The sequence below is a fragment of the Ptychodera flava genome, chromosome 18 (assembly GCF_041260155.1).
Source record: "Ptychodera flava strain L36383 chromosome 18, AS_Pfla_20210202, whole genome shotgun sequence".
In the NCBI taxonomy this organism is placed as follows: domain Eukaryota; kingdom Metazoa; phylum Hemichordata; class Enteropneusta; family Ptychoderidae; genus Ptychodera; species Ptychodera flava.
This window is the reverse complement of record NC_091945.1, coordinates 33965532-34037620: the sequence shown is the minus strand read 5'-3', so window position 1 is coordinate 34037620 and position 72089 is coordinate 33965532. Positions and strand designations below refer to the sequence as shown.

Genomic DNA, 72089 nt, shown 5'->3' with positions numbered 1-72089 from the left:
AAGTGGGTGGTTAACGATAAACGCGTGGGTGAATAATATATGGTGGCAGTTGATTGTGACAAGAATATTTATGGCTGGATCACATGGACATTTAGATCTGAGACACATCACGAAAGTTCCTTGGTTTGTGGTATTTCTGAGCTTATACTTCTTGCTTATTGATACCCACAACCTTACCTATCTGCTTGTCCACTATTGAACAGAACTTTGACACCGTGCTCTATGCAATGTATCGTGAATGTATGTGGTTTAACGGAGCGACGCAAATCTCACAAAGCAGACATATCTTTTAGTGGCAGGTTGATTGTGACGCATATATTTATGGCTGGATCATATGAACATTTAGATCTCAAACACATCACAACAGTTCCCTGCTTCATGGTATTTCTCAGCTTATACATCTTGCTCATTAATATTTAAAACCTCACCTATCTGCTTTGTGCACTTTCGAACAGAACTGTGACTCCTTGCTCTATGCAAAAGTACAGTGAATGTACGTGGTTTAACTGAGCGACGCAAAGCTCACAAAGCAGACATATAATTTAGTGGCAGGTTGATCGTGACGCGAATATTTAAGGCTGGGTACCATTGATATATAGATCTCCGGCTTTCATTTGGTAAGGACAGGCGAAGGAATGTTGGAGTGTCGCTTCTCTAGGCTATCACTTAACAAGATGGCTTGGGAAGGGAACACTTCCGAAAGCAAAAGTGTCCCGTAGAAGTATTATGTAAAATAGAACGCTCGTATATGGCATGTCAAGACCAACCGGCTAATTTAAAGTACTGTCAAACCTAATTCTGCCTGACATTTATTTGATCAATAAGAAATCACTCTCCCCTCCCCTTCCTCATCTCTCTTTCAGATAGGATACAGTTCTGTTCAATGATAATCATAAATTAATTCCACCAAAATTGAGGAAGAGAGGGAAGATACATTGTAAAATAGGATTGGGAGGCCACCCATGTGTCGGAGGATTGGCATGCCCTACGTTTCTTCTGTCAATTACAGTACTTGTACTTGCTGAAGCTCCCTAATGCAAACTACAGCGACTTGGGGATTCTTCTGATGTGTATTTAGTATGTAATATTTAAATTACAAACGGCGTGGATCAACACAGATCAAAACATGTGTACATGAGTGATACTCACGCATTCCCTGCTTTTTGGCGTTTTGTTAATACGAGTTAATTCTCAGCTGACAATTGTTGCTTATTAATGCCTAAAACCTCACTTATCTACTTGTCCACATTGGAACTGTGCTTTGAATCCGATGCGTAGTAATACGGCTATAGCTTTCACTCGGGTCAGAACTCACAACATACGGCGTCCGCTCGCCTAGCGGAGAGGCAACAGACAGAACCGCTCGGCCAAATCCCCACTCTCAAAAAATACTGGTTCAATAAGTGGACTAAGTTGTTACATTTCCCTGACTGCGAACACTCTGATCTCTTGGGCCGTTAGCAAAGAATACGGTGATATTGGAATTACCTATACAGTGCCAGATTACCAAAGACAGGGCTTAGCCAGTATTTTGACGGCTAGACTAGCACAAATGGTCCTGCAATCACATGAAATTCCATTCGTTGCAATAGCACCATTTCATGAAGCGTCAGTGGCTTTGCACACAAAACTTGGTTTTCAACGTCGAGGGGAGGAATGGACTTTCGAACATTGCCTATATAACCATAACATAGACCACTGAAACGAAGTACTACTATGTGGTAGCATGACTGTGTGGTTTACTTTAGTGCCAGCATTATCGAATACTCATATTAAATACATTGTGAAACATAGGTAACATACTTCGTGATATACTTTGAAAATGTAATGCAATAATGTATCCGACAAATTCATCATTGTCTCGTTATAAACTTATATGTACATCGCACAGGGTCCTTAAAGCTTTCAAACGACCCCACTTGAAAGACGTAAATAAAAACTGCAAGATGTTTGACGTAAAATAAGGACAAAATAATATTTCATAAAAAGTCCAAAATAATGAATGAACAGGAACAAAAGACAATAAAGACTTAACTGCTTAAGTCTTCAATTTTCCAGTTGCTATGGATTCCCGTTTGATTGTTCGTCAAATGTAAATTCCTATCTTTTCAATATTGTTCAAATGATGGCAGTTTGTACATTAATTTACATACTATGGAAATTGCTGCAAATCGAATGTCAAATAAAGATTCAATATATGTGTGTTCCAATATATAACAATCGTAGGAAGTGTCACGTATGTCATGAATGTCAGTGTGAGACCTTGATGAACAAAATTACTTTGTGTTAGCCTCTCACTGCAATCAAAATTTAGTGGACCAGGTAAAGTGTAGATCAAAGAGATTCACACAGGTATATTGACAAATGATTGAGATCGTTATTAACCGTTCTACCTAATGGCAGATAAAACATGGGTGTTGTACGATCTCTCTCTTGTATGGAAACTTTAACCTTTTGAAATGACGGCGAAAATGTGTGTCTCTTCCAGATCACTTTCAAAATAAAAATTGATTACTGTCTACCAAGGATGCCTATTTTGATATGCCTAACCAATTTTAATCCTCATAGGAGGATAAACCTTATCTATGAAACGATGTCTCATGTTGTAACCAAGGTATCGCATTCCTTCATAATTCCCTTTATGTCTCTCACGGGGCTCCATACACCTGGTGGGCGTTAATTAAAACACAGAGAATTACACAAGGAAATAAGGTGTAAAGAACAGGAGATATACAAAGACACAAGATGTACATCTTAACGAACACTAAAGTTTACTTCTGTCAAAGAGGAACTAGTCGTTAAAATTTTGTTAAAAAGCAATAAAAGTAACCGAGTGTGTTGTTAATTCTTGTAACATTTGTTGCAAGATGTAAATTGTACTCGTATGAGAGATATTGTTGTCGTACAAAATTGGATGAATTGTTTTATCTATAATTCCTTTCTATTGTATGACTGACATAGAGGTAGCTATATCTTTGACGATGGTTAGTAAACCTGGTCCACTTGGAAATAAATATTTTAGAGTTGCAACGAACTTGAACCCTTCTCAGTGTCAATACTTTGAAGAAGATTCCGAGAAAATTGCCATTCTCTGTGATGTGAACAAATCAGGTTCTTTGTATCCAAGCTGAAATAAATGTCAATGTATGCATGGTCGACAGGATGTTGCAGAATAAGTTTCTTTCTTTGATATTGCCAAATTAAGCCATCCATTATCTTCAGTTTCCCTGTCAACAACAATTCATAATATATAACAGGCTGAGATGTTCTCCTCGAAGAATTGCAATAAGTCAACAATCATTAATTCATTATGGAATATTTTTCAATCAATTGTTGGAAACAGTAGAAGTTGCCAACAAAGCTGTTCGTGAAAAATATGTCGGTGCGCAGATTATCAGTGGTTGGGCTACTTTAAAAACTAACCAGTGGGAGGGGAGAAAATCAGTTTTCACAGTGGACGGGGAAGAACTTTCAGGTCATAGCGTGGGCAGGGAGAAATTTCTGACAGTGATTACCGAAAAATAGTCAGAGGGAGGGGAATGCTGTGGTTGGTAAAAATTCAGGGAAGATTAAGCGCCTAACTTACAGGGGAGCAATGTCCAAAGTTTAATTTGATAAGTGGGCGATGGATAAACGTTGCATAAATGAAATGTACATGCGGAATATGTAGATCTATAATGGGCAATAGGGAACTCTCGGTGGCTGAGATTGGGCAGTTTAGATCTTAAATTGCAGTGGGAGCGGATAGACAATAGATACTGGAGGGTAGTGGGGCATCAAAATTCAATTGAAGGGCATAGGTTTCCGCCTATAATGGTTTGGGCAGTTACGAACAGCTCCACTTTCCCCTCAAAATGTTTATGTCATAGTCACATATATGCGAAATCAATATATCAGCCCTAGAAATATGTTTGTGATGATTTTATAAAATTGACCGAATTTACCAGTTGCCTGCACCTGATATGCTTGTTTTCACAAAGGGCAAACGTGATCGAATGTAAAATTCAAATTCAAATACCCGAAACAGGGCATCTGTTGATGAAGAGTCTTAAATCGGATGGCATGACAGAAAGCGAAAAAAACATTTGTTGTTTTATGTATTCTAAAAATACTAATTTCGATTTAAGGTTCCAAGACAAGAAATATACCTTTTTCAGCTTACAATTCTCTAGTGATTAATAAGGACAGAACCCCTGAAATTTATATATTTTCAGAAAGCCTATATATAGGGAAACATTTTGGTTACAATAGTGTCGCTGTTGTTTACATAACTATCACGTGACAGGTAATTTATATAATCTTTCAAAAATTGGTTAAAATGATAGGCACACCTAAAAACGGCGGTCTGTTTAGTCGAATACACATCACAATATGCTATCAACTCGTGACACAATGTTATTACCTTGAAATTCAGAACTTTGCCCGTGATGTATGACTTGCAATAATGTAACTTTTTAATGAAAATATAGAATTGGTCCAAACTTGCTATTTTATTGAGAGATTTGATTAAATGGCAACCTATCTAGTCTTACTACTCTTCAACTCATGTATTTGTGAGTAATGTCCGTATGTGATTCCTCCCACAGGAACAATGATACCAAAGCTAACGTCAGCAGAAATCAAGGAGCTTGTGCAGATGTTTAAAGGATGTTCTCCAGATTGTCTAACTCTCTACTATTTACTGAAGAATAGTGTCAAGACGGACAACACGTGGCCCAAAATTGATGTCTACGTAGACAGCGAGGATCTTGTCAAACTGACGAGTGTAGTAGCCATCTGGTATGCAAATGATGATAGAAACGGCGATGCCGAAACGTATTACTTTTTATACGCGTTGGACGTCGCAAAATTAAAAGCGCTTATACGAAGGCCTGGCGTTCTAAATTTGAAAGAGCATTGCAAAGCTAATTTTGCACTGTTAAAATCTGCCAATGACAAATCAATCAGAGAATTACTGAACAAGGAGTTGTGTACGACATCCCAGTTCTATTTTTATGGAAACTCTTATGTCCTTGATAACATAAACGAGTCTATAATACATATGGCGACCAAAACCCTTCCCCGTGATTTTAAAGTTGGTCCATTACAACGCAAACATGCAGGGGTACTTCGCGAAGTGTATACCTACGGACAACCTCCTCCATTGTCAAGATTTGAAAATACCATCAAACACCAACAACATCTTGCAATATTTAATCAGACTGGAGAACCGATATCTTGGGCCGTTGTCAAAGAATACGGTGAAATTGGAATGAGCTATACAATGCCCCGATACCGGAGGCTAGGGTTTTCGAGTATTGTGACCGCCAAATTAGCGCAAATGGTTTTAGATTCAAATGAAATTCCATTCGTTTCTATCGCACAATCGCAGGAAGCATCGCAGGCTCTGCACACAAAACTAGGTTTTCAACGTCGAGGAGCGATAACGGCGATGGAATATTTTTATGTAACCATGACGTTATCCAAAGAAACGCAATGTGACAATCATACATAAAGAACTATCATTTCGTAAATTTTCATGCCATTTAGATGGACACAATGTATAGCAAATTCGTCGCTTGATACCATTTCATAATGGAATTCGCAGGTGAATACAATCCCTTACACTTATCCTATTCAGTCATACTATGTAATCAAGAAACTAGGATAATTCTGATTGATTATCTCTGTAATCCGAGTCAGACAAAGATAAACTGATTTGTAAAACATCGTCAGAAGAAATAGTTTCTGAAAATATGATCAAAGAACATCAAATGAAATGGTTGAAATGGTTGTTCAAGCGATTGTTCTCCCTCAAGAGTGTTATGATTAAATGAGAACTGACCATATGACTTGGCATGTTGAAAATCCTAAGCATTGCAGCCCCTTTCTGTACATTATCAGCAGTGTCAAAATATATATATATTTAAATATGTTAAGTACAAAGGCATTCAGCGACTTTATTTACGTAAATGAAATTCCTTTGAGGACAAAGTTAAGATCATTGGTTAATTGACAAACATCTCTGAACACTTTATCCACGCGTTACGGTTAATTGTGATTTCTATAACTTTAACTATATGGTAAACAAGTTTGTTAGTCACAAATAGATTAATTTTTTCATTCTATTGTAAATCAAGTTCATTTACCACTACTTAAATTTCAATCACAAAACATTTGAGCAAACACAACAAAGGTACACTAGTTAAACGCGAACCAAGGTGTTTACCGATCTTCAGAGTGATACTAACACGATTGGAACTAGTTCGGGATAATTGGATGGTAAAGTAATGCCGATTTAATCTACAAACATAATCTCATCTGCTTTTCTTTTTCACAGTACACACTTGTTTTTATGAGTAATTTGCAATATTGCAACATTCAGCTATACGGCACCTAACATTTTTGAGAAATTCGAAAAATATAAAAATCCAATTATCCCAAATTAGTTCCAATCGTGTTTACTGCTACTGCCATACGGCCGTCACCTAATTAGGATAAAGGTGACCAAGCTTTAAGCTACGTATGTAAAATCAGCTGTTGGCTCCATATGTCTTGATGGTATAACTGTTTACCAGAGGTATCACTTCTGATGAAATTGGCAGTGCGATATTGCTTTAGATGTCGATATAACCGTCACCAGACTATCAATCCAGTATTATAAATTTCATTCTACCAAGTACTTTTCTTTCTATCTAGCCTATATAAATTTACTTCCTGTAAAGTATTTTAGATTTGCAAGTATGCCTTTCAATGTTATCTTTATATATCAAAGTTTTTATGTGTAGAGAAAACTTTTGCAAGACTTAAGCGGGGCTTAAACATTTGATGGTCTGGACTGCTGAGTGCGGCTACAAATTACTACAGTAAACGTCATCAACTTCAATTTTGCAGCGTCCCTTTGTAGTTGTATCCGGTCTCGACGAGTAAATTCTCCGAAGAAGAGGAAGTTACCAACTTTACTGGAAAGCGGTAAAATGGGGTAGAGCAAGTTACGGACGGGCCGATAGGAGTTAATTCGTAATATATGTAAGCATTCGATACTAAAAACGTTGGAACTCAAGCCCTTTGATAGAATTGTGAAATCCATTAAAGTTCAGGTTTCACCTTCTTCCTCAAGGAAAATGACACAAAGGATGACATCAGAAAGAATAAATAAACTTGTGCAGATGTTTAAAACATGTTAGCGACATTGTCTAAGTTCTATCATTTGCTGAAGGGCAGTCTCAAGACGGATAATACGTGGCCAAAAGTTTATGTTTACGTCGACAGCGAAGATCTTGCAAGACTAACAAGTGTAATAGTTACATGGTACCCACATGATGATGGAGACAGCAGAGCTGAATTGTGGTACTTTTTATACTCACTGGATTCCACTAAGTTAAAAGCACTGTTTCGAATGCCTGGTTTGAATGATTGCTAGGCGGAAGTATGCCAAGTCAATGTTGCACGATTTAAATCTGCGAATGACAAGTCAGTCGACGATCGGTTCAAGAGTAAAGTTCAAGGTGACATTTAAGGTGCCTGACCCAGACCTGTACATTCCCTTGTTATCGATAATTTAAATGAACAGACAGCTTCCTAGAAACTTCAAAATTGCCCCATTGCAGCTCAAATGATGCACGGAGAATACTTGTACGGCGACCCTCCTCCAGTGTCCAGATTTGAAAATATAATGATAAGATACCAACAGAGTCTGGTAACTTGATCGATAATGAAAAAGAAGACCCAATGTCTTGAGCAATCTTCAAGAAATACGGTGACATTGGTATGGCATGTACGTTACCAAGTTACCAAAGGCAGGGTTTTGCCAGTATTTTGACCGCCAAGTTAGGGACCGTGGATAATTAAAGGGACAAAGTCGCCCATTTTATCATGAATTTTGTTTGATACGAGATACTACTTATATTGTTTGACATGTTGAAAGATACTGAATGAATGGGTGACCATGCATATATTCGACCCCCGTTTTAGACACGATACATGAAACCATGGCGAAAATGAATTAATGGTCATGACCAATAGTTCATTTTCACCACGGTTTCATTTAATTTGTCAAAAATCGGGGTCGAATATACGCATGGTCACCCATTTAATCAATATCTTTCAACATGTCAAATGATATAAAGCAGTATCTCGTATCAAACAAAATTCATGAAAAAATGGGCGACTTTGTCCCTTTAAAACATGGGCACGGTAAACTCAACTAAGACCACTTGGCCTTAACCCCCTCCCCTCCCTTAAATGAAAGTTTGGAAGTGCGAAAATCCAACCCAGCCTCATTCTCTTTCAGCATACCTACAATCGGTAATTATGTCGCTATGAAATCACGCATACGCTACCAACCCCAACCCCGGCATAACCCCCTCTAAAATAAATCTTTGTTCAGCGCCAACTCGACAATGACGCAACCAACAGAATGAAAATGAATTGAAACAGTGTATACAAAATGATTGTTACGTTATCTTACTCGTATACGATGAACAGTGCATGAACAGCATGTATGTCAAAGGAATGCTGGTGTATAACTTGTGCCGCACTAGCCTGGTTCTCGCCAAACAATATAGCGCAGTATTTTGCGATACATAAAAGCGTGTCGCGGGCCGGATATTATAGAAATAACGGGCGACGCGCTGACCATTAACGTTTATTTGTGGGCAAGGGCGAGAGGAAAGCCAAAAATTAACGGGCGAGGCTTGCCGAGCCCGTTAATTTGGCTTTCCTCGAGCCCGCGCCCACAAATAAACGTTAATGGTCAGAGCGGAGTCTGTTATTTCCATTATATTATCAGCGAACCCAAGAAAACCGTCAAAATTTCTGAAAATTTCAGGAGCGAACGACAACTGGGCCCCAGAAACTGAGCAATACGCGACGCACTGTCACGCACGCTGTAAAAATTGGCAAATCCGGAAATGTTTTCAAAAAAGTATCACAACTTGACCTACAAGTGCTCCATTTTATTTTGTGATTGATTATGATTTATGTTTGAGCTGTAAAGTTACGATACTTTGAGTTGTTAATCTTATTATTCATATTCACGGGCATGTAAACGAACCATTACTGTGTATTTGTGGTCAGTCACGTGGTTCAGCTCGACCAATCAAAATGCGACGGGCAGGGCATGGTAATATAATATAGAAATAACGGACGATGCGCTGACCATTAACGTTTATTTATGCCATGGGCAAAGGCGAGAGGAAAGCCAAAAATTAACGGGCGAGGCTTGCCAAGCCCGTTAATTTGGCTTTCCTCGAGCCCGCGCCCATAAATAAACGTTAATGGTCGGAGAGGAGTCTGTTATTTCCGTTATATTATCAACGAACCGAAGAAAACCGTCAAAATTTGCGAAAATTTCCCAAGCGAACGACAATTGGGCGCCAGAACTGAGCAATATGCGACGTACTGTCACGCGCGCTGTAAAAATTGACAAATCCGGATATATTTTCAGAAAAAAGTATCTCAACTTGGTCCACAAGTGCTCCATTTTGTTTTGTGATTGATTATGATTTACGTTTGAGCTATAAAGTTTCGATACTTTGAGTTGTTAATCGTATTCTTCATATTCACGGACATGTAAACAGACCATTACTGTGTATTTGTGGTCAGTCACGTGGTTCAGCTCAACCAATCAAAATGTGACAGGTAGGGCATGGTAATATAATGTGATATAATAACGTGTAGTGCGATTATGCGCACGGTAACCGAAATACAGCCAAACCCCTCCATTGCGTTTACCATGCGCTTGCTTTAATTATTTAAGGCCCCTTAGTAGAAATATTTCTACAATAAAATGAAACACCATTCATTACAACTTCGAGATTGAATGAAGCATCAGTGGTTTTGCATACGAAACTGGGTTTTCAACGTGGAGGGGAGGAATGGACTATTTAGCTGTATTACAAAAATATCTGGTTCAACTTAAGATCTATTTCAAAAATAATATCAAAACTTTCGATTTCCCGCATTGTATACCACAATACCACACGATAAATTGAAATAACGCTTGAGAAACATCAACCAAGCATGTTTCTAAAAAATGCTTGATGCCGTTACAAAGAGGTAGTGTTAGTATTCTACATATTTACATTTTCCAATAGAGTGTAGGAATTCCTATGGGTTCTAATTCTGCCCCCCGGCTTGCTTGCTGACTTATTTCTGTACTCATACGAGGCAGAATTTTACTTAATCAAAAAGGCCTCTGCAGCTGGAACTTTCAACCAAACGTTTAGATACATAGACGATGTTATTTCAATGAATAATTCCAGATTCAGTGACTATCTCGCAATGATTTGAATTGGAAATTAAAGAAACTACAGAAACGACCTCTTCTGCCTCATATCTGGATATTTTCCTTGAATTTGACTCAAATGGTCACCTTTCTACCAGGTTTTAAGACAAGATAGATGATTTCAACTGTAGTATCATCAATTTCCAACACCTCATCAGTAATATCCACTCTCACCAACTTTTGGGTTATACATTTCCCAGCTTATTCAACATGAAAGAGCATACAGTTCATATGGTGATTTTGCAAAGAGACATAGCCGTCTCTCTTGCAAACTTTTAAAGTTACACAAGAGAAAGACTTGTCTCAACATTTAAACGCTTTTTTGGCAGGTATCACAAGCTGGTAGATAAGTATGATATCTGTCTTCGACAAATGATCGCTGATGGCGTCAGTGATATTGGTCCTTAGTTGGTGACACTACGTATTTGACTTAGAGATTTATATATGGCAGGCGCAACATGTAGGGCAGGATGCGCTTAGGGAGCCTTCAGTTATTATAGGAGGGGATGGGCCGGGGAAATTGGGGAGGGTCACTTTTTAGAAACCCGTCCAAGGGGAGGATCATTTTTCGATTGTCCATGTGATATTTCCTCAATAGGAAATCACCGACGAAATACATTGATTCTTTTAAATACACATTATCGACAAGCTTCACAAGCAAAGAAGATGCAGTGGTATCCTACATTAAACACATTGATAGCTAAAACTGATGAAAGAAAACAAAGAGGAAAAAAACATTTGGGACAGGTTACAAAGTGTATGTAAATTATCAAAGTCTATAAATGCACAGATATTGTCAGCTTTATATTTTATATTGCTGCAGAATGCTGCAGTCATCGAGGGGAGGGTCAAGGTTTAGAATGTCTGACAAGAGGGAGGGTCACATTTAAACAAGAGGATGGGGTCACATTTTACAGTACAGATGCGCACGGAATTCCCCATCCCACCCCTCCCCTGTAATCACTGAAGACTCCCTTACTATTTCCGAAACACTTGACATCACTTGTTGGTCTTTGCAAGAGGTCCATATATCTTTCTTTCACAAATTTAACTATTGTGTGTATGCCGGTGCTTTGCTGTCTGTTCTGTGCTGTTATGTGTTTTTGTTTTTTACAACTGACTATGTATTACGAATTTTGACTTATTGTTACTGGATTATGGATTGGTATGATTGTGATTATGTGAGCAACACAATATAAAATATGGTAAAAAATTGCTTCAATGTCCATACCCCATTATGCTTCCATTCCGGGCGCAATATTGTTGTTTTTAAATGTAATACACATACACATACGCATACTTATTGCGTTATATATATCGTACATGGAAGTTGAAACTTATTATACCGTAGTTTTGACGAATTACCGCCAAGCCTGACCTCACAACTGGTAAGACTTTAATCAGGGCGACATAATCAACACTGATCTCCACAAGACTAGATGGCTTCTTCTCTCCATGGATCACCGTAGATCTATGTTCCTGTGCATGACAAAGCAGCATGACCATAGCATTTTCCTATTTGGATAATATGTCATAGACATGTAAACCGGAGAAGATGGACTGTATCTATCGCTGTCCTTGATTTTTCGTCTTCGAGTATAGAAATACGCTTCTCCGGGTGAGTTCCGGGAATGACATCGCATTACATATCTTGAACATTAAATCGTTTCAAATCTCATTACGTTTCGAGGAAAATACTCGAAAATACTCCATAAAATGCGTTCATGGAGAAAACGTAAGCGCTCGCCAACAAAATATTTTGATGTAGTATGTGGCCAGTAAACCGAATAAATTGTGAAGTTTGACTAAGCTTGAAACGCTATTTTGTGTGTGACCATCGTCTTTATCGTTAAGCTCCTTCAAATTAGTTTCCCAATCGGTGCCATTTAATGAATTCAGCTATTTTTTTATTTATTTGCTTTGGCCGTGAAATCGGTGACTAAACAGTAGTAAAGTTGCGGATCACAATCGTTCAAACCAATTTCAACACTGCATTATCTCAACTGATATACGGTCTTTTTAACGGCTTTGTCTTTCTTGCTGATTAATGGTGACGCACCTGTTTGTTGACCTTCTACTAAATATTAATCCCTGCTTCAACCGAATGTTCTCCGGACAAGAGTCCATTCATCAACTGTGAAATTGGCCCTTTTAACACAAAGTGATATGTTTGCAAGGCTCATACTTGAAATTTTAATATAATTCGGCAAAAAGTTGGAGACATTTAGCTGTTGTCTACGGTAAAATTGATTGATTGAAATGATATCAAAATTTACGACCACTGTCTTTCAATCTAGCAAACGTAGTTGTCAACTTTAGATTTCCCGATCACATGTCGTCGTCTTGCGTAGATAATTTGTGTCCGTGAAAAAATTGTGAACGAATATTTCCGAAAAGCTAAGTGTTAGGATTGTTTTATATAAAGTACTTTGTTTGGAGCTGATATCATCAGCAATGAATGTTCCATTTCTTCCAAGAGAGTAGCAAAACGAACTGCAGCCCTCCTTAAAAGAAAGAGGAACTACTTGTTCAATGAAATAATTTATTAACGTAAGTGTTCACCTATCATTCCGGTCTTATCATTTATTGAAGGTTATTGCCAATAGAACGCTACATATGAATTAGTTCGAGATTAAACTACTTGCTGACAATGGGCGTTTTATGGCTCTCTCAGTCCCCCACTTAAAGTCTGTTTCGTCGAAATATTCGACCAGGTGCTATCAAGTAGATGAGCTTGAAATACAGCTACTTCGTCATACTTGTTTTCGACGGACAGAAAATTGCGATCGTTGGAAACAGCGCATACATCAATTGCTGACAACGTTTTCGTAAAACAAAGATATTTAAAACGGAGAGCCACTGTTTTGTTCATTTTATCAAGAGTATAGCTGACTTATATGTAATGTGAATTGAATTTTACTGGCCGAGATCCTACACTTACTCTTAGTCAATGATTAAACATCTGATCTTGTATATTTTCAATCTCATGTTACATTGTCTTCTATAGGACATATCATACACAGTGGTACACTTTATTGTGCTGCCTACTGTGCAAATTGATTGTTAGGACTCCGCGGCCGGAGACTTGGAACATATGACAACTGATTTGAAATCACACGTTTACAATGTTTGTGGCATCTTTCGAGTTAAACAAAATCTACACCAAAGAATAACAGACCTTACAAAAGTATTATTGATTCTTTTGTCTCTACACATATTGGTACAACTATAATGAGTGATTTGTAATTATGTTCATCAGAAAGCAAAAAGAGGAGTGAAGCCAAGCAGTGTCTTCTATTTCAGAGTTCTGCCATGTTCAAGACTTTACTGAATCAAATCATTCATACTGACATACCTGCTGCCAAGTCTTGTACTATTTGACCGATAGAAGTCACGTAATAAAGATGAATATACTATTACTCTATTTCTTTTGCAGCCTTCACCTGTCGTGCGATCTCAACATCGATTTTAATCTCAAGTAAATCATAACATCGCTACTTGGTATTCATTGTATTACGATGGAGCTGTTACACTAAGATTACTGGGTAAACACCCCGTATTCATACTTCATAAGCTTCACATGAAAGTAAATGATTAGACTGATTTTTAACTGATTTATGTGAAAAATATTTTTATTGAAAAAGTGGTTCCTCTTCGCTCAAGGCAAGGCTGTATCGCATCTTGCTACGCTGTAGGGTGGGTTGGTCGAATCAGCTGATAATATGAGCTTGAGAAAATCACAACACTTACCTGTCACGAAATGTTCATTCACCATGTTTCATTGACGCTAATTTACTACACAAATTGACGACCTGTAATTGCGAGGGTGTAAAATTTGTAATTTTGCTTACAAGATAAAAGAAAAACGGCTGTAAAGTTAGATATCATTTTTATCGATTATGCTAAATTGTCGCCAAGGCCTTGCAAACTAATATTGATTTTCAAGATATGGACCTTACATAGGCATCGTTTCGTGTAAGAGGGCCAATGTCAAAGGTAATTAATGGACTCGTATCCGGTCAAAATTCTATCTAAAGTGAAAGGTCAACTAGTAATGTTCAACATTCAATCAATCAAAAAGTGGAGCAATAAAATGGACTGTACAACAGTTGAGAGTATGTAGTGTTGAAATTGCTCTCATGAAAATATGCTGGACGAACATTTTTTAAGGCAAAGTGTTAAAAATTTTGTATATGAAATATTTTCTTACGAGTTCATACCACCACCTTTGATGGTATGTAGATAATTTGTGTCCATGAAAATATGCAGAGCAAAAATTTCTGAAAAGCTTTGGGTTTGGATTGCTGTATTTTCCTACCACCTCATGCCATCAGCAATAACAGTGTTCTAATTCGACCAAATCACGCCAGAGAGTAGCAAAGTGAGCTACAGCTTGACGGTAAGGAAAGAGGAACTACATTCAAAATATGTTGGTGCGCAGATTATCAGTGGTTGGGCAACTTTAAAAACTAACCAGCGGGAGGGGAGAAAATCAGTTTTCACGGTGGGCGGGGAAGAACTTTCAGTTCATACCGTGGGCAGGGAGAAAATTCCTGTCAGTGAATACCGAAAAATAGGTACAGGGAGGGGGATGCTGTGGTTGATAGAAACTTCAGGAAAGATTAAGCGCCTAACTTAGAAGGGAGCAATGTCGAAAGTTTGATGTAGTAAGTGAACGACAGATTAAAAATAAATGTACATGCGGGAATATGTACATGTAATTGGCAATAGGGAACTCTCAGTGGTGGAGATTGGGCAGTTTAGATCATAAACTGTTCTGGGAAGTGGGGAGCGGATAGACCATAGATACTGGAGGGTAGACTTCGTTCAAGTCGGTGAATTTTTTAAATAATTTATACTAGTTTCTCTCGTGTCTCTCCTATTTCGTACAAACCCATTCGGAATTTGGTAGCCCAGGCCAGGTTTTCCGAGCGATTGAATTTGTTACCTTTGAGTCTGCGCAGTATAGTGAGTTAGTTTCTGCCGGATTCCGTGTGAAACTCCCCTGTTGTATAGCGTTCACCCGACTCATCGCGTCCACTCCACTCACGCGTGCGTTTCACATGAAAGCAAAATACAAATCATTGCGTTCACTCCACTCAAACATTCACAAATCACAGACTTGAATCAAGTCTAACTGGAGAGTAGTGGGCATCATAATTCCGTGGGAGGGCAAATTTAATTTTTTTCCCCATCAATATCAATTCCTTTATTTTCTAAAGGTAATATAGAATATATTCACTGGTGAAAAATCGTTCGATATGATTCTCTCTCTCTCTCTCTCTCTCTCTCTCTCTCTCTCTCTCTCTCTCTCTCTCTCTCTCTCTCTTAGTTGGGGCAGTTACGAGCAGCTCCACTTTCTCCTCTTTTAATGTCATGGTCACAAATATGCAAAATCACTATATCAGCCTCAGAAATATGTTTGTGATGATTTTGTAAAATTGACGGAATCTACCAGGTGCCTGCACCTGAATGCTTGTTTTTACAAAGGGCATACTGGGCAAACGTGATCGAACGTGCAATTCAAATTCAAATACCTGAAACAGGGCATTTGAGGTCGCACTCTATTAATGAAGAGTCTTAAATCGGATGACATGACAGAAAGCGAATGTAGCATTTGTTGTTTTTATGTACATTCTAACAACACGCCTGTCGATTTAATATGCACGGTACAGCGAATGAAGCTGAGAAAACAGAGAAAAGTCATGTTCTGAATATAGTATAATATTACAAGGTGGAGCATAAACGCAGGGGGCCTCTGAAACACTCTCCGTCATCCCGCAACCTCCTTTCTGCTTCATGTTCTTGTTAAAGAATGTTAATAGATTACTGTAATCTGGCTGCCCTTTGCAGAACTGCATCACATCGCTTCTTGTACTGAATTTTTAAAATTTTATTTAGTCCATCATCCGACGGGTGCAAGCCAATTTAAAGGATGAGGTACCCATCACCTACTACCCCAATGGAGCACTGAGGAGTGAAGTGCCTTGCTTTAGGGCATAATACCGAGCTGGAGCCTCGAATTCACCGTCCTCCGACAGTGAATCTGCTACTCTTGATCTACCAGGAATGAACCGAGTCCCGAATTCACCATCCTCCGATGGTGAGTCCGTTACCCTGACCACTGGTCCACGGTGCCTCCATTTGTGAAAATTATCGCGATGTGTAATGATAAGCAGTCAATCAATGCTTTTCAAGTAGAGTGAAGAACACTACAAAGCGGATTCATGCCATAGACGCTAAAATGCCGAACTAAAATCAATGATGCTGCATTAAGTGCAAGGGAAAGAAAAACAAAAGACTTTGTTCAAAAGCTAGCAATAAAAAGCTTATTTATGGTACCGTAATGTTTTGATATGAAACCACATCATATCCGAGTTTTGATGACCTCATAATTAGGCTACTGATCTTGCTCTAACCCTTTTTGCACATGACCCCCAGTCACTGACAGAAGAGCTCTATTCATGGTAGTGGTGGACGATTTGACTGCCATAGCACGGTCTTTTGTGCTTTACCAGCCATTATGAATGGAATTTACACCTCACAGCATGCACTCACAGTGCCTATTATACGAGTTGATTGACACAAGGAAATATGCCGCTATTCAAGGTGCCCCGCCTTCCTCTCCTTTGCGTGTGAACCTAGTCTTTATATGTAGGCTGCATTCCCAAACACCTGTTGAGAGGGACCCCAAATAATTTGTTTAAAATATCCCAGTAACACACTCAAATGCGTTCAAATGCCCCCCCCCCCCTCTGACTTAATAGTTTCGAAATCAACCCTAAAACAAAACTTGCATGGTTTTGAAATGGAGAGATGGTTTCGGGGTGTGTGGTGTGTGTGTGTGTGTGTTTCTCTTACAGAGAAGGAGGGCGCCATTTTGACATATTTTCTCTTAAAGGACAACTTCATCTTCTATAACAGAAAGACAGCGATCACGTAGAAAAACGTTTGGAAACAAGACGACTTCCCTCAGCTGTCATGAAAAACTCATATAATTGATATAATTGTATGAAAGGGAAATTAGCTGTACTTTCGACCAATGTTTCAGTATCTTTTCTTCTGCGTATCAACGCAGTTTTTTGTTCTTCTCCCACAGCATGCTTGAATAACAAATATTCTGTTTGGAAAAATACTCTGTAGCTGTATATAGGCTGTAATCATTGTTACTGATGACAAATGAATTCTAGTCCAGACTTGAATTTAATTGTAAATAATATCATACTTACTTCACACGTCTGTGGCTTTTCATCACGCTTCAGGAAGTAGAACAAGAAACTGCAGTATCAGAAAACCACCAAACAATTAGCCAAACATTTCAGCTATAAGTGGACAATCTAACATATCAATCAGAGACATTTTCATTTAGTGTCCCCCATTTTAAGTTCAATAATCCCTTCAAATGGCTCCCGACACACTCTTCATATTTTAAATCCCCCAGTAAATCCCCCTCTCCCTCCAGAGGCGTTTGTGAACGCCGCCTTTATACTTGAGATATGGACCAGTGAATACGGTATCAGGTTGTCCTTGACACACTACTGTGTCACTATCATGTGACTCGTCTTCAAGTGATACCGACATTTATGTCGTCGGACCACGCTTGGTCCCGCTGTTAACTCGGCTAGGTTAATGCTGCAGCTGTACAAAGAGAGTGATTATCGGACGCTCTTTCAAATGTTACATATCAGGTATGTGTCAGATGTGTATTGTCCTCCTTGATCAAGTTCGCCATGTTGTTGTAGAGTCGAAAGAACTTAGAATCTAGCCATTATTCAATGCCATTCGGAAAGGTCAGTTTTGTTTGCAATGTGCAGGCGCAGTCAACGAAGCTGCTCGTGCAGAAAGGTGTTCGTGCAGAGAGTGGGCTAATCAGATTATCACACAAGTACGATGTCAGCAAGTTCTTCAGTGTTCATATTATAGCCACACCTAAAAGCGGGGTTCAGCTGTACAAAGAGAATGATTATCGGACGCTCTTTCAAATGTTACATATCAGGTATGTGTCAGATGTGTATTGTCCTCCTTGATCAAGTTCGCCATGTTAGCCATTATTCAATGCCATTCGGAAAGGTCAGTTTTGTTTGCAATGTGCAGTGTAGAGTCGAAAGAACTTAGAATCTAGCCATTATTCAATGCCATTCGGAAAGGTCAGTTTTGTTTGCAATGTGCAGGCGCAGTCAACGAAGCTGCTCGTGCAGAAAGGTGTTCGTGCAGAGAGTGGGCAGAGAGTGGGCTAATCAGATTATCACACAAGTACGATGTCAGCAAGTCCTTCAGTGTTCATATTATAGCCACACCTAAAAACGGGGTTCTTTTTAATCAAGTATACACATCACAATATGCACAGCAATTCGTGATTTGGCAATGGAGGAGGTTGTCCGTAGGTATACACTTCGCGAAGTACCCATGCATGTTTGCGTTGTAATGGACCCACTTTAAAATCACGGGGAAGGGTTTTGGTCACCACATTTATTATAGATTCGTTTATGTTATCGAGAACATAAGAGTATCCAGGATCATAGAAGCTGCCCATGACAAATTCAGAATTTTGCTCGTGATGTATGACTTGCAATAATGTAACTTTTTAATGAAATGTAGAATTTGTCCGTACTTGCTATTCTATAGACACATTTGATTGAATGGCAACCTATTCCAACAATTTTAACTCGGAGCCTTACTACTCGTGTATTTGTGAGTAATGTCCGTGTATGATTCCTCCACAGGAACAATGATACCAAAGCTAACGTCAGCAGAAATCAAGGAGCTTGTGCAGATGTTTAAAGGATGTTCTTCAGATTGTCTAACTCTCTACTATTTACTGAAGAATAGCGTCAAGACAGAAAACACGTGGCCCAGAGTTGATGTCTACGTAGACAGCGAGGATCTTGCCAAAGTGACGAGTGTAGTAGCCATCTGGTATGCAAATGATGATAGAAACGGCGGTGCCGAAACGTATTACTTTTTATACGCGTTGGACGTCGCAAAATTAAAAGCGTTTCTACGAGGGCCTTGCGTGCTCGATTTAAAAAAGCATTCCAAAGTTAATTTTGTATTGTTAAAAGCTGCTCATGACAAATCAATCAGAGAATTATTGAAAAAGGAGTTGTGTACGACATCCCAGTTCTATGATTCTGGATACTCTTATGTTCTTGATAACATAAACGAGTCTATAATAAATATGGCGACCAAAACCCTTCCCCGTGATTTTAAAGTTGGTCCATTACAACGCAAACATGCAGGGGTACTTCGCGAAGTGTATACCTACGGACAACCTCCTCCATTGTCAAGATTTGAAAATACCATCAAACACCAACAACATCTTGCAATGTTTAATCAGACTGGGGAACCGATATCTTGGGCCGTTGTCAAAGAATACGGTGAAATTGGAATGACCTATACAATGCCCCGTTACCGGAGACAAGGTTTTGCAAGTATTGTGACCTCCAAATTAGTGCAGATGGTTTTAGATTCAAATGAAATACCATTAGTTGCCATTGCTCCATCTAATGAAGCATCGCAGGCTCTGCACACAAAACTGGGTTTTCAACGTCGAGGAGAGATGTGGGCGATAGAATATTTTATTTATAACCAGGATATGACCCAAAGAAAATGACACACCGCTACATATAGTGATCACACATAAAGAATTGCCGCTAGTTTTGATACCATTACGGTGGACGTAATGTGTAGCAAAATCATCGCTTGATACCAATTGATGTTGGAATTCACAGGTTCATTCAATGACGTATTCAATGCAACCATACCTACGTAGTAAAAAAGCTATGATAATGCTGATGGATTGCATCTATGATCCAAGTCAGACACCATTATTGGTTAGTCTTGTAAAGCATCTTCAGGATAAGTACTTTCTGGAAATTTGGTCAAGTACCTCAATTGAAAAGGTTGAGCAATCTGGATGTAGATGCTCAATATACAAAGATAATAACCATAAACATGTAGTTTAACTAAAACTGTTTGCATTATATACACTTGAAAGTGATGAATAGATGCAGTCTTCTGTCGCTGCTACGCACCTAGGATACACAGTACCGTTGCATGTTTGACAATTTAAACTTTGCAAAAATATATAACGACAAACCATAGGACATGGTATGCTGAAAACCCTTGCAATTGAAGTCCCCATATTATGCTTATCTACAATTTCAAAAATCCGCATTTTAATATATGAAATACTCGAGCGATACTAAGGCATCCGAGGACTTAATTTATGTAAAAGAAATTCCGTTGAGTACAAATAAGATGATAGATTAATCGACAAATATCTTTAACACTTTATCCATGTTTAAGGATTAATTGAAATTTTTATCGGTAACTTTCATTGACTATGTGTGTGGTAAACATGTTTATCAGTCAAAAATAGTTAATTTGTTTCAATATAAGTCAAGTTCAATTACCGCTACTTAAATTTCAATCACCAAACAATACAGTAAATACAATAATGATACGCTGAATTAAACGTTGACCAAAGTGTTTACCGATCTTGATAGTGATACTGGTAATTCAATTTGGCCGGCACCTCCTTCGGACAAAGGTGAACAAGGTTATACATTTACAGTCAACTTTTGGCTCCATACAATAGGTATTGATGATATACCTTTTCCTACCAGAGATACAACTTTCCGATGGATTTGACAGTGTTATATTGCTTTAGATGTTGGGATCACCGTCACAAGGATATCAATCTCGTATTTGCGGTATTGTCTTTCACTTTGCTAGGTGTACGTTTCCTTCTTTTTAGCCTATGTAAATTTACTTCCTGTCAAGTATTTTATATTTTAAATTACGTCGTTTAATGTCATCTTTATAAAGCAAAGCGTTGATGTGTAAGGACTTTTGCTAGACTTAATATAATGGGAATATAAACATTTGTTGGTCTAGACTGCTGATTCGGAGTGCAGCTACGATTATTAACATTAACTTCAACATTGCTGCGTCCCTGTCTAGTTGTATCGAGTTGGTACCTTTCGACAAGAAGAAGAAGTTGCCGACTTTATGAGAAAGTAGTAAAATATGGTGGAGAAAGTTACGGACGAGCTGATAAGATCCGACTTTATGAGAAAGTAGTAAAATATGGTGGAGAAAGTTACGGACGAGCTGATAAGATTTCAATAGTAAAACGTGTAAGCAACCCAATGCAGTTAAGATTTCAATACTAGTTATGCAAATATCAGAACTCAAGTCCTTTGATAGTATAGTGCCATCCTTTAGAGCAAAATAAAAATAAGTTATCTATAGAAAAGTGACATCTTCTGTGATTTTATTATTTTTCCTTTACTATATCGCGTCATGACCGGAAAAATAATCATACACTCACATGCAGTTGCTCAAACGCGAAAAAACCTATAAGCCCTGACATAGAAAAATATAATGTACTAAACTGCAACATTTATTACAGGGACAAATAATTAAATATATAAATTTATCATCATTACTGCGAAACAGGCTGCGGAACAGCAACTTGCATTAGCTTATTTGGAGTTTTATTTTTCTCCTAATGTGCTTCAAAGATGGTGGCACTTTTGTTCATTGTCTACTTAGACATTGCATTGTGTAGACTACTTGTGATTCCTTTTGGCATTGTTTACATTTTTAAAACCAAAGAATAAAGATAATACTTGTAAAAGTATACTCCCATTGTCCTACAAGTTACAGAAACTTAAAGCCCCACTAGCTGTATCTTTTAGAATTATTTTTATGATTTTACTCTCAAGCTAAATTAAGTTTGTTAGAATGTACTTATGTAGCCGTGTGTATACACTTATTATTAACTACCAGCTTGGACTGTATGTGCAATTTTGAATAAGATAAAGATTACATACACTGCGATTAAATGTCTGCCCAAATATTAAATTACTGCTCCATGCGAAAAAGCAAAAGCCGTGGATACTGTGCATATCTGCAATGAAATCTTCACATAAACTACACAGAGTAGTCAAAGTTAATGCATGATGGGTGAATGTTTTCAGCTGTGACACTGTATGTTCTGTTTCCTTTGTAATATTACAAATTTTTGAAAAATGGCGGAAAATCAAAATGAAAGTTAAAATTGTAAATTACTAAGTTTTGTCAAACGTTTCACAAAGGAATGTTTCCTTATGCAGTAATTAAGCCAGCATCCCTTCAGAGGGTAGAATTCAGACAAAACCAGGATAGAGTAGGAAGGTGTTTTGAGGTCAATAAATTTCAAAAGTTACAGCTAGTGGCGCTTAAAGTGCAGTGACTGCACTCGTGTTGCTTTTCCATCCCTTTCCATCCCAATCGTCTGATAAATTCAGCTAGGGATCGAGTGCCTTTCGTTTCGACAGATGTGTGGTAGAGTTTTTCACTTTTGAATCTCTGTCATTCAAGGTTACTCCAGAAACCAGTATGCATAGTAGCCATAGTTTAGAAGAAGTATATGGATGGTCTTGGGGCAGCCAACCAGTTTATTTCAAGAAATTGTACCCAATGCGTTTCAATGTTTTGAAGTGTAAATCTAGCATTAAAAGAATTTAGGGCAAACAAATTTTGGAGTGGAAAGTAAAAGCTGGTCATAATTCCTTGGAATCACGGAAAAGCTTTCCATTCTTAAAATTTGCTCTTTCCCATCCCCTTCTTTAATAATGTGCGTCTCGCTACTACAAACACTGCCCTCTGCCCATAACAACACTTCCCCTCAGCCCTTACATATGGTTATGTCCTTAGTAAGAGGACTTGATCTTCCCCGCCCTCCGATAGAATAAATGCTCTACCGAATCACCGAACACTTTCGAACAATTGTCTACAGGAACAGCTTCATTTGCTGCCCCTGATTCCCCGCGTCGGACGTCGGCAGGTTTCTGACTTTGGTCTTTTCATACGATATCAATTATTCATAAGCATGACCCCTTATTTAAATGTCATTGCTGAACTGCCGTACCTGCCCTGTCGATCACTATACATGAAACAACGTTTGGGCTTTTTGATATAATTATGGATATTTTACATCACATTTTACCCAACGTCAAGTGTTGATGGAGACTGTAATCGACTTAAATTACCCGGTATGTATTATATTTTGAACAGTTTTCGGGTTCGAAGCAAGCACAGTTCTTCGAGAGCCCTGCATGTTGCGACCACTATTGCGAGACTGGAGCGAGAAAGCCAGATTTGTTGTTAACTGGTGTGAATCAATCTGGGTAATTCTCACCTGTGAATGGTGAGTCTGAATGATTCTCAACGAAAAATTACCATTCTCACAGTGCTTGGGGAGAATTTCCATCATTCTCACCGGAGAGAATCTATTATCTCACCAAGGAGTACATTTCTCACTGCTCACCGGTGAGAAGTCTAAATTTCTCAAAGATAGCAGTGAGAATGGTAGGGGATCAGACTATTATGTCACCCTTCAGTAATTACAGGTGGTGGTGGGCCGGGGGAATTCCGTGCGCACCTATACTGTAAAATATCACCCTACCCTCTTCTTGTGTCTAAAATGTGACCGTCCCCTTTGTCCGGCATTCTAAAACTTGACCCTTCCCATCACTCCAGTGTTCTCCCAAGGAATAACTAATACGGTATCAGCTAATTTACATAATGATAGTACTCTATGAAAGAACTATGATCACTTTTTGCCAATATATAACATAAAACAATATCTGTGCATTTATAGACATTTGATAATTGATATACACGTTGCCATCTGTCCCGTATGTTTTTTTCTCTTGTCTTTCATCAGTTTTAACTGTTCAAGGTGTTTAATGTAGGATACCATTGCGTCTTCTTTGCTTGTGAAGCTTGTCGATAATGTGAATGTGTTTAAAAGAATCATTGTATTTCGTCGGCAATTTCCTATTCAGGAAAAATCAAATGGACATTCAAATGTTTGGCCGTAAAACCATCTTTCTGTTAAAAGTGACCCTCCCCAAGATAGGTTTATAAAAGGTACCCTCTCCAATTCCCCGGCCCTAGCTGTTGAAACGCAGTTCTCTGTGGTGGGGTAGCGTGCGTCTATGCAGGTCATCAAAAGGTCAACCCGCTACGGATATATCCGTAGCAGGGTTGACCTTTGATAGCTGGAATTCCACAGCTATCAAAGGTCAACCCGCTACGGATATATCCGTAGCAGGGTTGACCTTTGATAGCTGGATTTCCACAGCTACGCCGGCTATCCCCCCCCGTAATACTGAAGGCTCCCAACAGATGAACCTTCAAATTTCTGATATTTATTCTCTACCGATACTCTAAAGATGCCTCGTTCTAGATGTGGTATTATAACGAAAAAAGAAAGACGTTTAGATTCTACAGGCACAGTTCAGGTTTTTTGGAACTCTGGGATAACGCATCTAAACAATATAACGAGCAGGTGTACCTTCTGGCATATCTCCTCCCAACTTTCCAAAATGTACATTTGCACTATCGAACTTATTGTCTTGTTTTTTTTCTTCCTAAGGGAACAATGACACATAGGGTGACATCAGAAGGAATAAAAAATTGCGCAGATGTTTAAAAAATGTTTTCCAGACTGTCTAAGTCTCCACTACTTGCTGAAGAACAGTCTCAAGACGGATAATACCGGCCAAAAGTCAATGTCTACGTCGACAGGGAAGATCTTGCAAGACTAACAAGTGTAATAGTTACATGGTACCCACATGATGATGGAGACAGCAGAGCTGAATTGTGGTACTTTTTGTACTCACTGGATTCCAGTAAGTTAAAAGCACTGCTTCGAACGCCTGGTTTGATTGATTCCTAGGCGGAAGTATGCCAAGTCAATGTTGCTCGATTTAAATCTGCCAATGACAAGTCAGTCGACGACCGGTTCAAGAGTAAGTTCAAGGTGACATTTAGGGTGCCTGACCCAGACCTGTGAAATTCCCTTGTTATCGATAATTTAAATGAATTCATAATAAATGCAGCGAACAGACAGCTTCCTAGAAACTTCAAAATTGCCCCATTGCAGCTCAAATGATGCACGGAGAATACTTGTACGGCGACCCTCCTCCAGTATCCAGATTTGAAAATATAATGATAAGATACCAACGGAGTATGGTAACTTGATCGATAATGAAAAAGAAGACCCAACGTCTTGAATCATCTTCAAGGAATACGGTGACATTGGTATGGCATGTACGTTACCAAGTTACCAAAGGCAAGGTTTTGCCAGTATTTTGACCGCCAAGTTAGGGACGTCGACCGTGGATAATTCAAACATGCGCACGATAAACTCAACTAAGTGCGCTTGGCCTTAACCCCCTCCCCCTCTCTTAAACGAATGTTTGGAAGTTTGAAATCCAACCTAGCCTCATTCTGTTTCAGCATACCTACAATCGGTAATTATGTCGCTATAAAGTCACGCATACGCTACCAACCTCAACCCCGGCATACCCCTCTAAAATCAATCTTTGTTCAGCGCCAACTCGACAATGACGCAACCAACAGAATGAAATGAATTGAAACAGTGTATAAAAAATGATTGTTACTTTATTATACTCCTACGATGAACCGTGCATGTATGTCAAAGGAATGCTGGTGTATCGCTGGTGCCGCACGAGCCTGGTTCTCGCCAAACAATATAGCCTAGTATTTTGCGATACATAAAAGCGTGTCGCGGGCCGGATATTGTGATGTAATAACGTGTAGTGCGATTATGCGCACGGTAACCGAAATACAGCCAAACCCCCTCCTCCTTAAATTGCGTTTACCATGCGCGCGATTTAATTATCAAAGGCCCCTTACTAGAAATATTTCTATAATAAAACACCATGCATTACAACTTCGAGATTGAATGAAGCATCAGTGGTTTTGCATACGAAACTGGGTTTTCAACGTCGAGGGGAGGAATGGACTTTTTAGCTGGATTACCAAAATGCTTGTTCAACTTAAGATCTATTTCAAAAATAATATCAAAGCTTTCGATTTTCCACATAGTATATTATACCACAATACCACATGATAAATTAAAATAACGCTTGAGAAACACCAAGCATTTTTCTACTTAAACTCTTCACGCCGTTACAAATTTGTAGTATTAGTATTCTACATATTTTGTTCAGAAAATTACTAATTCTAATGATTTTTATATCGAGGAAGACATTATCGGTATGCTTGATTTCCTCATCGGCAACATATTTGCATATGGTGATTTTGCAAAGAGACATAGCCGTCTCTCTTGCAAACTTTTAAAGTTACACAAGAGAAAGACTTGTCTCAACATTTAAACGCTTTTTTTGGCAGGTGTCACAAGCTGGTAGACAAGTATGATATCTGTCTTCAACAAATGATCGCTGATGGCGTCAGTGATATTGGTCCTTAGTTGGTGACACTACCTATTTGACTGATAGATTGATATGTGGCAGGTGCAACATGTGGGGTAGGATGCGCTTAGGCAGCTTTCAGTAATTATAGGACGGGGTGGGCCGGGGGAAATTTGGAGGGTCACTTTTTAGAAACCTATCTTGGGGGAGGGGAGGGTCACTTTAACAGAAGCTCATTTTACAGTCAAACCTTCGATTGTCCATGTAATATTTCCTCAATAGGAAATTACCGAAGAAATACATTGATTCTTTTACATACACATTATCGACAAGCTTCACGAGCAAAGAAGACTGATGCAGTGGTATTCTACATTAAACACATTGATAGTTAAAACTGATGAAAGACAAGAGGAAAAATCATGTGGGACAGGTTCCAAAGTTTATGTAAATTATCAAAAGTCTATAAATGCACAGATATTGTCAGCTGTATGTTTTATATTGGAAAAATATTGTTCATAGTTCTCTCATAGACTACCATATTAGTCAATCAACATTTCGGTGAAATTCAAAAATCCAATTTCTTGCACGCTTGTCCACTTGTAACCACTCACGTTTAATCAAGTACATTAATATCAATAATCAAGAGTACATAAATACACAGATATACCTAGTTTTGTATTTGAAAAATTTATTCATAGTTTCCCATAGTTTCCCCATGGACTTCCATGTTCAGTGAATCCAACTTCTTGTAGACACATGCACGTTTTACTTCCGAATTCAAACAAAGTAAATTTACATATATTATCAAACATATATAAGTGTATAGATATAGCTTGCTTTGCTTCAGGAGGGGGGATTGTCAATAGTTTACCTGATAGACTCCCATGTATTATGATTTGGTATTTTTGGGTGAAGCACTATATCGGCCACATCTTGCCTTCTTTTAGTTGCGCAAAATGTGGTGACCCTCCCGCAAATGTATATTCTTCAAAAATGCTTGTATGATAAATTGCGACCACCGTGTAATTTCTGTCGCTAACTTACATAATAATAAAACCAGATATGAACTGAATATGCTCACGTGTTTTACAACAGGTTCATTAATAGTAGTACGCTTCACAGAACAATGAGATATATGTTATCACTATATGTAGCAGGTATTTTTTTAAACTTCGCACAGTACTCTCAGAGTTTAATCACTAATTACAAAACTTTATTTAATATGCGAATGAGCTGTCAATTAACTTGACACTGCTCAATGCTTTATGGGACAATTAGATATCCATCAGATCAACATTTGTAACACGTTTTATTTAATTTAATGCTGTAATTTTAGAGTAATATCACTTATTACAAAGTTCATTAAATATGCAAATAAACCCTACATTAACTTGACACTGTTCAATGATTCATAGCACAATTAAATATTTATCAAGTCAATATCTGTAGCACGTTTCACCAAATTTTAGTGCCGAAATTTCAGAGTTATATACCTAATTACAAAGTTTATTAAATATGCAAATGAACACTTTATTAACTTTATACTACTAAATGCTTTACAACACAGTTAGATATCTGTCGTATCAGTATGTGCAGCAGTGTTCATCACATTTGATGCAGTTATTTCGAAGTTATATGACTAATTATAAGACTTCATGGAATATGAAAATGAGCTAATTATTAACTTGACACTGCTCAATGCTTCTCAGTACAATTGGATATTTATCAGACCAACATCTGAAGCAAGTTTCATCAAATTTAATGCTTTAATTTTGGAGTAAAATCACTAATTACAAAGTTCATTAAATATGCAAATGAACCCTTAATTAACTTCACACAACTAAATGCTCTACACCAAAATTAGACATCTGTCGGATCAGTATCTGCAGCAGGTTTCAGCACATTTGGTGCAGTTATTTTGGAGTTATACCACTAATTACTAAACTTCATAAAATATGCAAATGACCTATTTATTAACTTGACACTGCCAAATGCTTCTCAGTACAATTAGATATTTATCAAAACAATATCTGTACCCAATTTCACTGACTTGGGTGCTGTAATTTCAGAGTTATATACCTAATTACAAAGTTCATTAAATATGCAAATGAACCCTTAATTAATTCTACACTACTAAATGCTTTACACTACAGTTAGATATCAGTCGGATCAGTATCTGCAGCAAATTTCATCACATTTGGTGAAGTTATATCGGAGTTATATGACTAATTACAAACCTTCATAAAATATGCAAATGAGCTATTTATTAACTTGACACTGCCTTATGCTTCTAACTATAATTAGATATATATCAGATCAATATTTGTTGCAAGTATCATCAAGTTTGGTGCAGGAATTTCAGAGTTATCTCACTAATAACAAAAGTTCATTAAATATGCAAATGAGAAGATAATTGACATGACACTCACAGTATCATCATAATGTTCTTAGATTGTCACCTGTGAAAAGTTTCATGAAATTTTGTGCAGTGTTTCTTGATATATGTCTACACTGTCATTACCGTCTCCATAGGGAAACCATTGTATGGAAAAATTCGATATTGCATAACTTCATTAATATGCAAGCCACACTGACCAAAATCTAATCAGTTCTTACAAGTACCACATGGTACCTGTGTACCAAATCTGACTTGAATCCGTTCAGGCGTTTTTGAGTTATCGTGTAAACAGACAGACAGACAGACACACACACACACACACACTAACACACACACACACACACACACGGACAGACAGACAGACATCGCTATGACAATAGCCCACGTGTTTACACACGTGAGCTAATAAAACCAATTTTTATGTAATTTAGCCGATACTGGTTCAGTTAATCCTGGGGAGAATGCTGCAGTCATTGAGGGGAGGGTCAAGTTTTAGAATGTCTGACAAGAGGGAGGGGTCACATTTTACAGTACAGATGCGCACGGAATTCCCCATCCCACCCCTCCCCTGTAATTACTGAAGGCTCCCTTACTATTTCCGAAGCACTTGACAACATTCGTTGGTCTTTGCAAGAGGTCCATATATCTTTCTTTCACGAATTTGACTATTGTGTGTATGCCGGTGCTTTGCTGTCTGTTCTGTGCTGTTATGTGTTTTTGTTTTTTACAACTGACTATGTATTACGAATTTTGACTTATTGTTTCTGGATTATGGATTGGTATGATTGTGATTATGTAAGCAACACAATGTAAAATATGGTAAAAAATTGCTTCAATGTCCATACCCCATTATGCTTCCATTCCGGGCGCAATATTGTTGTTTTTAAAGGTATTAAACATGCACATACATATTCCGTTATATCTATCGTACATAGAAGTTGAAACTTATTTTACCGTAGTTTTGACGAATTAACGCCAAGCCTGACCTCACAACTGGTAAGACTTTAATCAGGGCGACATAATCAACACTGATCTCCACAAGACTAGATGGCTTCTTCTCTTCATGGATCACCGTAGATCTATGTCCCTGTGCATGACAAAGCAGCATGACTGTGGTATTTCCTTATTTGGATGATATGTCAAGGACAATCATGTAAACCGGAGAAGATGGACTGTATCTATCGCTGTCCTTGATTGTTCGTCATTGAGTATAGAAATACGCTTCTCCCGGTGAGTTCCGGGAATGACATCGCATTACATATCTTGAACGTTAAATCGTCTCAAATCTCATTACGTTTCGAGGAAAATACTCGAAAATACTCCATAAAATGCGTTCATGGAGAAAACGTAACCGCTCGCCAACAAAATATTTTGATTTTGTGTGTGGCCAGTAGAACGAATAAATCGTGAAGTTTGAGTAAGTTTATTATTATATTATTATTATTATTATTAAAAACTTCTTTAAAGCGCACTACACATACGTCTCAGCGCGCTGTACATGACTGAAGGAAAAAAAATACATGACTAAAATGAGAGCAAAGGTAGTTTTAAAATAAAAAGTCACAAATATCGCAAAGAAATTTGGAAAGGAAGTAAAAACAGCGTAAAATGAGCAAAATGGCTAAAAATCACAGTTGATAAAACTCAGTAAAAAGGTAAGTCTTCAAAGCACGTTTAAAACATTCAACATTTTTTGCAGAGCGAATCTCTGATGGCAATGAATTCCAAAGGAAAGGAGCATGAACAGAAAAGGCCCTATGGCCATAGGACTTATTATACTTCCCTTTTGGCGGGACTAAACGTAGCTTTTCCATGGACCGGAGATTTCTTGCCGGAACATACAACTCAATAAAGTCGCTCAAGTACATGGGTGCAATACCATTAATATTTTATAAGTGATTAACAGAACCTTGAATCTTATTCGAGCTTCGATTGGAAGCCAATGCAGGTCGATCAACACGGGTGTAATATGGTCAAATTTGCGTGATTGTGTAACGAGACGTGCAGCAGCATTTTGAACTGACTGCAATCGTGAAAGCTGTTCTTTTGATACTCCGTACAAGAGACTATTGCAGTAGTCCAATTGGGATGTGACGAAGGCATGGATCAATGTCTCGGTGGTACTTCTGTCAAGTAATTTGCGGATCTTGCTGATACGGTATAGAGAATAATATCCGTTCCTGCATATTTGGTTGATTTGGTCAGACATAAAGCCGTCACTGTTCAGCCGAACACCAAGATTCCGCACAGAGGTGGAGGGTGTGATGTCAAAGTCGCCAATCCTGAGATTGGCCATCACCGACACGTCCGATTTGAGCCTTGATGAGAAATGGATAACCTCTGTCTTGTCGTCATTTAATATCAGCATGTTTGACTTCATCCAGATCCGAATGTTGCTAATGCAATGTTCGAGACAAGAGCGCACATCAGCCGGCGTGTTGCAAATAACATAAACTTGACTGTCATCCGCGTACATCATGCATTCAAGGCCGTGTTCCGCGATAATGTCCTCTAAAGGTGCTATGTAGAGCGTAAAAAGAAGTGGTCCCAACACCGATCCCTGAGGAACACCATATTTCACATGAGAGCTAGAGGATGACGCAGTCCCAGCTGTTACAGATTGTGTCCGATTTTCAAGGTAAGAGCGGAACCAAGATAAAGCTGTTCCCGTAATGCCAAAACGAGATTCAAGCCTTTGAAGTAGGATTTCGTGGTCTATGGTGTCAAACGCAGCCGACAGATCCAACATGATGAGAACAACGTCCATTTTCTTGTTTAGCGCACACATGATGTCGTTATGTACACGAAGCAGGGCTGTCTCCGTGCTGTGATAGGAACGATACGCACTCTGATGACGAGGGAAGAGACGAAACTTGGTGAGGTGATCGCGTAATTGCAGGGCTACAATTCTTTCCAGAATTTTTGATATGAAGGGAAGGTTAGACACAGGTCTATAATTTTTCAGTATGTTTTTATCGAGATTGGGTTTTTTCAACAGTGGTAGGATAATAGCTGTCTTGAAACGGCTAGGAACTATACCTGACGATAGGGAGCTGTTGTAAAGATGTGTAAGGAAAGGTGTTACAACGTCCATACAGTTCTTGAGTAACTTAGTCGGCAAGACATCAAGTTCGCACGACTTTGATGGAGCATTCTTGATGAGGCCCTTAACGTTGTCGACTGTAACAGGAGTGAATTTAATTAGAATGTGGGATGGTAGTCTGGTATGATCACACTGGTCAATTTGCACAGACAGCCCGTTCCGGAGCTTTGATATCTTCGATTCGAAATATTCAAGAAATTTCGATGGCAGATCATCCTTACTGATGTTATCCGGTTCGGAATTGGCAGAACGCGATTTCACAGATGACAGTTCAGCAATGATAGTAAAGAGTTTCTTACTGTCCGCTTCTTGTATTCGCGATCGGTGGTAACGAGACTTGATCTGATCACAAAGTCGGGCATACTTAGATCGCTCTTGAATGAAAATCTGCCGATCAATCTCCAGCTGTGAATTACGCCACTTCATCTCGAGCCGTCGCAATTTCTTTCTTGAGTTCCTCACTGTACCATGGTGCTCTTACCTTGTTGGTTATACGTCTGTCAGTTATTGGAGCAACGTCATTGAGAACTTCTGTGACAGCCTCATGGAAAAAATAAGAAAGACTTTCGATATCAGCATCCTGTGGGCGATTCGACAGTTTTAATGAAAGTTTGTTATGTAGATCGGCACCGTCCATCTTGTCATAGCTGCGACGAGAGATCTTTAGCATCGTATTTGCTGGGCGCTGTACTTTCAGCTTGAGGTGGACGAGGCTGTGGTCAGAGATGAGCGAGTCATCAGTTCTGACAGAATGTAGATGCTGGTCCAGTTGTTCGAGTCACGAGAAGATCAAGAGTGTGTCCTTTAACGTGGGTAGAAGTGTGAACATGCTGTTGTAAGCCCATACAGTCCAGCAAATCATGCAGTTTGACTGCGTCTGGCGAACTGGTGTCATCAACATGGAAGTTAAAGTCACCTGCGATTAAGAGGTGTCCGGGCGATGGTACTTCGCTTTCAAGAAGAGATGTGAATTCCGCAATAAACTGATTTGTTGTAGAAGTGTTCTTCGATGAGTGTGGTGGACGATATAAGACATGAATGTTCAGTAGCTGACTGGACGAACGCACAGTAATACCTAGACTCTCCACAGTCGCTGTGCCTTGTTTTGCGCGCGCCAAAGTTGAGCCTGCATTCGAAGGCTACGCTGTGCAGCTGTGAGCACGCGCTGCCAGACACAGCGACTGTCAGTTCTTGCAAGTATATGAATATTCATAAGGGTAGTGACGTCAAAAGAAAAACCTATCTAACGGCGTGGAGAGAATATATACAAGTAGCTGGTAGACCAATATACGCGGTATGTTTTTATTTTTCATTTTTAATTTTATTTGGCTATGGTACTTGTCATTTTTGTTTTGATTAACGGATGTGTGGAGTTCCATAAAGTACCCGGATCAGGCAGAAATCCGACCGGTCGCTTGCAAGAACGTCCAGACCCTGGGATTCGCGTCGCGTCTCTGAAGGGCGCGCGCGTGCAACTGACTGACGCTTGGAAGAACGCGAATCGCAGGGTCTCTGCCAGACTAAGTAATACCCAACGATTCGAATGACTGGAATGCGCAACATCGTTTTTCAATGACCTGAAGGTTGGAACGTGTTATGACAGCCACGCCGCCGCCCCTACGTTTCATGCGATGATGTTGATGGATGTTATACCCGCTGATGGAAGCATGAAATTCGGCAATTATGGGATCATCGTCACATTTTAGCCACACGTCTCAGTGATGATTAAAAGGTCCAGGTTATCGTCGATCAATGTAGATACTATAGCGCCGATCTTCCCATTGACAGATCGAGCGTTCCACAACGCAGCATTCAGTTGAAGTTTTTGAACACTCAAAGACAACTTGGAACTTTTACATAAAAAGGATGTCGTGTTTTGGCAGCTGGGGTTGCTGTTCTGCATGTTGTTATCCTTTGAATGGCTTCGTGCTTGTTTTCTAAAACTGGAACAGCATGTACGGTGATCGGAATCTGCCGCAACACCCTTGTTGAAGAAAGTTGAACCATCCTGTAGGTGCGATTGCTGGTATTGACAATAGACGGAATTTGAAAGCTGGGTTTGGGATGTTTTAACCCAGCTTTGCGTCCTCGTGGTCTAAAAGGCACTCCAACATGATTGGTCGTAAGCGGATTCCATCGTGACAATGGACATGAACGGCGAGCCAGGAGAACGGGAACCGGGTTGCCATGATGAAAACACCAGCAATTGTACCAAGCAAATCCTCGATGACGGTGAATGACAGTCCTTACGAATGGAAGGACAGATCAGGATTGATGCTTGAAGACTTTAAAAATACTATGCAGATAAAAATTTGAACGGAACACGTCCAAACAACGAAAAAATCTCCAAAAAGAGAGGAGACAATCTGAAAGGCTGCCGATCAACAGCGCCACCATACAAGAAAAGTTTAATACGCTATTTTGTGTGATCATCGTCTCTATTGTTGAGTTTCTTCAAATTAGTAGCTTCCCAATCGTTGGCGATAGAAATTGCACCATTTGAATGAATTTAGCTATTTTATATTCATTTGCTTTGGCCGTGAAATCAGTGACTAAACAATAGTAAAGTTACGAATCACAATCGTTCAAACCAATATCAACCACACATAATGTCAACCGATGTAAGGTCCTTTTTACGGCTTTGTCCTTCTTGCTGATTAATGCATGGTGAGGCACCGTTTTGTTGACTTTCTACTAAATATTAATTCCTGCTTCAACCGAATGTTCTCCAGACAAACGTCTACTAATCAACTATGAATTGGCTTTTTAAACACAATGTGATATGTTTGCAAGGCTCATACTTGAAATTTCAACATAATTTGGCAAAGGTTGGGAGACAATGTCGCTATAAAATGATATCAAAATTTACGGTCATTGTCTTTTAACCTAGCCAACGTAATTGTTAACTTTAAATTTCCCAATCACATGTCGTCGTCTTGTGTAGATAATTTATGTCCATGAAAATATTGTGAACGTATATTTCCGAAAAGCTAGTTAGGATTGTATTTTGTTTGGAGCTCATATATTCAGCAATATTGAAGGTGTTCCATATCTTCCAAATCACGCCAGAGAGTAGCAAAGGGAGCTTCAGCCCTCCTTAAAAGAAAGAGGAAATACTTGTTCAATGAAATAATTTATTAACGTGAGCTCCCCTAATATTCCGGTCTTATTGTTTATTGAAGTTTATTACCCATAAGGCAGTACATATGGATTAGTTCGAGATTAAAATACTTGCTGACAATAGGCGTTTTATGACTTTATCCTCAACTTAACGTCTATTTCGTCGAAGTATTCGACCAGGTGCTATCAAGTATGTGAGCTTGAAATACAGCTACTGTGTCATACGTGTTTTCAACTCACAAAAATATGCGATTGTTTGAACACCGCATACATCAATTGCTTCACAATGTTTTTTGTGAAACAAGATACTAAAAACTAAGAGCCTACTGCTGCGTTAATCTCATCAAGATTATCCGTCTTATATGTACATTAATTGAATGAGATTGGTACTTTACAGGCCGATCTCTTTTTCTTCCTCAGTGTCTAGGATTAAACATCTGATCTTGTATTATTTTCAATATCTTGTTACTTTGTCTTCTATGGGACAATTCACACAAAGTGGTGCTCTTTATCGTACTTGCAAATATAAACTTCGTAGACCTCTGCATTTGCGTATTGTCCAAATTGTTTTTAAGAAGACTAGGAAGGGATATGACTAATGAATATTATTTGAAAATCCTGATACGACACAAATTTACAAGGACACTACAAAAACATTTATTTCGTCTATCTTTCCAAATTAAACAAAATCTATATTAAAGAATTACGAGTCTAACAAAAGTATTATTCATTATTTTGTCTCAACACACATTGTTACAAAGAATTTCAGATTGTATTTGTGTACATTCCAGAGCCGCAAACAGCAACAGGTTTGGTGGTGTGTAGCCAAGTAATATCCGCATTTCTGATATAGCTTCGATTTTACTGAATTAAATCATTAATGCTGACATTGTTACTACCAAGTCTTGTGCTATTTCAGGATGGAAGTCATGTAATAACGACGAATATGCTGTTACTCTATTTCTTTTGCGGCCTACCTCTGTGGTGCGATCTTATCGATTTTAAACTCAAGTGAATCAGAACATCGGTGCTTGGTATTGATTGTGACACTGTCACAATCACTGACAAAGAAAGAAGCTGAAACTGACGATGAGTGATGATGTCGAACTTGAAGTTGTTTATTGAATACGGACCCATGGCCAGGGCTCACGGCCCAGCAACTGATACATCAGTCTGTGAGTCTGCCTGTGAGTGTGGCTGCGTGAGTCGGCCCCTGCGTGAGTCGGTCCATGCGCGAGTCAGTCCCTGCGTGAGTCGGTCCATCTCCCTGCCTTTCTGAGTGTCCATTTATACAGTATCGTGGCTGTCGGATACCGAAGCCAGAAAGAAACAATAAGATGACATACTTTGATTTCTACCAACATGAGAAAAGATACAAGAGTATAAATTATCTTTTCTCATGTTGGTAGAAATCAATCATATTTTCATAATACTAATTATCCACACAAGTTTGTGACCTTCCATGCCAATGTTGTAAAAATAACGATTTGAACAAATTTGGGATAATTCGATGGTGAAGTAATATCAATTTAATCTGCAAATGTAACCTCATCTGCTTTTCTTTTTAAGTTAAACACTTGTTTTTATGAGTAATTGGTAACATCGCAAAAGTCAGTTATAGGGCACCTAACACTTTTTAGAAATTTGAAAAATTTAAACATCGAATTATCCCAAATTAGTTCCAATCGTGTTAAAATTGATGTCAGTTTTCTCGATCAAATAAAAAGGGTGAAACATTTGATGTTATTTACTTGAAGTTGAACAACATGTAATTTTACAATGCATGGCGGGGTTACTTCACCATCGAATTATCCCAAATTAGTTCAAATCGTTATTTTTACAACATTGGCATGAAAGGTCACCAACATGTGTGGATAATTAGTGATATTAAAATATGCTGGACGAACATGTCCGGAAAGTAAAGTGTTAAGAATTTTGTTGATTATGAAATTATTTCTTACGAGTTCATACCATCACCTATGTTGGTATGTAGGTAATTTTTGCCCATGAAAACATGCTTGGCAAACATTTCTGAAAAACTTAGTGTTGGGATTGTTTTTATATAAGTATTTTCCTACGACCTCATGCCATCAGCAATGAAGGTGTTCTAAATCGACCAAATCACACAAGAGAGTAGCACAGCGAGCTACAGCTTGACGGTAAGGAAAGAGGAACTACTTGTTCAATAACATATACGAATTAGTTGGTGATTGAATATTTGCTGACAATAGACACTTTATTATCCCAAAGTCTACTTCGTCGAAATATTCGACAAGGTGTTATCAAGTGTGTGAGCTTGAGCTACTTTGTCATACTTGTTTTCAACTGACAAAAAATTGTGTCGTTTGAAACAGCACATACATCAATTGCTGACAACATTTTCGTAAAGCAAATATTTTTTAAAATTGAGGGCCACTTTTTTGTTCACTTTATCAAGAGTAGCTGACTTATGTGCAATATTAATTGAGTTTTACAGGCTGAGCTCCTATACTTCCTCTGAGTCTATGATTAAACATCTGATCTTGTATTATTTTCAATCTCATGCGTTGCATTGTCTTTTATAGGACAATTCATACGCAGTGGTGCCTTTGTATTGTCCTTGTAATATCAACTTTGTAGTCCACTGCGTCCTCCTGTGCAAATTGTTCTTTTAGGACTCCGGACACTCTGAACATATGACAAGTTATTTCAAACGACAAATTTACTACGTTTATGCCGGCTTTCCTGGTTAAACGAAATCTACACCAAAGAACAACAAACCTTACAAAAGTGTTATTGATTCTTTTGTCTCCACACATATTGTTACAAAGAATGGGTGATTTGTATAGTTACGTACATTCCAGAGTCGCAGCGAGCTACCAGGCTTTAGAGGCGTGAAGCCAAGCAATATCTTCTGTTCCACATGTTATTGACATTTTTTCGACTTTACTGAATCAAATCATTCATACTGACATTGTTGCTGCCAGTCTTGTGCTATTTCACCGTGGAAGTCACGAAATAACGATAAATACACTATTGCTCTATTTCTTTTGCAGCCTTCACCTGTCGTGCAATCTCAACATCAAATGAATCATCACATTGGTACTTGCATGGTATTTGTTTTAACACATTGGGGCTGTTACACTTAAGTTTACTAATACATCCCGTATTCTTACTTAATAACCTTCACAAAGATGATGAGATTGAAATTTTAACTGAGTTATGTGAAAAATATTGTTATTGAACAAGTGGTTCTTCTTCGCTCAAGGAGGGGCTGTATCACATCTTGCCTGCGGTCTAGGGTTGGTTGGTCGAATCAGAACATCTTCGTAACTGATAATATGAGTTTGAAAAAATCACAACACTTACCTTTCACGAAATGCTTGTTCAGCATCATTTATTGACGCTAATTTCCTACATAAATGAGCGACCTGTAATTCCGAGGATGTAAGATTTGCGATTTTGTTTACAAGATTAAGGAAAAAAAGGGCAGTAAAGTATGATGCCATTTTTATCTTTTGTGCTGAATTTTGGCCCAGGCTTTGCGAGCTAATATTGAATTTCAAGGTATAAACTTGACTTACAACGCCCGGGCGTGTCTTAAATGTATAATCATGAATCATGTCGCTGCCAAAATGTCGATTATTTATAGTTTTTACACTCCAGGCAATGTCAGGTTACATATTGTTCAACTTGAATTAAATAATATCAATTTTTTAGCCGTTTTATCTTTATCTAGAAAACAAACATGAATTTTACATCCTTTGCATGGAAGGTCACCAACTTGTGTGGATAATTAGTGTTATGAAAATATGCTATACGAAAATGTCTGAAAAGTGCTAAGAAATTTGTTTATGAAATATTTTCTTATGAGTTCATATCATCACCTATGAAGGTACTCAAATCCAATCAAATCACGCCGGAAAATAGCAAACTGGGCTACAGTTTGACCTCAAGCAAAGAGGAAGTACTTTTTCAATAACATACTCTATCCATATGATTCCTCAAGAGTTCATTGAACATTCCAGTCCTCTCATATATTGAAGTTAATAATGATAAAGTACTGTACCCGACTTGGTTCGGGATTTCAGTATTTGCCGACAAATAGACATTTCACGGCTTCATCCCACTTGACGTCGAATGCGTTTTAATACTCAACCTTTCAAGTATGTGATCTTGAAATACCGTTTTTTGTAATGCTCGTTTTCAGCTGAAAGAAAATTGTTTGATTCTATAAACAAACATTCGATGCACACATCGATTTCTAACAACTCTTTAGTCAAATCAAGGTGCTAGTTAAAGAACACCGATTAAAATAGTAAGACATGAATACACCTCGATCTTTTAAAATCTCTCTCATACAGTTGCTCATGCATTCTTGGTAGGTCGCTTTAATAATATAATCGGCATTCAAAATCCAAAATTCTTGGCAACATATTTAAAAAATTAAATCAACTGTTTCAAAAATGAGTTTGAAAAGAAAACTTTTCCATCTTAACGAACATTCAGAACTTCTGAAATTTTAGTATTTTTGAGGATCTAATCTAAATAAACTTTCGTGTAGTCGTCTCCAGGCTTAAAAGGAAAACGATTGGCGTTTAATTTTTATAATTTATAGTCTGTTTAATGATTGGTCACCCAATCATGATGACTTCAGTATTTATGGCACAAGACACTATGTCACAAATTCCGTCAACTTGGCCATAAGAACCTCATAAGCTCGAGCTGATCTTACCGTCTAGCGTAAGTACTTTTGAAGTAACAGTTGTCCAGCAAAAAGTGAGCGTAACGGTTTTTGTGATTACGATGCATGTACATGCAAGTAGTCATTTCTTGTTAGTTTCATTATACAGTGTATATTGACGTTTTATAAGTGAGCCACCGTTTTATTTTGGAAGTTTCCTCTCTTACATTCGCTATTTTTTTTTATATTTGTTTCAGCAAGATTTTTGCCTTTATTTGACGCCTTCTTTGGAAATATGGGAAGCGGTGCAAGTACTGGAAAGCAAGACGGTGGCGATGGAAGTGCCTCAGCGTCAGATAATATATTTGCCAGAGCTTTTTGTAGAAGTATAGAAGTAAAGCTTGGAATGCCTGAAGGGGTACGTACAGGATTATTTCATACAGGTTTTATTGCCACCCATTTTTACAAAACTCATGCAACTAAGGATACATTTCCAGATGAAATTGCAATGTGGAAACAATGACCGCCGTTATTCCTATTAGTAGAAGTATAATCATACCAAATCAATCCCAACAGAGTTCGAGCAAGGTTTACACAACTCTAAAACAGGTCATCACAAAGTCAAAATAAAATTAGTCGTAATTTAATCTTAAATCGCTGAGAGTACGTATATGAGAAACACTATAATCACACGGTAGTAATACCACAAAAAAGTTAGTTAATAACCCAATCGTCATCTCATACTCTTTACTTACAAAATTGTAATGCCTTTGAATTACAGATACTATCAAATGACTTCTGATCTCAGTATTTGTGTAGAAGCGTTTACGTAAGACAACAGACAATAACATCTTTTTCGGGAGGTTAAGTCAATGTTTGTAAGTCAATGTTAGTTAATAAACTCAGATGTAGAGATGATATACGCATGAACAGTGCAACAACGTGAAGTTGGAAACGTTGTCATCGTGAATGAAATCAGATCGGTAATTGACTTAAATAAACTTACTGACACATATAAACTTGCAATCTTTGCCACGCTGTTGTCTCTGTTTACAACTACATAATTCGATTTTACTTTCTGTCATTTTCACGACCCAAAGGCCCATCATCTGAGGGTACTTGAAGTAAGGAGAAATATAATATTACATAGAGATGTGTTTTGAAATTCTTTACTGAAAGAGGTCAGTATTTTCGTCCCCAGCTATGTTTCCGTCCGCATTGGTAAACTTTTTTTCGCAAATAATTAAGATACGTAATCGTTTCTACAATTGCAACTTTACGATCTTGTGGTTTTCAAAATGAAAAATAAAAGCGGAACCATCAGTCCTTTGTCCATTGATTTACAGGTTCTGGTGCTGTACACTCACTAGTAGAGAATTTTGCGAGAAATTTGCGAGATGTAGACACTTTCTCGCTTTTTAGCGAGAAGTATGCGAGAACACATACATTCTCGCATTTAATTTGCGAGAATTTGCCACTAATTTCTTGCTAGATTGCGAGAATTCAATTTCTGGTAGATGCAGAACGAGAAAACACAGTTTTTGCTGGCTGATTGCGAGAAAGCAAAATTCTCGCACACTTCTCGCAAAAATGCGAGAAATTGTCCATTTCTCGCTAATTTCTCGCAAATTTCTGTACTGGTGACTATGAATTTATAATTTTCGGTATTATAAAAGCCGTGAACACAATACCGTTCACTTCGGCTTCGAAAACACCAGCCTTCAAATCGAAAAACATTAAAAAAATACGTATGAAAGATTAATCGTACATAACGCATTTAAAGTTATACACTTGTAAGAGAACTCTTTAAGTATAAGAGATATAGGATGTCACTCTATTTTAGTAAGAATCAGGTCAGAGAACGTAGAAATTTGAAAACAAGTTACCTTTACGAAGGATAAATAATTGCTTGCGCAAATGACCCTATAATGATGTTATGTTGGAATGTGTGAATTAGAATAGTTGTTTATTAGAATTGCGCTGGTATAAGAAAGAGTGAAACGTTGAAAGGCCAGCTGCCAAACAGCATGATCATCAGGGAAAGTCACTAAAGTTTTGTTTTTCGGTTAGTTATGGAGAAATCTCAAAACATGTACAAGGGTAAAACACGTAGAAATCTTGTTTAGTATATACAGGCAGAGACTTTGTATAAATACAAGCAAAGTCTTCTCTGATTTGTGTGCAATACGAAATATTAATACACACGGTGAAAATCTCATGATATACCAATAGGGCATGAGGCTAGGCTACTCAAGAGGCTGCTCACGAAATGGCCGCAGAGACCCACTTTCTAGAGTGTACTTCTCTGTGAGGGAGTCACAGACACGTAATTTCGCATGATTTCCCAAGATATAACTTTGATACTTTTCCATACGAGCGATCGTTAAATTTTTGGACCTACTTTACTTTTGTATGGTAATTTGTAAAGTCTTCATAGAGCAGCTGTAATTTCAGAACCAACGTCGTTTATGAAAACCGCAAACGACGTGACTTTTAAAAATTTATTTTTGGAAATACCAAAAACGTCCGTCGAAAGTAGGAAATCTGGTATTTGCTTCAAAGATAATAGAGCTTCTGCGATTAATGAATAGTGTATTTTCTGCTTGGAAGTTTTTCCACAACATCGTGTAAGTTTATACAGTTAACTCATCTTTGTAACTATAATTTCAATCTGGAACCTTTTCGTCATATGCCGGGCTTAATCTCGAGGGGATTTTAATGTGGTATGCGCTGACAGATGACGTTTCTAAACCTTTATCATTTTAAAGCATGAAATTATTCTTATTATTCTTATTTTCTTTAAGATACGACATTGTAGAATACAAATATTCAAATGTTTAGAAATATCAGAGTTTGAGAATTTCAATGTAAAGTTGTCTGCAACAATTCTGTATACCTTGTCAGATTGTCAAGACAGTCCCATTGTAATTCTGTGAGATTTTCACGGAGAAAACATTGCTTTTAGTGTACACTTGTTGATGTAGAACTAATTTTTGAGACATATATTGTGCTATTTATGTTACACACGAAAGATTTATATGTATATATTCCAAGACACCTCGCTTAATATGTTATATGGTCGAAATGAAAAATCTATTTGAGAAAGAAAGATAGAAATACGTAAGGAATGGAGAAATTCTGCGCAAATTTACTGAGAGATTTAAATCCTTGCATATGAAAACAAATGTAAATAGCCAACAAATAAATAAGAAGTTACAAAAGTAAGGAATTTTATCTCCTGTAAACGTTCATACAGCGCCACCTGTGGCGGGGGTCAAGAGGTCATCGTGTAGGCTTGTCCTATCCTCTTTTGCCCTGAGACGGTCCTCCAGGCAAGACTGCCATTTCGGCAGCTGGACCTCATCTGAACTTTAACAACGCCCTCCTCCTCCCCTTTCCACCACATTTTACCATGTATGGATTTGTGTTTGGGCCCCACAAGATTGGGGCAAGATTAAATGAGTTACCTATGTAGGTGAATTCTTTGTTAGACTGTTAATTGGTCACCCATTTTGTGGCCCACTTTATGTATTTCACAGTTATGAGCATGTTAATCATTGTAAGGAAATTTGTTCGTGTGTCAGTTTATTGGTCACCAATTTTGTGGCCTAATTGATGTATCTCACCTTTACAACTTTATCACACGTATAAGTAGGTTAGTTATTGTAAGGTCACACGTTTTGTACTATGTTTGTGTGTCATCAATTAGTGGCCTGTTTGATGTATTTTACAGTTACAGTTTTTCATTAAATGGTCACCCATTTGGTGGCCCATTTCACCCACAGAGACATGAGTTGGGTATTCCTTAATTTTGCCGGTGTTGTAGCTGGCCGGGGCACAGCATCACTACCAGTGATGTGGGGCCTTGTCCAGCATTGACAGCGTTTGCGGGGGATAAAAATAAATAAATAAGTAAAGAATAACTAAATAGTAAAGAAAGAAAGAAGGAAATATACAAGCCAGTCTTTAGAATTTGCCGCAAAAATTGACTTAAGTTGTTATCATTTCTTTTTTAGACATTGTCCGGTGAGAAAAGAAGAGATGCAAACACATGGTGAAAGAGTTGAAGGTCATCAGTAACTGCAAAATGTATGGCTGAAAAGAGGAAAATTATACCCAAATATACATATACAAGTACAGCTGAAAAATTTCGAAGTAAATTACAAACAGAGAAGACTACAGTCCCCTTGAAATGTCGGATCTGCATAAACAATTACGTAATGAAAAGAAGGCATTCGCTCTCTTTTTGTAATTTTGTTACAGTAATCAAGTCTCACGAGTCTGTATCCCATGGCAATCATAATCGCCACACCTAATTCAAAGAACAACTGTTTTCACACATTTTCACCATTGAAACTGTTTGAACACCAGCAGAAGGATCTGTGACGGGAAAACTATTTAATCGTTAAAATTTGAAATAAACTTTTGGAAATTGTTACATGTTGAATAAAAAGAATTTGCCCATTCAGATAAAATTTCGTATATTGTGTTGTCATTTTGTTTTCCTACAGAATATGAGAATGACAAAGGTTAATATCTATTTTGCACCACAAGACTACTATCGGATTGTTGAGTGTTAACAACAGCGGGTACTCAGTAACGTTATCTACTCAGGTTCCTGCAGTTTTGACATTACATGCTCTTTTGCATCTTACCTCCTGCCATTGAATAATTCTGATAACACTTAGATTTTAACTTCTCCTGTGTATTTTTTCATGCTTTGCTTGCTTTCCTCTCACTCTGACATAGAATTTCATGCTGATGGCAGACACGTCTGCTATCAAAGGTTCATTTCATGAATGTATGTTAACAATTAAAAAAAAATAGGCAATACACATAACAAAAGGGGAGATTACATTTCAACAACGACACATGTCAAAGCACATGTTGCAGCCAAAAGATGACTTTAACACCTTCGTCCGTCCAGAGGCTGTGCTGAGTACTTGAAGATCAGTTGCTTCATACTTCATACTGATTGTCATAGCCAATCATAATAAGGAGTATCAACAAAGCTATAACCTTTACATGAAGAACTTGTTAAATTCTTCAAGATAGAAAAGTTCATCATCCTGACAGAAGTCCTTTGGATGGCAAAATGCCAGTTTATTATCACCAGGATATATCCTTGTGAACAACAAACCAAATTCAAATGTGCTTTGTGAACCTGGTCTTTCAATGTATTTAATCGAAAACACCTGTTTCGGTTCAAAGCGATGGGATTATTGATGGAAGAATATGTACCCCGCCGCGCCTTGGCGTCCTTAGCAGCAGCGCGTTAGGGTGAAAGAAAAACTTTTTTGTGGGGATCTGAAAATCGCCAATCACAATTTTAATTATGAATGTCATCAGAGAACTAGGGCACCAGCGAGATGGCACTTGTTGCGAAGCTGATGGCTGGGCTGACACAAGATTATTACTGTAACAGTAAATGACTTAAGTTGAAAGACATTAACATTGTAATTTCATTCAGAAGTAAGTAAATGACTCAGCATGCAATCTCTTGAATATCTACTGATTAATAAATTAATTAATTTATTTATTTATTTATTCACAATGAAGGATTTTCCATTTACAAGCATAAATCGGGGAGATGACCTAATAAGGTTGTATTCTTCCATGGGCTCCTTCGAACAATAACAGCAATAAACTGTGAGGACTAAAAATAATACAAATGCAAATAAAAGCAACATAAAAAGTTATTTTTCTACATTTGCCAGGATAAAAGTTTTTAATTGACTTTTAAAAACATTAAGATTAGTGCTACATCTTATAGTGTCTGGTAATGAATTCCAGTGTTCTGCAGCACGCACAGCCACCGTTCCTCTCCACATGCAGTGCTGAATTTCGAAATTAGCAATTTCAAAGTGGAAGCTGCACGTGTGTGATAATCATGAACATTTCTGAGTGGAACGATTGCTTCTATAAGATAAGATGGCGCTAAATTCATGATACATTTATATGTTAAAATACAGGTAAAATTAAAAAAATACGTTGCTTGATACATAAAACATCAGCCAACTCAAAAAGGAGATCAGTGTAAGTCATAAAAGCAGAATGAGAAGAAGTCTAAGCGCTCTCTGTAATTTATACACTCTGTCAATATTCTTGGCAGTCGTATTTCCCGTACAACACAACAATAGTCTAAGGCTGATTGTATCAAACCGAAATACAAAGTTTTTCTGAGATGGAGTGGAATGAATTTGTACAAACGTCTTAGTAGGCAAATGCCAAAATTTACTATGCAAAATGATAACACTAATTATGACTCAATAATAAGTAATGTAGACAATTTAGATAACAGCAGTGGGCACGTTTCTCAGTTCTTCGAGTACAGTGCGCCTTCTGAGTCCGGACCTCAGCGTAAAATGTTGTCAGTGCCGAGTCTAGGGTTGCCGCTAAAGTTTGCCGATCTCCTCTGTGGCGTATCCAAATTTGTTGCTTGCATAGTCGCTGAACACAGAAATTGCATTCCTTGTTGCCATTTTCGTTCGTTTGCTGTTTACTTGCATCAAAATATCGTCTAACTGTGCCGGTGACAGCTCTGCATGATGTTTTGCAGTCATAAGTTGCCAACTGCAAAGTACAACAAGCGAACGACAATTTGTTTTGCGCAGAAAGGATGCGCAGTAAGTAAAATGACGTCATCCATGTAATATCAAATGCAGAGGGCATCATCAAGTTCGCAGAGGGCATCATCATATTCGCATAGGGCATCATCACGTTCTTTTACATGTCACGTGAGTCGTGTTTAACCAATGGCAGTGCACGCTGAATGAGTGAGGTGTAATAATATATCATAACAGTATATTGAAATTCTCGATAGAACGTCAAAAGAAGGAGTTTGGCTCTTGCCAAGAGCTCGCGCGTGTGCCAGTCGTGGTATATCGCCAATATACCACGGTTCTTTTCGCGTCTCAACCAATCAGATCGCTGCATTTGCGCCATCAATATACTGGTGTGATATAATACCTAATATAAAACATAAAGCTAATAATATTTGTGCATTTATAGACATTTGAAAATTGATATACACTTTGCCACCTGTCCCATATATTTTTGTCTCTTGTCTTTCATCATTTTTAACTGTTGTGGGATACCACTGCATCTTCTTTGCTTGTGAAGCTTTTGTAAAAGTGACCCTCCTCCCAAGATACGTTTGTAAAAAATGACCTCCCCCCTGGACAGTCATCTAAGGAGTGACCCTCCCCCAAATTTCCCCGACCCACCCCACCTTGTAATTACTGAAGGCTCCCTTAGAGGGTTTCACAGGATTCTGGTAGAATCCATTATGTATTCTACTACTGTATTCTCTTCACTGGAGACCAATGGATTCTCTTATTGATTCCGTTGTATATTGTCAGAATCAACCAAATTATATTTTGGTGGATTCTGTAGACCAGTGTCACTGACACCGTGGTATAAAGACCAGTTTGTATACTGCCTTACTCTGTTCACTGCTAAGTCGCGGTATGCAATCATAACTCGGATTTTAAAGAAAAGTGCCATTTCCATTATCAGTTCGTCTGAATTCACAACAAGAGTTTGCAACGTTTAAACTTGTATTACATTTGTGTGCAAAAATGGAGATTCGACAGTAGGCCTACTTTAAGAATGCCGTCACATGATCAGTGTAGTTTAATGCAACGACGAACAGAGTATGAAACACTGAATTTCAACGAATTTCAAGGATTACTGACTTGAAAATATGTAAGATTTTGACAAAAATCTTGTATAAAAGTCTTTAAAACCGTTCCGCGAGTTACCATTCACCTTACCTGCAAGGCTGTGCACCAGACCGCCTGGTTCTCAAGAAGATACTGTTAGGAAGTGAAGGGTCAAACGCGTTTTAAGTCCCAAAACTCAATTAGATTTCGCAACAATATCAATACATATACGTGGCTGTTACAACACCTTTCACTAAAGTAGAATACGCCTCGGGGACAGATATTCGAACTCTCAATATTTTTCAATATTTTTCTGGCCTATCACACGTTGGGGCTCATTTTAAAGCTCTAGGAGTAAGAACAATTTTCACCGTTTTAGTTTTTCAAAAATCGATTTTTTTTTTGTTTATCCATAAAGTTAAACAGGGACGGCGACCATTTTGAATTTCAAACATGGGTAAATGTTATATAATTTGTTTCCTTTGTTCTTGATTTGGTAAGAAAATGGTTGAAGTTTCATGGAGTAAAATTTCGTCAAAAGGTTACGCCTTTTAAGTTCGAGGCGCCTACTACCTTTAGGCAATAGTGCACATTTTGATGTGAAAGCCTGGTCGATCCGCAAACGCATTTCAACAATGCTCATGTGTAATGTCTTCCAAAAGGAAATTCGCATTTCTTCATTGTGTTAAGTGATAAATACTAGACTAAATAAATTGATTTTGCCTGATACATACCCTTTAATGATTAATATGCCATGGGAAATGACATTACCTCTACATGGAGAGTAGAGGCGACTTAACTTTTTGTGTCCTGTCACTTTCCGACCAATAACATACGAGTTCCCTCTCATATGTTGGTATTCACCGTGTTTGGCTCCATATAAGGCAAGGTTCAGTGAGAATGAATTATCATGAGATCATGAGAGATCATGTTTTTCACACTGCACAAAGATTTGGAGAGGAGAGCATGTCGCTTCGTTTTGCAAAAAATGCTTACCAAGTCAATAAGCCTTGCTTCAGTGCACAAAGTATTTCGGATGAAAGACTTCTGTTCTCCGAATTCATTTCATTAAGTTATTCCATCATTTCCTTGATAAAAGTATCATCTGCCATATAAGCATGTCTTACTTTGACAAGGTCTATAGACGCAATCATTGTCAGTAATTGTGTCAGCAGAGCTAAAATAATGGGTTCTCGCCTGGGTTTTGATCTGGTACGACAAGGCAAAGGTGCAAGCTAGACATTAAACGAAGATGCAGCTTACACTTGATTCAAGCCGATGATTATGTGAAATAAATCATTTCAGCGGGTTATAACGCATCATGATATTTTTTGTGTGAGATGATGGCAGTACAATCAGAACTGCGTCCACTTCGCATCTGACCTTGCGGTACATTTGCGTATGCGTATACGATCTCAGCAGGAAATTACTGGCCACAATAAATGAACGCCCCCTTATCGGCCTTGACCTAAAACGGTCATACAAGCAGTTTGTCTTGAGGTAACACTGGTTACTTTGCCAGCAGTCATGTGGCCACTCAAAATGACCATCTGTTTTCGTAATAAAGTACGTGCTCGCGTGATCTCCACAAACTTGGCCCTGCCGATCTTATCCCCACACATGCTTCGCCGGGCAGATTGGCCGCTTTAGTTACCGAATCGTTCTGTTGCTGTGTTCGACCCTCGTCATAAAATCAAAACTATTGTTACTATTGCAGATTATGCATTGATATGTAATGTCGAATTTTCATTCTCAATTGTATTAAAATATTTTGTACTTTTAAGAAGTGATAAAAATAAAATGGGTGAAAATCTGCCCAGGGGGCCATGACTATTGATTCTTCAGTGACTGATACATTTTCAGTCATTGAACGTACTTGTATAGGGCATTTGTTGACAGTTTGATTCACAGGGACGCGTTATTTTCAGAGTTGTGTCGTGCGCACGCTGCAACCTCTAGCGAATTTGGGTACTATGAATAGTTGTACACACACTCATAAGAAAGTCCAATAAGAACAGCGGCAATGCACTTAAAATTGAAAAGACTATTTTTACAATCAGATGGAAACATAAACATTTATTAATAATTAATATGTTATTATGAACAAGCGAACACGGAAAACAATGTTGTAAAAGATCGGGTCATAATGTTAGAAAATGGGTACTCATAGTACCAACACTCGTGATAATTCATGTAGTGCATGGCATGGTTACAACGCGCCCCTGTGGTTTGACTAGACATAGTTATTTGCCAAAATATCAGCATTTTTCTAAAGGGAGAAAGAGATGCAAGTCTAAACAAGACAAAAAATGGCGTCTAGAGACATTCATATGACTGACGTTAAAGGCGTAACTTTCCAAAGTTGCACATTCCGATTGCCATGCTAGAAATATTTTTGCATCAAATATGACAGGCGTAAATATTCTGCAGCCTATAGGATACCCCAAGCTATGATGAGGTGCGCCTTAAAAATCATATACCACACAAGAAAATAAAAACAGCTGACAGAAAATGGCTTCAGGTTCCGGTAGATATTCGGGTTGTTTTATGAATAGAAACTAAATTGGATAGTCTGCACAGGCGTGGGGATAAGATCGGCAAGGGATAAAAACGGCGCTGCATCGGTAAGGTATAGACCTTTTACCGGTTATCCCACAATGCATTGCTGTACCTGTATCAAAAATCATACTATATGCACTCAAAACAACGATAACATTCAGATTTGTTGTACAACGGATTGTCATATAAGAATGACACAAATTTGCAATGCCAAATAATGCCCCGTTTATATTCTATCCATCAGCGACGAAAATATTAGTCAGTGTGTAATCTGCCATACAGTTCGATGAGGAACATACCCTGCGTGTATCCTACAGCTTGAGCAATTATATTTTGAATTATATTTCGGAGATTAGCATATAATTACCAATGACCCTCAAAGATATCATGGATTTTACTGTCTGTACAGAAAATTGTGATGCCTATGTATGTAAACTGGTGTTAATTTTGGCCTGGATTACGAATTTAGCATAAATAATCGTTCAGTATCCGAGTGCCGTTGAGTATTTTTAGCTTATATTTGGTATGTATATAAATACCAAAAAGAGCTTATATGGTGACTCGGTGGCTTCTGTATGTCTTTATGTATGTATGTGGGTATGTATGTGCGGATGTATGTCCGTCACACGCAAAAGCTCCTACACCGTCAAAGCTACCATCTCAGTATTTGGTGTACAGGTAGATGCAGGGATTGAGATGTGACGTTGTCCAAATGAACATGTCAGTGTCAAAAATGTGCAAATGAGGAAAGAAAAAGGGAAATCCTGCAAATGTGCAGGAGTGGTGGCATGCCAATGACTGAAACAGGCTACTCCACTGACCTTGAGTCATTTTCTGTCATTGTTTATGAACTGTTACATATTAACAGACCTGCGCAAACTGAGAGGGACGAGCTGTTTCTGCTATGCATGTATCTAAAGTTGACCTCCTGTACCTAAAGTTTCAGAACTTATTTACTTTTGTCATTCTTGTTTTTTCTGGTTTAAATATTTCTTGTTGTTTTTCTGGTTGTACCGTACTTAGAGTGCAGAAATCATTGTCATAACATCAACATAGAATTTTCCTGCACTGAACAGATAGAAACAACATTAATTGTTGATCTTTGGTACCCATACTGGTATGTACCAATTCTGATCAAATGTGAGCGACACCGTATCATTGCGGTATTTTTGTAGTATACAATAATCATTATGACAAAATATTAAATTGTTATCAACAATATTCATTATCATAAATATGTAAAGAAAATCATTTTTACACGTTTGTTATAACTAATGGCCTAATGCCTTATATACCTTTGATGCTTACATCATTGTACAGGGATCTTCACCGAGTATCGACCTACAAGCGACTGCCGCGACCCCCGCGATCTTCAACATTATTGAAGTGAACTCATGGCTCAGTAAACGTATTGTCGCGGTGTCATTGACACTTAACAACATATAGGTTATCGTATGACCTGTCCACAGATCACATGATAAACTGTATAAACCCGGTCCCGTATGTATATACCGACATTTTCGGTCTGTACAAGATCCTGCAATCGTCTAAGATTGGTTGGTATTTCCCAGAGTTCATCATCCTGATTATCTATTTGTCTAAAAATCAGGTATGTGTGATTTTCTCCTCGACCGACTCAGCCATAGTTTTGGAGAGTTGATAATTATATACTCCAAAGCACTATGGGCGATTCTTGTCATTTGCAAATGTCCCGTGACTGGCGTTGGCTGCAGAGTTCATTTCTCTGTATAGAACAGTACGTTGGGCAATGGGGGCAAACGTTAGCAAATGTGTTATTCAAATTTAATCATCTTTTTGTACAAGTATCCAGACTATGGCATCGCATTTGAATGGGTTTACAGAATGGAAGTGCGTGGTTAACGATTAGCTGTGGGTCCATAGCGGTGGTGTTTTCGGACGGGATTTGTGCCTTTTACGGGCTGGTTTTGACTTTTACGTTTTTGACCCCGCCACCACACGTAAAAGTCAAAACCAGCCCGTAAAAGGCACAAATCCCGCCCGAAAACACCACAGCTATGGACCCACAGCTACTTAACGATAAGCGCGTGGGTGAATTATATATGGTGGCAGATTGTTTTGACAAGAATATTTATGGCTGGATCACATGGACATTCAGTTCTCAGACACGTCACAACAGTACCCAGCTTTGTGACGCTTTGCGAATACTAGGTATTTCTCAGCTGACACTTGTTGCTTATTTAATGCCATGGAGCTAAAAAGGACCTTTTCTAGCTCCATGTTAATGCCTATAACCTCACCTATCTGCTTGTCCACTTTTGAACTGTAGTTTGGCTCAGTACTGTACGCAAATGCGTAGTGAAGCGACGCAAAGCTCACAAAGCAGACATATCATATAGTCGCAGGTTGATTGTGATACGAATATTTAAGGCTGGATCACATGGATATTTAGATTCCCGGCTTTCATTGATAAGGACAGCTGAAAGAATTGAGTTGTTTCGCTTTTTAGGCAAACACTTAACAAGATGGATTGGGAAAGGGCACTTTTTCGGAAAGGAAAACCATCTCGTAGAAGTATTACGGAAAATAGAACTCCAGCCAGCAATTTAACATGACATGTCAAGACCAACTGCCTATTTTGAAGTACTATCAAACCTAATTCTGACTGACATTTTAGACGAATAAGAAATCGCTCTCTCCCTTTCCCTCCCTCCTCTTTCTTTCAGATAGATAAGAGATAGCGGTTCTATCTGTCAACCATAAATTAATTCCACCAAAGTTGAGGAAGAGAGGGACATAGTTTATAATTTGAGAAAAGGGGAGGAAAATTGTAAAAATGGCATTGGGAGGCCACCCATGTGTCGGAGGATCGGCATGCCCCACGTTTCTAGTGTCAACTACAATACTTGTATTTACTGCAAGCTCCCTAATGCGAACTACAGCGACTTGGGGATTCTTCTGACGTGTATTTAGTATGTATAATTTAAATCACAAACGGCGTGGATCAAGATACATCACGACATGTGTACATGAATGATACTCATGCGTTTCTTTGCTTTGATGCATTTGTTAATTCGAGGTATTTTTCAGTTCATACTTGTTGTTCATTAATGCCTAAAACCTCACCTATCTGCTTGTCCCCATTGGAACTGGGCTTTGACTCCGTGCTGTACGCAAAATGCGTAGTTAATGTAAGTGGTTGAACTACACGACACATAACTCACAAAACAAATATATCATCAGCGAAACTTGATGCAAAGCTGTCACACTTTGTCTTTGTTGTTATTTCTCCCTACCAGCAATATGACAAGAAAGCTGACATTATCAGAAATCGGGGCACTAGCACAGATATTTAAAGAAAAATCGCCAGACTGCCTAAGTATTTACTATCTCCTTAAGAATAGTAACAGAACGGACAACAAGTGGCCAAAACTTGATGTGTACGTGGACAGCGAAGACGTCAAATATATAACCAGTGTAGTGGCCATATGGTATGCACATGACGAGGGAGACGACAAACCTGAACTATGGTACTTTTTATATACACTGGATTCTACAAACTTGGAAGTCCTGCTGCGCATGCCTGGGATAATTTCCTTGCAAAAGGATACGAAATGTGTCTGCATGCTTTTCAAATCAGCCCACGATCAGTCTATCACAAAACTGCTTGACAAGGAATTCGGTATAAAACTGCAGTATCGCGATTCTGTATATTCTTATGTCTTCGATTGCACAAATGAATCCATACTTGATATGGGTAATAAGCAGCTTCCAAAAAGCTTTACAATCGCTCCATTACAACAGAAACATGGAAAAGTAATGTATGCTGCTTGGGGATACGGTGATCCCCCTCCAGTGTCAAGATTTGAAAATACCATCAAACATCAACAGCATCTAGCAATCTATAATGAAAAGGGAGACCCGATTTCTTGGGCAGTTGTCAAAGAATACGGTGATATTGGAATGACCTATACAGTACCAGATTACCGAAGACAGGGCTTGGCCAGTATTTTGACCGCTAGATTAGCACAAATGGTCCTGCAATCACATGAAATTCCATTCATTGCAATAGCACCATTTCGTGAAGCGTCAGTGGCTTTGCACACAAAACTTGGTTTTCAACGTCGAGGGGAGGAATGGACTTTTGAACATTGCTTATATAACCATAACACAGACCACTGAAACGAAATACTGCTATATGGTAGCATGACTGTGTGGTTTAATTATCAATACTTTAGTGCCAGCATTATCGAATACTCATATTAAATACATTGTAAAGCATAGGTAACACACTGCGGGATATACTTTGAAAATGTAATGCAATAATGTATCCGACAAAGTCATCATCGTCTCGCTATAAACTTACATGTACATCACACAGGATCCTAAAAGCTTACAAAGTTCAAGGGAAAGGCCATTACGGCACCACTTGAAAGACGTAAATAAAATTATGCAAGATATTTCATGTCAAATAAGGGCAAAATAACATTTCATAAAGTGTACAAAAAATGAATGAACTCTCGAACAAATGACAATAGAGACTAGCTGCTTCAGTCTTCATTTCGTGCACACAGTATACCCAGAGTTTTCCGGTAGCTATGAATTCCCGTTTAATTGTTCGTTAAATGAATATTCCCATCTTTTCGATATTGTTCAAATGATGGCAGTTTGTACATTAATTTACATACTAGGAAATTGCTGTGAATCGAATGTTAAATAAAGATTCTAAATCAATATATGTGTGATCCAATATATGACGATCTTGAGTACAGTATCATGTATGCCACGAATGTCAGTGTGAGCCTTGATGAACAAAATGTGTGTGTTAGCCTCCCTCTGCAATCAATATTTCCTGGACCAGGTAAAGTGCAGGTCAAAGAAATTCGCAACAGGTATAGTGAGAAATAATTGAGGTCGTTATTAGGTAGCAGATTAAACATAGGGGCACAAAAATGACTTTGAGGATCATCGACAAACATTCTGTGTGTTGTACGATCTGTCTCTCATATGAAACCTTTCACCTTTCGAAATGACGGCGAAAAAACAATGTTTGGCTCTTCTAGGGGACTGGTCAGTTTCTTCAGCCTGGGGGGGGGGGGCGGTGGATTATTTTTTGCCGACGTCAAAAACTGGTTGACCCCCCCTATTCCAAATTTTGAAAACAGGGTGACCCCCCCTATTCCAAATTTCGAAAACAGGGTGACCCCCCCCCCCCGGCGCGCGATATAGGTAAAACAAAAGGTGGACATAAATTATATATATATATATATATATATATATATAATATATATAATATATATATATATATATATATATATATATATATATATATATATATTATATTTTACATTTTACATTTTACATATATTTATATTTTAAATAGTCCTTCTATGTTTTAATTAAATTGTTGACATGTCAGTTGTAAGATAGGAATTTCAAAATGTAAATCTTAAAGTTTGAATACAGTACATTTTGAATGAGCTGTGAATGTATTTCACACTTTCTATGCTTAACCAGATGTCCTGAACTGTTGCACAGAAATGGATGTAAATCATTAATATCAAAGAGGAAAAAGCAGTGAATCAAAACTTTTATGGGTGTTAAGACTTGCCAACCATCCAATTAAATCTCCTGAGGAGCCATAGAGAGCTTTTTTAGCCAAATCTGATGTGTACAGTGTCTGAGAGGACCTTTTCTTGTAACATTGAAACCATAAAAGCACAGGTAATAATGACAAAAACTGCCTTTTTTAACTGTTATTTTGTTCATAAAAAAGCATCTTTCTACAGAAGACCAGTGACACAAAGGAAAATAATTGCATCAATGAGAAGGAAAGATATCTTGTCATTTTTATATTTCTAAAATAAGTCACTGTATCAAATATATATTGTGAAATATTTGTGCATGTTGCTTTCTCATATTGAATTCTCATAGAGAGAACAGAAAAGTATCAGGAATTTGTCATCCTTTTCATATGAAATGCAGATTTCATAATGGTACACTTTCACTTAGCAAACATCAAGATATCTCTGAAATATTAAAGTATGGCATCCGAAGGGCGCGCCGAAAAATATGAAACATCCTGATATCTCCGATATATATGCCTTGTATATAAACGTCATGCACCTGAAGGGCATGCTGAAAAATGTCTGATATATAAAAGTAATGAGCTTGAAGAGCACGCTGAAAAATATTGAACATACAGATATCTCTGATGTATGTATGCTTGATATGTTAAAGTTGGGCGTGCTGAAAAATATGACTGATTATTAAAGTTACGCGCCCGAAGGGCGCGCCGAAAAATACAACTGAATGATGAAATTTGTGGCTGACACTAGCATTTTAGGCAATGATGAGCCTGTGTCAAAATTCAAAAACACACTGACCCCCCTATTGGGCATTTCAAAAACAGGGTGACCCCCCCCCCCATGAATCCACCGCCCCCCCCCCAGGCTGAAGAAACTGACCAGTCCCTAGATCACTTTCAAAATAAAAATTGATTATTGTCTACCAAGGATGCCTATTTTGATATGCCCCAGCAATGTCAATCCTCAGACAAGGATAACCTACCATGAATCTCATCTATGAATAAGTGCCTTATGCATGGAGACGTGTTGTTACCCAGGTATCTCATTCCTTCAAAATTCCCTCTTTGTCTCACACGGGGGCTTCATGCACCTAGCGGGCGTTGACACTTACTCATGATGCTTAATTAAACACAGAGGTCTCAATTACACAAGGAAGTAAGGTGTAAAGAACAAGATATATACAAAGACTCAAGATGTACATCTTAACAAACACTGAAGTTTACTTCTATCAAAGAAACAGTATACATTTGAATTTTATTAAAGAACGATCAAAGTGATTGAGTGTGTCGGTAACTCTTAAAACCTTTGTTGATGTATGTAAATCGTATGATCATTTCGAGAGATGTTGTTGTCGTACATAATTGGATGAATCGTTTTTATCTATAATTCGTATCGATTGTATGACTGACATAGTGGAAGCTGTATCTTTGACGATGGCTTGTGTATCTGGTCCACTTGGAAATAGATACTTTATAGTTGAAATGAACTTGAACCCTTCTCGGTGTCAATACTTTGAAGAATATTCCGAGTCTCTATTATCAAGCCAAACGAGTGACCCCAGTCAAAAAAACCTACAGATTCCAAGGCATTGCCTGATGAAGTGCTTTTAGTGAACGAACTATAAGGACTATACCGACCTGTAGAGTAATATGGTACAATGTCAAGCGAGACAAATATAAGTAGTTTAGGACTTGCTGATGTTGTGAGAAAGAACATTCAAGGTGACAAGTTAGTCGAGTAAAATAACAGATGATGTCATAAAAGCATTGGAAAGAAAAGCACACTGCTTATCGATATTAGTTTGGCAGAGCACCTCCGATGTCATGATTTGAAAATACTGTGAACTGCCTACAAAATTTTGCGATCTATGACTTACAAGTAGACCCTGAATGTTGGCCAGCTGTGAAGAATACAGTGGTATGGTATGACAGTATATTAAGTACCCCATTATCGAAGGCAAGGTTTGCCAGTAATTTGACTGCCAAATTAGCCTTTACAGTGGCGTACAAAATCATCTTTCTAATGTTTAGGGGACCTCGAATCTCTATAAGTAGACTCTCGCTATTGATAACAGACCGCAATGAGCGGGAGTAGTAATTTCATTATGCAATTGCCAGCATGACGTATGTTTTCTGAAATCAATCTTCTACATCACGGATAAGTTGTCCTGGTATCTGTACCAAAAAGCTCTTTTGATGGAGTTGACTATTTTTTTTCTAGAAAATCAAAATAGAAGGACAGTAAGTGAGGCATTCACGTATGTCAGTACATAATTTACGTAACAGTTATAGTTGTTTGCTGTATATCTTCGTAGACGGCTAAGTATAGCAACATCTTATACCTTAATAGGCGAGCGGCGAATCCACAAAAAGGGCCTTATTTTAGGAGTTTAATGTACCACCTTACATACGGCCACATCATACATAATTTGAAAGCTTATTATCTCTACTTTAAGAATATTGACGATGTGGAGCTGCAAATTTAGGGCCATACCCTCCTAATTTGCATAAGTGCGATATAAAATTAGAAAAATCACTGTTTACTACTGTAAACATACTTTTAAACTATTGAGTGATATATCAAATGAAATATATTTGCATGTAAAATACAACTTTGATATCCAAAGACATATTTAAATTCATTTCACTGAATATTTACATATTTATATTGAAAATAATATTTTCCTCTCTTGAATAACAATATTTTACAAATTTAACATATACAGCTACAACATACAGCTACATCATGCATCATTTGAAAGCTTATTATCTCACTACAAGAAATTGACATTGTTGAACTGTCAAGGAGGGCCATAGCCCCTGATTTGCATAATTTACAAGGGTATCCAATTTGCAGAAATGCAATATAAAATTACAAATTCATTGTTCACTACTCTAAACACACTTTAAACTATCGAGTGATATATCAAATGAAAGGTATTTGCATGTAGAATACGAAATGGATATCCAAAGAGATATTTCAATTGGTTTCACTGAAATATTTTCATATTTATATTGAAAAATTATTTTCCCCCTTTGAATAACAATATTATAAATATTTCATCACAAACAGCCAAATCATACAGCCATATCATACGTCATGATAAAGGTTATTATTTCTAATTCAAGAAAATTGACAATGTTGAACTATCAAGTTAGGCCGTATCCCTAAATTTGCATACTTTACACAGGTAAGCAATTTGCATAAATGCAAATAAAATTAGAAAATTCATTAACTATTCTAAACATACTTCTTAACTATCGAGTGATATATCAAATGAAAAATATTTGCATGTAAAACACAAAATTTACATCCAAAGAGATATACAAAGTTGTTTTACTGAAATATTTTCATATTTGTAGTGGAAAAAAATTGTTTTCCCCTTTTGAATAACGGTATTTTAAAGATTTTAACAGCAGTATCAATGCAATCACATGCATTATGATGTGAAAAAAGTGCATAGAACACAGAGAACAATCAGCTGAAATGAGGTCTGGAAATGAATATTTTGTTTGTTCAATGTATGTTTCAAAACATATGAATAGCTCTTGTCTGCATTATTATCCGATACCGATGTCTAGTTTTATAGGTCAGAGAGCGTTTCTCCAAACATGCCCTTTGTTTGGAATATAATATACCCATTCACAACATAAAACCGTTTAATGTTACTCAAGTAAACCAACATTTTCTTGTAATGTTGTAACCAAGGCAACAGCACCACACACACATATATATATATATATATATATATATATATATATATATATATATATATATATATATATATATATATATATAATATATATATATATATATACCGGTATATTGATTTTTAACATATATGGTTGATGATTTGAACGCCGACATTTTTTCGTAAAGTGTGTTGGGAAAATATCACCAATTACTATTAAGTCCAAACATAAAGAAAGATGCCCATGAACGACACTATTGTAGTTGTTGAAAAGTAACTATGTAGCCGAAACAATGTGTGAGAGTAAGCTGTTGTCAAAGTTATGGTATGATTCATGATTCAAGTCATTCATGGTGATACAGTGTCATTCGTTTCCAGTACATCTAGTTATTCTACAAATACATCATCCTTTTCTTAAACAGTTTTGTCATGAGTAAAAGGGTTGCCACAGTTATAGCTGCCTTGTGCATGGAAGATTAATTTGACAGCAGACACAACTGGTGACATGTAATAATAGAGAAAGCAAACTCCACACATCGTTCATATCTTATAGTTGTTTGAATTTTGTGTATGTTATGTTTGGCTGTTTTGTGTAAAGTGTTGATTTGCCATGGCGAGACGTACCCTTAATCTACGTATCCTGCCCTGAACCCGCACTGGAGTGGAAAGACTACTGTGACACTGTGATCCTTTGATGCTACCTTTTGAGAATAGAGTTGTCTTCATCAGTCATTTAAAATTCATTGTCGGTTGGTGAAACATGTGCATTACTTGACCACTTTGTTTCATTGAAGTTACGCTTGTTCAAGTAAGGAAGCTAGAATGTATACCGTTTCGGTCTGGTTATGTTGTGGATGCTCATGTGAATCAGAGATCGAGCTGTTGTAGTTTTTTTTTGGCATGGTGTACCGCTTATATTTCTGTTTCATATGTATGTGATTAGGCTACGTTCACAAATAATGGTGATGAGGGGCGGAGGAATTGGGGTGGAATCGAAATTTTGAGGGATAGTAGATAGAGGAGCACTTGAAAGTTTTGATTTGCCTATAGGGGACCTGAAAATGTTTTTGTTCCCTTTAACCTTTTGCGATTCAAAGGTTTCGAAGGCAATTCAATGGAAATCTAATAACAATTAAATGTCATCCGATTGTTCTAAAGTTAATAATAATCAAACAAGATCTAGAATTACTTTTACTTTTTATTTTTACTTCATTACTTTTATCTCGAAAAGATCTTGTATTTTGTATCGTATTGTTGTGGCATAATTGTTCTAATGTATCGTAATGTTTCGCCTTTAACAAATCCTTGAATGTTGCCGTTTGATTGTATGAATTGGAATCTGGTATCTGTTGGTTTTGTGTGTGTGTTCTTAAGTCGAGAATGTGAATTTGTTGCATCGATGACCTTCACAGATAATGAGGTCTAAAGATGTGATTTTTTGAAGGAGCTTTCGAAAATTTCAGAGTAGGAGCTTTTCCAATGAAAATCATACATTGTCTCTGAATCTCAGTCAGAGCGATATTTGTTCTGTGTCTTGCTAAATTATTCTTATTTTGTATATATTTTATTCTTATTTTGCATAATGTGGGCATTACTCTTATTTACTGCACAATTTTAAGAATATTAAAAATAAGTCAAGATATTCGCGATTTAAATATAAATTTCCGCTAGGCGACTGATGCCGTATGTTGTAGGTTCAAACCCGATTGATAACTAGACGTATTTTCAATAAGAATATTTTAAATACGTGTTGGAATTGATAGTTCTATTATACATGCCAATACCTTTCATTTGATATATCACTCGATAGTTTAAAAGCAAAGAAGAGTACATAACAATGGATTTTTATAATTTTATATCGGACGCATGCAAATTAGGTACCCGTGTGCATTATGCAAATTAAAGAATTACGGCTCTATTTTGCAGCTGCATATCGTCAATTTTCGTGAAGCAGAGGTAATAGGCTTTCAAGTGACGTATAATGGGGCTGTATGATGTAGTTGTATGTGTTAAACTATTATTAAAATATCGTTATTCAAAAGGGGAAAATATATTTTTCAATGTAATTATGAAAAGATTTCAATAAAATCATTTTAATGTCTCTTTTTTGGTATCTATTTTGTATCCTACATGCAAATACCTTTCATTTGATATATCACTCGATAGTTTAAAGTATGCTTAGAGTAGTTAGTAAATTCTTATTTTTATATCACATTTCTGTAATTTCCGTACCATGTGAATTATGCAATTGGAGCTACGGCCGTACTTGACAGCTCAACATTGACAATTTTCTTGAAGTATAGATAATAACCTTATAAATGACGTATGATGTGACTGTATGATGTGCCTGAATGTATTAATTTTAAAATAATATTGTTATTCAAAAGGGGAAAATATTTTTTCAATATAAATATGATAATATTTTAGTGAAATCAATTTAAATATGTCTTTTGATATCAAAGCTGTATTCTACATGCAAATACCTTTCATTTGATATATCACTCGATAGTTTAAAAGTATGTTTAGAGTAGTTAACAGTAAATTTCTGATTTTACATCGCATTTATGCAAATTTGGTACCCGTGTAAATTATGCAAATTAGGGGCTATGACCCTACTTGACAGCTCAACCTTGTGCATTTTCATAAAGTAGAGATAATAAGCTTTTAAATGACGTATGGTGTGGCTCTATAATAGGGCTGCATGGGTTAAAATAATTAAAATATTGTTATTCAAAAGGGGAAAATATTTTTTCTTAGTAAATATGGAAATATGTCAATGAAATCAATTTAAATATGTCTTTGGATATCCATGTTGTATTCTACATACAAATACCATTCATTTGATATATCACTCGATAGTTTAAAAGTATGTTTAGAGTAGTCAACAATGAAATTTCTAATTTTATATCGCATTTATGCAAATTGGATACCCGTTTGAATTATGCAAATTAGCGGGGTATGGCCCTACTTGGCAGCTCCACATCGTCATGTTCTTGAAGTAGAGATAATAAGCTTTCAAATGACGTATGATGTGGCCGTATGAAAGGTGGGTACATTAAGTGTGAAAAATAGGTGTGTCTGCCGCTCGCCTTAAATGTGACATACCTGCTGAACTTCTAAACGCTGCCCAATCACAGCCTTTCTCAATAAGCGAACTGAAACCATCTGCTTCAAAATTGAAGACACTGCAGAAAGATCGCATATTTTTTTTCAAAATTGCCATTCCCTGTTATGTGAAAAAATCAGGTTCTCTGTATCCAAGCTGAAATATATGTCAATGTATGGACAGTTAGTCAGGATGTTGCAGAATAAGTTTCTTTCTTTGATATTGCCAATTTAAACTATCCCATCATCTTCAGGTTTCCTGTCAACAACAATTCATATATACCAGGCTGAAATGTTGTCTTCGAAGAATTGCAATACCACCTAAAACTACCTGAGAGGGAAGCCATGTAAACAATCATTAATTCATTATGGAATATATACATATTTCAACCGATTGTTGGAAACAGTAGAAGCTGCCAACGAAGCTGTTCATGCAAAATATGGCGGTGCGCTGATTATCAGTGGTTGGGCAACTTTAAAAACTAACCAGCGGGAGGGAAGAAAATCAGTTTTCACAGTGGGCGGGGAAGAACTTTCAGTTCGTACCGTGAGTACTGAAAAATAGTTAGAGGGAGGGGAATGCTGTGGTTAATAAAAACTTCAGGAAAGATTAATCGCCTAACTTAGAGGGGAGCAATGTCCAAAGTTTGGAATGGTAATATCAGCCTTAGAAATGTTAATTCGTAAAATTGACGGAATCTACCAGTTGCCTGCACCTGATATGTTTGTTTTTACAAAGGGCAGGCCTGACTGGGCAAACGTGATCGAATGTAAAATTCAAATTCAAATACCCGAAACAGGGCATTTTACTTCGCACTCTGTAATGAAGAGTCTTAAATCGGATGACATGACAGCAAGCGAATGAAGCATTTGTTGTTTTTATGAACATTCTAACAACACGCGTGCATGATCGATTTAATATGCACGGTACAGCGACTGAAGCTGAGAAAACAGAGAAAAGCCATGTTCTTAGTATAGTATAATATTATAAGGTGAAGCATAAACGCAATACCATGAAGGTGGCTTCTGAAACATTCCCAATGATCCTGCAACCTCCTTTCTGCTTCATGTTCTTGTTAAAGAATGCCAAAAGATTTCTGTAGTTCGGCTGCCCTTTGCAGAACTGCATCTTTTACTGTACTGTAATTGTGCAAAGTATCACAATGTGTAATGATAAGCAATCAATCATTGCATTTCCAAACTAAAATCAATGCTGCAGCATTAAGTGAAAGGGAAAGAAAAACACAGGACTTTGTCAAAAGCTAGCAATAAAAGCTTATTACGGTACTGTACTGTTTTGATATGATACCACAGCACATCCCAGTTTTGGTGACCTCATAATCAGGCTATTAATTTTGCTCCAACCTTTTTGCCCATGGCCCCCAGTCACTGACAGAAGAGCTCTATTCATGATGTGCCTGGTGTGGTGGACAATATGACTCAGTATTTTGTACTTTGCCAGCAATTATGAATAGAATTTACATCTTACAGCGCGCAGTCACAGTGTATATTATGCGAGTTCATTGACACAAGGAAATATGCTGCCATTCAAGGTGCCCCGCCTTGCGTGTGAAGCAAGTCACAGGCTGCATTCACTAACACCTGTTGAGGGGGTCCAAACACTTTGTTTCAAACATCCCCTTAACACACTTAAACGCGTTCAAATGCCCCCTTCTGACTTAATAGTGTTTTGGGGTATGTGTGTGGTGTTTGTTTCTCTTCAGAGAAAGAGGGCGCCGTTTTGACATATTTCCTCTTTAGGAAAACTTCACCCTTTACAACAGAAAAACAGCAACCACATAGAAAAGGGTTTGGAAACAAGACGACTTCCCTCAGCTGCCATGAAAACTTAATATAATTAATGTAATTGTATGAAAGGGACATTATTATTGTTATTGTACTTGGGCCTCAGCCCAAGTACATTTGTTTTCATTCCGTGGGAAAAAAACTGTAAGGTATAACCATTTCTGGCTGAGACCAGGGAGGGCAAAATGTCTTGGCTTCATCTTTCTTGGCATAATAAATGGCGTAATGATGTTAACTGAATGGAAGTGCTGCTCTCAGCCAGTCTTGAATAAATGAGATGTGAATATAAATGCTTCTCTATCTGAGTTTTTGCCACAAAATCTTCTGAATATAATCAAAATGTGCATCGAAATGCAACAATTAATGCACCCTCCGTTTCCTAAGCGATGGCACGACCCTTGCTACACCCACTGGACGAGCCAAAGTGGGAGGGGTAATTTCAGTTTGGTCGAACAGGAGGGCTCGAGACCAGAATTTAACATTTAAACCAAAGGGTCCTCAGGCTCCGATGATGATGATGTTGTTGTTTTATTATTGTTGTTGTTGTTGTTGTTGATAGTATTTGCAGAAAAGAACAAAGTATGCGCTGCGAAATTCAATACAGCCTAACTATACATGTGCGTTGCAGCCTAACTATACATGTGCGTTGCAAATTCAATACAGCCTAACATTACATGTGCGTTGTTGCCTAACTATACATGTGCGTTGCAAATTCAATACAGCCTAACATGTTAGGCTGTATTGAATTTGCAACGCACATGTATAGTTAGGCAACAACGCACATGTAATGTTAGGCTGTATTGAATTTGCAACGCACATGTATAGTTAGGCAACAACGCACATGTATAGTTAGGCTGTATTGAATTTGCAACGCATAGTATAGTTAGGCTGCAACGCACATGTATAGTTAGGCTGTATTGAATTTCGCAGCGCATACTTTGTTCTTTTCTGCAAATACTATCAACAACAACAACAACAATAATAAAAACAACAACATCATCATCATCGGAGCCTGAGGACCCTTTGTTTAAACTTGAAACATGTTTAATCACTGACAAGATGTGGACTAGTGTTAATCAACTGAAAGTTTGAAAAGGAAAGGTTTTATATCCCGGACACAATGAAAAACATTACGACTGGAAACTGTACCCCCAGTTGAGAATAGTAATGCCCACAGCGATGGAGAACACTTATCCTTGAGCTGAGAAAACCAGACCATCATTTCGAAATAGAGCTGCAGATTCGAGAAGCTCGTTCAAATAGCTAGGTACACCCCATAAAGGGGTGGTTTCGAGTTTTGAGGGCAAATTTCGCCTCCTTCATATAGAAATCGTACGTTTGTTTTTCCAGGAGAACACACCATTTGACACAAATTTGCATGTAAAGGGGTCGCCAGTAAGTACGTGGTCAAATCTGGCATAAGAAACAATATGAAATGTTGGGTGAAGCCAGTCCAAAATAAACTGATTTGAACTTTTGTGTTTTGTAATTTATACCACTGCAGTAACATTACCTTTTTTGACAACATCACACAATGTAATACGTTTTGAAACTGAATACTCCGACGTATTCTGTGTCTCCTTTGCTAAAAAATACGGTATGCCGATTACCATGTAAGGAGATGATGACGTCAAGACAGATTTGTAGTGCGTTTGGTCCTGGATGGTGCACGAAGTTTTGTCGAGGTAGCTTGTGTATTTGTTTCCTAAATGGGAGAGATTAGGGTCGATCTAAACGAAGGCCGAAGAATGTTATGATACTCTAAGCGAGCTGAACTCTAAGGCGAATGGTTGGATAATTTGGAGGATGTCTTGAACCGGGGTCTAGAATGATCTCGTCTCATTAAGATTATTTGGCGGTCAGTATTGAATTTCAACTGCGTCACAAGTTTGCGAAATGAGTATTCCGTCGAACGGTCAACGAACGATGTTTTAGAAATCTGGAGACATGGCACATCGCATTTTTATTTTAGTATTTTTTTATATTTTACAAAAGATTAAGAAGCAATGATTTTGTCGAAAATTCTGAAAAAAATATAGGAAGATTTGATCGCGAACACATTTTCACTTGGGGTCAACTAGCCCTGCGTACGATGCTGTGTGTTCCGCTACTATTAATCGCCCCGCTCACCACAGCCCTGCAAAGACCCGTACGTAGGGTCGGTGACTTCAAATCCATTTTGGGACTTCACGTAAAAAGCCAAATTACTGCCGAAATTCAGCGTTCTTGGCCCAAGTCGTATCCCAGCCTACCTCAGCTACTCGATCGCTTCCAAAAATGACAGTCTTTTATTCACTTCTCGTAAATAACCGTCGATGTCGGCAACTCTCTCGCTAGCCCTGCGTGCGATGCTAGTGTTAGCTGTAGCACATAGCATCGTACGCAGGGCTAGGGGTCAACCGGATGCGCTATTTTGCGGGTTGCGGGCATGAAAAAATGTGTGTTTTTTGATATCATTTTCGCCCTTCTCACACTTCAGATTAGTTCAACCGCCGATAAAAGCACAATTTTCGAAATCGTTTTCAACGCCGTTTCAAATAATTTTATTGTGGTGAACACGATTATAGTCCTAGGAAACTTTTCAAAGTCACGCTGGATCAAATGCTTGAAGGGGGCATACCGGCATGGAGCGACTATCATACTGCAGGTGCAAGTCATACGTTCATGATATTAGGAGATAAATTATTGAGAGCTGCAGAACACAAACTCATCCAAAAATATTCCTATTAGATCGATTCCTGAAAATAAGGCAACGCACCGGCGTGTTTTTCCCACTGAAATTCTCGCGTAAAATGTTAGCAGAATGTCGTTATCTGAGGTCGCGACTCGCTTGAACCGAAACGGCAAAGTAAACTAAGTCCTTTGTTGTACGTCTTTTTCTTTTTAAAGATTTCATGAAAAATACACGGCATTTACAATACACATCACTTCTACGCTTTTTTAAGTCAAATCTTTCTATTCCTTACACATTGCATTTAAGTAGGCATTGTTTAATTTTCTGTATGAGTTGCCCTGGAACCGAATTGTGAATGGATGCATTACAAAGAATTTACTTCCTATGGCCTGATACTAGAAATGTAACAATTTTCATTCCGCGATAAGTGGCGACATTTCCGAGGCGCGATTTTTTTTTGTCAGTCTGGTATTACGTATATGTCTCACTCACATCCATGGCAAGAAAGAAAATTGATTCAGATCCCTAATTATTTGTAATGGCCAGGCAGCTCGGAATAAATAAATTGGTCCTCGGAATCGCCGCTTTTAGTTTAGCAGATTTTGATTTTTTTCAGAAACATAACGTATTTTCACCCGTTTGGTTTGGTCTGTTATAGCATCTTTAGTCCAAAAAATCAAGTTTACAGCATTGATGTTTTCAACAGCCTTCAAATATACAGTATTACGTTAAAATACACCATATAGTAGTGTTTCATTAATTTTAACCATCTTGACCTGATGGTGAAATATGGACTTCGCAGGAAAAGGGATACTGTACGATAGACCTGATCATCATTATTTATAATAGACACATTCTAAAGGTTTTATTTCTTATATACTAAATGCCATATTACATATATTAGAAATCTAGCCATAATTCTAAAAACCCGCAGCCCGTAGCCCGCAACCCGCACTTTAGCAGATACCGGGTCAACATGGGGTCGCAGCCATGTTGCCTCAAAACTTATTTCTGTCTACACTCAAAACTCAAAATGTCGGATATGAACCTGAAAAATCGATGCAATTTCGTCAAAATTCGGCGAAATTTCAGCCTATAGACAAAATTTCATCTAGTAAGGTAAATTTACTGAAATTTGATCGACAAATAATCCTGAGCTTGAACGTGACGGTATCTGCTAAAGTGCGGGCTGCGGGTTGCGGGTTGCGGGCTGCGGGTTGCGGGTTGCGGCTGCGGGCTGCGGGTTTTTAGAATTATGGCTAGATTTCTAATATATGTAATATGGCATTTAGTATATAAGAAATAAACCTTTAGAAGGTGTCTATTATCAATAATCATGATCAGGTCTATCGTACAGTATCCCTTTTCCTGCCAAGTCCATATTTTCAACATCAGGTCAAGATGGTTAAAATTAATGAAACACAACATATTCCATATTGTGTATTTTAACATAATACTGTACATTTGAAGGCTGTTGAAAACATATATGCTGTAAAATTGATTTTTTGGACTAAAGATGCTATAACAGACCATAGCAAGTGGGTGAAAATACGTCATGTTTCTGGAAAAAAAATCAAAATCTGCTAAACTAAAAGCGGCGATTCCGAGGACCAATTTATTTGTTCCGAGCTGCCTGGCCATCACAAATAATTTGGGATCTGAAATCACTTTTCTTTCTTGCCATGGATGTGAGTGAGAAATAATACCAGACTGACAAAAAAAATTCGCGCCTCGGAAATGTCGCCACTTATCGCGGAATGAAAATTGTTACATTTCTAGTATCAGGCCATAGGAAGTAAATTCTTTGTAATGCATCTATTCACAATTCGGTTCTAGGGCAACACATACAGAAAATTAAACAATGCCTACTTAAATGCAATGTGTAAGGAAAGATTTGACTTCAAAAAGCGTAGAAGTGTTGTGTATTTAAATGCCGTGTATTTTTCATGAAATCTTTAAAAAGAAAAAGACGTACGACAATGGACTTAGCTTACTTTGCCGTTTCGGTTCAACCGAGGTCACGACCACAGAGAACGACATTCCGCTAACATTTTACGCGAGAATTTCAGCGGGAAAAACACGTCGGTGCGTTGACTTATTTTCAGGAATCGATCTAATAGGAATATTTTTGGATGAGTTTGTGTTCTGCAGCTCTCAATAATTGTGTATCTCCTAATATCATGAACATATTCTATGACTTGCACCTGCAGCATGATAATCGCTCCATATGCATTTGATCCAGCGTGACTATGAAAAGTTTCCTAGGACTATTATCGTGTTCACCACAATAAAATAATTTTAAACGGCATTGAAAACGATTCTGAAAATTGTGCTTTTATCGGCGGTTGTAATAATATTAAATGTGAGAAGGGGGTGGCATTCTATGAAAAAATAAAAAAATATTAAGTGTGTGGAGTTTTAATGAACCGAAGTTCATCTCCCAGTTCCTCTTTGTTGTCTACGATCCGAAACTTACTTTTAAACTATCCGTCCTAATCATTACATAAAAAGTTAATATAGCGAGTGTGTTGTGAAATCTGTCTTGTGTTCATATTATTACTCACCCGTGTTCAGTCATATCATTTCGAAAGCTTCGATCGGCAGTGCGCTGTGCAACGGCGAATGTTGGATGGGAAATGGACTATTCTGACGTTGGTGGTGCTTTACCAGATGTAAGCTAAAATAACGGCATTATTCAAGAAGTTCACGGCTTTTATTCCATAAACAAATACATCTAGATACTATTTTAGCATTTATTCTATCTACTAGCGAAAATGATACCAAAAATCACACATTTTTTCATGCCCGCAACCCGTAGCCCGCAACCCGCAGCCCGCAGCCCGCAACCCGCAAAGTAGCGCATCCGGAACGTGACAGCTCGCCTTCTCCGGGAAGTCAAGCATCCAGCTGCCCATACACAGTTGCCCATATGGCCAGGTTTATGAGATTGTTTTCAAGCGAGCGAGCCAATAGAGCTAGAGGTCTGATTTTTGGTATATAGGAATAACTTAGCAATACAATTATTTTGACAAAATGTCACGTGACCTCATGACCTTTGACCTCAAATAGATATATTTGTCCACAACTCAGTAACCACAAGTGCTACACCCTTCATATTTGGTATGATGGGACACCTTATGACACCACATATTGTACCTCATTAATTATGCGCATATCTAATTCTGAGCAAGCCAATAGAGCTGGATGTCCGATTTTTGTATATAGGGATAACTATAGGGTAGAAATCTAAATATGCCCATCTAAATATTAGACATCTACCATCGAGAACAAAAGAAATTTGCTGTAATTTGAATATTTAAGGAGTTTAAGCAATTTTCACTATAAATAAAGAACCCCTGCCTCAAACTCCACAAAAGTTGCTAGACATATTTTGCCGTTGTCATGCCATTGCTTCGTTTAATAACCAGTTAATCAAATGCCTAATTGACAGGAGGAAATTCAAGACCATATTTGAATAGTAGTATATATTGTCCTCAAAATTACTCTATCACGGCCCAAGTACTCATTGCCTTCAGCAATACTGCCTTGTTATTATTATTATTATTATTAATCTTTATTTAAACTCGATAACTCCATCGGTGAAATACATCTTTTCATGGAGGTCGAATCGATAAAAGAAAATTACATTACAGCACAAAAAACCTAAAAACACAAAAACCACAGAAGTACAAATAGCAAGAAATAAAACTACGAAGAAGCATCAGACAAGTACATAGAATACAAAAAGTTATTACACGATTTCTTAAAACTAGTCAGTGACTCGGAGTCCCTGATGGATTTGGGGAGATTGTTATATCCATCCACACCCGCAACAGACAAGATCTTTTGATATAGAATTGTACGTGCTTTTGGGAACTTATAGGAGGTTCTGATTGGAAGAACGCAGAGATCTGGAAGGGATATAATTATTGAACATACTAGTTATATAATCAGGGGTTACATTGTGAGTTGCTCTGTAAATTTGGGCCATACGGTTGAAACGGAGTTTCTAGTTAATCGGCAGCCAATGAAGCTGAGTATAGATGTGATAAGTGGAAAGAGGCGGAACAATATCAAGAATAAGTCTCATTGCACGTCTCTGTAGACGCTCCAATGCATAGATATTGCTATTAGTAGAAAAGCTACAAACATTAGAACAGTAACTGGTGTGTGGTGAGATGAAACAGTAATAGGAATAGCTTGAGTGAGTGGAAAGGAAGAAATTTTTGATGAGTGCCAATAGAAACAACTTTGAATTGATTTTAATTTCAATGGTTGAATGTGTTCACACCAGTCCAGGTTGTTAGAAATGGTGACCCCAAGTATAAACCTCTCTGATGAGACGCGGTCGATAGTTTTACCAGCCAAAGTGAGGTTGTGATGATCATTGTGATGATGATCATTGATTTTGTCTCACTGGGATTGATACAAAGTTTGTTAGTAAGACACAAATTTTCAACTATTTTTAGATCAGCGTTCGGGTAAGTAGATATGGTGTTTAACTGAGGACTTGTTGGAAACATGAAGTGTTGTATCGTCTGCAAAGGAAGTACAGGATGAATTTTCAAGGTGAAGGGGCAAATCGTTAACATAAATAATAAAGAGCAATGGCCCCAGTATGGAACCTTGCGGCACACCGACACTGACTTCAATTACATCTCATCAAATTGTTTACGTGTGAGTAAGTATGATTTAAAAAATGACAGGGTATGATCAGAACACCCATAGATTTTTAGATTTGACAACAAGATCTTGTGATCAACGAGATCAAACTCTTTGCTCAGGTCCAAAAATGCTGAGCCAACGATGTTTCCACAATCGATTTCCATGAGTTGACCAGACCAACAAGTATACTTTCACAAGAGTGTTTGGCGCTAAATACAGATTGGTTAGAAAAGAAAAGATTGTGTGTTGCCATGAATTTTACAAGGTGATTTTGAATATGGCGTTCATGAAGTTTCGAAAGTACAGGAAGTACACTTATTGGCCTGTTATTACCAGGATTCATCTATTGGACCTTTTTCATGGATTGGACTAACACGAGCCAATTTCCATAAAGATGGAAACTGACCTTTGATAATGCAGAAGTTAAATGCATACGTGAGGGAAGGTGCTATAGTGTTGGCTGCCATCTGTAACAATTCGGGTAATAGTAAGTTTTTGTTCCCTTCCGTGACAAATAAGAATTTTTTACACCATTTTATTCATTTATCTAAAGGGAGCGAAGGAAAAATTAA

General features: G+C 37.8%; 2 protein-coding genes and 2 long non-coding RNA genes across 5 annotated transcripts; all 4 read left to right on the top strand.

Moving 5' to 3' along the window:
* The first annotated feature begins 4591 nt into the window (after positions 1-4591).
* On the top strand, positions 4592-5494 carry LOC139117721 (glycine N-acyltransferase-like). Its single transcript, XM_070680964.1, has one exon. It carries the CDS (start codon positions 4592-4594, stop codon positions 5492-5494), a length of 903 nt encoding a protein of 300 aa, XP_070537065.1.
* Positions 5495-17826: 12332 nt separating this feature from the next.
* On the top strand, positions 17827-21153 carry LOC139117468 (glycine N-acyltransferase-like). Of its 2 annotated transcripts, none has more exons than XM_070680591.1 (3): positions 17827-17955; positions 18082-18263; positions 18991-21153. In XM_070680591.1, exons 2-3 carry the CDS (start codon positions 18227-18229, stop codon positions 19878-19880), a joined length of 927 nt encoding a protein of 308 aa, XP_070536692.1. In that variant the 5' UTR covers positions 17827-17955; positions 18082-18226; the 3' UTR covers positions 19881-21153. The 2 variants fall into 2 exon arrangements, with proteins under 2 accessions (XP_070536692.1, XP_070536691.1); XM_070680590.1 differs by having other exon boundaries at positions 17834-17955; positions 18063-18263.
* Positions 21154-33118: 11965 nt separating this feature from the next.
* Positions 33119-44261, top strand: LOC139117451 (uncharacterized). The gene is made up of 3 exons (XR_011548538.1): positions 33119-33297; positions 40044-40204; positions 43803-44261. It is a non-coding gene; the product is annotated as an uncharacterized lncRNA (long non-coding RNA).
* Positions 44262-51410: 7149 nt separating this feature from the next.
* On the top strand, positions 51411-54740 carry LOC139117467 (uncharacterized). The gene is made up of 2 exons (XR_011548544.1): positions 51411-51618; positions 53288-54740. It is a non-coding gene; the product is annotated as an uncharacterized lncRNA (long non-coding RNA).
* Positions 54741-72089: the final 17349 nt, after the last annotated feature.

What these genes read in the sequence shown, in the direction of transcription:
- LOC139117721 (XM_070680964.1), top strand. Translation starts at nt 4,592, where the DNA reads ATGATACCAAAGCTAACGTCAGCAGAAATCAAGGAGCTTGTGCAGATG.
- LOC139117468 (XM_070680591.1), top strand. Translation starts at nt 18,227, where the DNA reads ATGATTATCGGACGCTCTTTCAAATGTTACATATCAG. An exon ending in TTTCAAATGTTACATATCAG is followed by an intron (nt 18,264 to 18,990) that starts GTATGTGTCAGA and finishes ATTCCTCCACAG; the next exon opens with GAACAATGATACCAAAGCTA.